Source organism: Equus asinus, chromosome 3 (assembly GCF_041296235.1).
Source record: "Equus asinus isolate D_3611 breed Donkey chromosome 3, EquAss-T2T_v2, whole genome shotgun sequence".
Classification (NCBI taxonomy): Eukaryota; Metazoa; Chordata; class Mammalia; order Perissodactyla; family Equidae; genus Equus; species Equus asinus.
Genome location: NC_091792.1, coordinates 103,894,063 through 103,966,151, shown reverse-complemented (window position 1 = coordinate 103,966,151; position 72,089 = coordinate 103,894,063). Strand labels below are relative to the sequence as shown.

Sequence of the window (72,089 nt, the reverse complement as noted above, 5' to 3'; positions counted from 1 at the left end):
GTAAATGAAAACGTCATTTCATGTAACCTGGCACACTTGCATTTATGCATTCATGCATTTAATAATTCAACAGAAATATGTTGAGTGCCTCCATTTGCCTGGCCTACTTCTAGAAACTGAGGATAAAGCAAAACTCTGTCCTTGTGGAGCTTACGTCATAGTGGGAGAGACAAGACAATAACGAAGAGACAAACATATCACATAATATCAGATTATATTATGATAAATTCTGATATGTATATGAGAAAAATGAGATAGGGCAAGGAAGAAATTTTTCCCTTGGACAAAGAAATTGCTAAGATGTTCCAAAAAACTTTTCTGAGGATGGGACATTTGAACAGAAAACCAAATAAACTGAGAGAGCAAGTCACGTGAATATCTGGTGGAATAACCTTCCTGGCAGATGGAAGAGCAAGAGCAAACTTCCTGAAATGAGACTGTGAGTGGCAAGTTCTAGGAAGAACAAGGAAAAAAAAGGTTGAAATAGTGAAATAAATGAGAGGAAGGGTCTCAGAAATGAAGCTGAAGAAGTAGCCAGGGACTATTACAAAGGACTTTGCAGCCATGGAAAAGATTTTAGATTTTATTCTTAGTGTAGTGAGAAGCCAATGACGGGCTGAGAGCAAGAGAATGAAATGTTTTGTCTCATTTTAAAATATCACCCTGGCTAGAGTGTAGAGAATAGAGAGTAAGGGTGGGGAGCAAGCAAGGAGGCAAAGAGACAAGCTTGGTTGCTTTTACAGTAGTTCATATGAGACAGTGATGGAGTCTTGGACTAAGGAGGGAACAGTAGGGAGAGTGAGAAATACTAAATGAGTGATATATCCTGAATATACAGTCAACAGAATTTGCCAATGGATTTGATGCAGATTGTGGAAAAAAGTGAAGAATCAAGGTAGGCAACACAATTTTTGTCTTAGCAACTGAGTGAATGGTGGTGCCTTTTACGAAATAAAGACTACGGATAAGTAAGTTTGTGTGGGAGGGTAACTAGAGTTCTTTTTTTAGACATGCAAGATTTGAGATGCCTGTTAGACATTCTACATGGAGATGTTGGACAGTTGCAACATCTGTTCTGATGCTCAGAGAAAAGGTGAGAGGTATCTGAGTCTGGTGCTCAGAGGAAATGTGACAGGTGGAAGTATCAATGGAAGCATCATCAACAAATGAGTAGTAATTAAAGCCAAGGAACTAGATAAGGCAACCTAGGTCTTCATTGTAGATAAAATTGAGAAGAGGCCATGGGATGGACTTGGGCACACGCCAGCATTTTGGAGTCAGAAAGTTGAAGATGATCCAGCAATGGAGACTGAAAAAGAAAAAAACCAAACTTTGTATTTTATACTTGTATTTCAAATGACTAATTACCTTGCCTACAGTATAAATGCACCAGACATATGACATCTTACAAAAGTCCAAATAATGGAGGAAAAATATGTGTTATACTCTCTGAGAAAAGTTGCTTTTTTTATTACAAGTTTTATTTTTTATCTATTATTATTATTTGTTATTTGTTTATTAAAAGTTTTCTTACAAGTTTTTTAATTACAAGGACCATCTTAAAATTTGAGGTTTAATATCACCTGGACTTAACCATCCAGTGTGAATTAGGTTGACAGCTGCTTTACACCCGGTTCTTCTTTTTCCTTTCTGTGCAATCTCCTGGGTTATGAACTTACTAAAGGGAGTCTCTTACTAGACTGACCATTAAATGTAGGTGATCAAAATTAAAGTTCAGCTTGGGGGAAATTAGCAAATCTCCTTAGGAATAAGGAGTTCTTTCATGCTACACTTATTTATCTGAGTTCTTGATTTTCTCCAGATCTTAATCTAATAAATCTTTATTTTGTTGCCTCTTGAACTCTTAAAAGATTTTTTAAAAATATTTTATCTCCCATTTTTATTTGTTTTCTGTAGGAGTATGACTCCAAATAACCTAGCCTTCCATTATTGGAAACCAGAAGTCCCAATCCCATCTCTATCTGAGAAGATTTTACCCATGTTTTCAAAACTCTGCCACTGCTTCCATGATATTCTTCTTGACTGCCTCATATGTGTGTGATTTCTTTCTTCTTCAAAACCCATATCATCTCTCTGACTCTCCTCCCTATTAGTCACGAGTGCCCTTGGTGGTTCTCTTTTTATCTCATGTTAAATTCTTAATGGCAGGTGGCATGTCTTATGTCCTGAAGCAACTAGTTCATGCTTTGCACAAAGCAGACACTTAAGGTTTATTTAATTAAAAAAGATTTCAAAGTATTGCTTGAGAAATCAGTGATTAAACAATCACTTCAGTTATTTCCCACATTTCTCAATTGCAACAACGAATAGACTTGAGCAATAAAAAAAGTTCCCAAGTCTTTTCCCTCAAATTCCACTTAAGTTGAGTTTACATAAAGTAATGTGACAGCCCAGTTCATTCTTCTTCTAGCAACCGCCAGCTGCTGGAACATTCAATCACTATTAGTTCAACTTGTGATAATAAACATGCTTCATCAGTCCACTTCACAGAACTTATTGAGTAGCCGCAGTTCACAAAGAAAGAAGGAATTTGGCTCCCAAGGAGCATAATTCTATACAGATGTGATCCAGCAAGACCAAATGCTGGCCTGCATGACAATACGTGAAATGATGTGGGGAAGCAAGGAAATCATTTACATAAAACGTGAAACATGTGTTGCCTTGATTGCCTGTATATTCCAGGGGAAAATTGTTATTGGCCTGAAAATAATCTAAAGTTAGAAATCCCACAACCCAGCTGACAAATTCTAGGCTTGTTAATTACTAGCTCCTTAGTGAATCTAAGACACTATGGATTGTAAGACATCATTATTTTACACACCATTTAGAAAGGGAAAAATCAGTCAAACAATCTATATTCCCTGTTAGTATTAGGCATATCATGATTTCAGAGACTTTAAAATGTGATAAAATATGCTTCTTAGAATTATTGAAATATAGTATGTATCTTAACATCTTTGAAGCTCTATTTCTCCACGGAGTAAACAAATGAGTATAAAAATACTTTCTCCATAAATGTAAGTTTCCTCGTCATCCTTTCTTTATCAGTCTCAATACTGACCCAAGGGAGTCCAAATCTACAGCAGCAGAATGAATAGTTGTATGAAGCTGAAGGTCTGTCACCAAACCCGCCCACAAATAACGGACCGCAGGTTGTGCAGGTTGAGCCACAGGCTATACAGCTCAGGAAAAGCAGTTCTTTCCCCCGTAAACTTGCTTCTACCCACTTATGATGTATCTACCTATGGAGAAGAAGGTGTATTGAAAAGTTAACTGATCCGGTCTTTCTACTTCCGAGAGGAAGATCGAATTATTTGGAGGGGTGAATGTGTAATAAACTAACTGGATTTGCATAACTTAACATCTCCATCTTACCTTTCTCAGAGGAGCCACCTGCCCACCTATAGCATGTGATCTGCTCTGCTTTCTGCCATGTTTGAAAGTAGCTTACTCAGCAGGACATGACTGAGACTTTCCAACCCAGCTAGTGACTGGGTAGGTGCATCTGCTTAATTCTGGGGTTCAGTATTAGGAAGTTCACCTACCCACAGGTACAAACCACAATCTCTAATATCTGCTTTATTAGTAGTAAGGGTGATATTTTGGTCTCTTATCTACAATAATTTTTCTTATCTTAATTAGATCAAGACTCATAATTCAGGAAGTTGTAAGGGGTGTTATTTGTAGGTTCCCTAAAAGAACAACTGGCATACCCATCCTTGGCTCTGATGAGCAGGCAGGCCTCTGTACTAAAACCCAAAAACTATAATAAAGGTTACCTATTCAAGATAGCATTGGGAGGTTCAATTCGTCATGTCACCATCCCTTCCTCACCCTGTTTGACACAGTCATGATTACAACCCCAGCCTACATCTGAGTATACTATTTCTTATCTGCAGAGGAAGGAGGCCACTCCTTTATTCTCCCTTTTCTCTGGCCTCTCTTAGCTTCCTCCCATCAGCAGAGCTGTCCAAAGCTTTATCTCTAACCCATGATGGACTTGGCTGTCCTCCCTTTGCTATTAGCCAGCAAAGAAGCAACCAGGCACTGATCCAAACCAACCAAAGGGCAGGCAGCTGCAGGCTATTAGAATGACACTGGCATTACCTAAAGGTTCAGCAAGGACCACATATTGACTCATTGTGAGCCATCAAATTGGGTGAATAAGGAAGTTTATCGGTAAAACCACAACCAACTTTGTTTGGCCACATTCTCAGAGACCAACAAACTGGGAGCAAAGGCAGCTGTGCAAGGATATCAAGAAGTGGGATATGAGGACAGCCAGAACATTGGACTGCAGGAATGTTGCCCAGCTCCATGCCCTCTTACTTCCTTGTATACATTCTGTATCAAAACAAATAAATTACATCTTTACCAGAAAAATTTAGCCAGAATGCTTGCTTTTGTTTTTTGTACCAGGGGAAAACATCCTCATACAGTCCACAGACTTTCACATTACTTATTATAATTTGTAAATATTTTATTTAGTTGTGCCCTGCCTCACGTCCCCTGGGCCCAACCTCTACCCAGCCATTCATGCAGGAAACCACTCTATGTAAGCACAACCTGATGGCACTTGGCCTTAGCCTTACACCACGTCTCTTGCTTTGTGCCCTGGAACTTCTCTGACATGGGGGCACCAAGGAATGAGAAGCAGTTGACCTCCTTTGTGCCATGAGTGGGTACTGGAGGATATTGGTGGGCAAATTCTCCCTCCTTCTATCCCTAGGGCAGATAATTTGGAGGCACATCTACACTGAGTACTATCACTGTCTCTGCACCTGGAACAGGCTGTAGAGGTCCCATCCCTGAAGATTAGAAGAAGCATGGACTGCTTCAAAAGGATAGAATAGCATTTGGCACTAGTGAATTTGGAACAATGCAGAGAGAGATGGTCAAACAAGTTTGTACTACAACTTGATCTGATATCTTTGCAGGAGAAAGGCACTAGCCCTAAAAGAAGTATATCTATATAACTCTCTAACATAAAGAGATATTACTATCACCAATTAGAAAGAGAGAATGAGGTGCAGAAACAAAATTGAGACTCAGTGCTCACCGAATACAAGTTTTAGCCTAAGGCTGACTCTGCTTGCAATGATTTTTAAAATATTATTTTAGAGTTTTTGGAAGACTTACAGTACTTCTGGATTTAATCCATTACAACACACTAGATAGATGGAACAATTTTCAGTCATACAATTGTTCAATATAGGTAACTTATTTTACAAAGTTTCTCCTCTTTCTTTTCAAATCAAGATGGTCGAACTACCATATGATGCCAAGCACAGTGTGTTCCCAGCACAATGACAGATTATACATTTGTGAGGTTTTTATAAGTGAGACATTTCCAAAGCAAATCTGGGTAAGTAACGAGATGAAGTCCAGATCAATAATAGAATAATCGTGTCCATTCCTGGTTCTTTCTGAGCCTGAGCTTCCCCTGAAGAAGGAGTCAAGCTGTTATGAATCTACAGAGATGACTTCTTTCTCTCAAGGTTAGACATGAAGAAGGTCCTCCCCGTACCACTGCCTTCAGTCACAGCCCGGGAGACAGTGCTGAAAAGAGTTGGAAATGATTACAGATCAATCCAGCAGCCCAGCCAAATAGCATCACTCTGGAAAGTTGCTTTGGTGGCCTCAAAGGTCACACTTGTTCAGGATACACACTCGACTCACCTAGAAAAAACATTTTGAAGGGTTTGAAGGGTGAACTGGTATCATCTAGAAAGAAGAGGAGGAAACAGGACTTGGTCACTCAGAGAATGAAAAGCTTATTTGTGAGTACCTTCTCTTGCCAGTGACCAGCAGCCAATCTTCAGAAGAGAAGAGCAACAACTTCCCTTGGTGGAGTGTTTTCCCAAGCTGGGTCTGCCTTTTACCACTGCAGCGAGAATTCTTTCTTTCCTACCTCATTTTCTTATGTATTGCAAACACCATGCACCTACGTAAAGTCATTCTAGCAAGAGGTAACTTGGATTACAGATAGTAATAAAATCTGTGGAATCTTTCTTGGTTTTTATCATTAAAATCATCCAAATTCAGATCCTTACCAGAATAGACATTTACAAATTCTCAGAAAAGAATCAGTTTTTACCAAACGTATCTTTGCAAAATCTATTATGGTTAACCTATTGCAATGTGCTTTATCAGTAAATCAATGTTACTTTTAGGAATAGTACATTGACAGATAAAGCATCTACTCTGAAAGTTCAAGATGCAGCATAGCATTATGAAATGTTTTCACACTTTCAGGACCAAAAAGGAAGAACCTGTGACTGCTTAGTCTAAAACCAAACATTGTGAAATAATTTTAATGGTGCTTAGGTCAGATTCAGAACTTTGATATTTTGGAATTTAACATTCGTGCTGCACAATGATCTTTTAAGAGGTCCTTTCTAACATGGTGACACGATGGTGAACACAAATTACATTGGGAGAATTCAAAGTATTAATATCAATTTGCTGTCTGAGGCTGTTCAACCTGAGCCGGCATGGTTTTCATATACGTTTAGGAAAATCTACTGAGCCTAAAGCAGAGAAATCACTAAGCCCCACTTAATTCCAACCTGACTAATATATTCATCAGAGTAGGCTGTTAAGCCTCAATCAGTCAGAAATACTGTCTAGGTGAAAGAGTCTTCATTTCCTTCCCCCCAGTGAAGCCTGGCTTTGATCAAGAACTCAGAGTATTTTATTTTACTTTGCCAAACTCTTAAAATTGGCAGGAAACTGATTTTTAATTGGGTAAAATAAGCACCATAACATTTAGAAGAAAAGAGCCAGGTAGTGACAGAGTAGGGTCTAGACCAGTTGTTTTCAACTTGTGGTCTAGGGACCGTTGGGAGACTCTGAGACCCTTTCAGTGTGTCTGTCAGGTCAAAACATTTTCACAACGCTGAGATGTTACTTTCCTTTTTCCCCCTGACTCTCTCATGAGTATATGTACAGTGGAGATTTCCAGAGGCTATATGATATGTGATGATGTCATTGCCCTGATGGCTAATGGAACATGAGCTCGTATTTTAAATTTTCTCATTTTTAATTTCTAATACAGTAAATATCAATGGTTTTAATTTTAAAGAAAGCTCTTTGGGGTCTTCAATAATCTTTAAGCATTTAAAAGTGTCTTGAGACATTTAAAAAAGAATGAAATCTTGCCATTTGCAACAACATGGATGGGTCTCAAGGAGATCAGCCTAAGTGAAATAAATCAGATAGAGAAAGACAAATCAGGTAGAGAAAGACATATTATCTCACTTATATGTGGAACCTAAAACCAAAACACACAAACAAAACCAAAAAAACCAAGCTCTTAGATACAGAGAACAGATTGGTGGTTGCCAGAGGCGAGGAGTGAGTGCTGGGGTGGGAGAAATGGGTGAAGGGGGTCAAAAGGTACAAATTTCCAGTTATAAAATAAATAAATCATGAGGATGTAAATGCACAGCCTGGTGACTATAGTTAATAATACTGTATTACATATTTGAAAGCTGCTAAGAGAGTAAATCTTAAAAGTTCTCATCAAAGAAAAAACTTTGTGATAGATATCAAATAGACTCACTGTGGTGATCATTTTGCAATGTATACAAATATCAAGTCATTATGCTGTACACCTGAAACTAATATAATATTATGTGCCAATTATATCTCAATTAGAAAAATTGAAAAATTAAGAAAGTGAAACACTAAAAAAAAAAGTTTTCTTAAGAGCGTTTAAAAGTGTCTTGAGACCAAAAAATTACTGGTCTAGAACAATGCCGTCCAAAGACATTTATTGCAATGGTGGAAATGTTCTATAAATCCGCACTGTCTTATACAGTAGCCCCTATACACATGTGACTTTTGAGCATCTAAAGTATGGCTAGTGCAATTCAGGAACTGAGTTTCTATTTTAATTTAATTTAAATTCAAATGTAAATAGCCACTGTGGGTAGAGACTACCATATTGGGTGGTGCAGATCTCGGCTCAGTGCCCTGACTCTTGACTTCATATGTTTCCCAATCTCTTACACGAGCTTCCTTACAGTTAGAAAGATTTTTTTTTTTCTACTAACTGTTAAACTCTTGGCTTGGCTTGTGTGGTGGTTGTGAGGGGGTTGTTTAACAACAAATATGCAATAAGAATGTATCATGCATAGCTCTGGAATATGGAGAAATAGCAGATGAAATCTTTGACTCAAAGAAAGAAAGAAAAATCTTTTAGTGGCCTTTTTGGAAGTTATATAGGGTTTGAAAGATTGTTTCTTCATATCTCATCTTGAATCAACTACAGGCTTTAGGTAATAGTTTTTAAATTATAAATAGTATTTTGGGCTTTGCTTCTGTTGCAGTTACATAGAGACAAGAATGTAAGTGTTTCAAGTCACATAGGAAGGTCAGTTGGACTTTCAGACATGTTATTATTAAACTGGCCTGCTTTGATGTGTTGATAATTCACTAGGATCTGAATCCCAATTGGTAGAAAGCCTGGATTTCTCAGCTAGTAGAACTGTCTGGATATTGTGCACCTGACTCTTGCTAACCATACTCCCAAGACATATATGACTAGAGGAGAGTCCAACCTGAAAGTATAAGCTTTGGATTGTGTGACCCTGTATGAGTTATTGAACCTCTATAAACCTGGTTTTTCCTAGTCAAATTGGATAACGATATTATTAGTGGCTTCTCTAAATATTGAGAGGAATAAATGAGATAATGCATGTAAAACACTTAGTACAACTCCTAAAAATTGTAAATATTCAATAATTGGCAGTTATTGCCCAAATTATTACTATTAGCTTCACAAATTTTACTTAACAAATCTTTATCAGGAGCCAACTATGTGCCAGAGAGCACGTTAGTGCTGGGAAATAAGCAGATGTGGTCCCTGCACTCACGGAGTTTACAATCTAGTCAGGGAGAGACAAACAATCACATGAATAAAATGAGTTCCAGATGGTGTTCAGCTTTCTAAGAGAAAAGAGCTGGATGAGAGATAGGACGTATAAGGTAAAGCTGTTTAGATTGAAAGGCTCAGAAAGACCTCTCCAAGGAAGCAATGCTTACGCCAAGACCTAAAATACCAGTAGGATTTGCTACCAATAGAAAAGTGTTCTAGGGCGTATTACTTGGGAGTAATGGTTAATAAATAGACTCTAAAATTCAATGAATAGTCAAGACGAAGGTTTATTTCTCTTTCACTTAACAACCCAGAGTCAGTAGTGAGGCTCTGCTCAGTAAAGTCATTTAGGGATCCAGGATAGAAAGGCCGTTCTGTCATCCTCCACAGTGACTTCCAGCGTTGCTCCACCACCGCTATTTCCAGCCAGCAGGGAGGAAAAGAAGATGGACGTTTAAGAAGAACTTCTTTAAACTTCTGCTTAAAGAAGTTTAAAGTGCAGCTTTAAGCTGAAAGTTACACTTATGCAGGAAGGTCAACTGGATGTTGAGACAGGCTACTATCGAACTGACCAGCCTTGGAGTGGTCATCATTCACTAGGACCTGGATCTCATTTATAGAAATCCTGGAAGTGTCTGGACTTTATGCACCTGATTCTTGCAAACCAACTCAGAAGAGATACATGAATGTAGAAGAGTTTCAACTTGAAAGTATAAACTTCTAATTGACTGAGTTACTGAACATTTCAAAGCCTATGTTTTCCTCGTGAGGTGGGATAATGATAATATCAGTGCCTTCTCTATATGCTGTTGAGAGAGTTAAATGCGATAATCACTTACGCTCATATCCTGTTGGTGTCATATGGCTTTGTAATACTGCTACACCTAGATGAAAGGGCAACTAGGAAACATAGTCTCTCATGAGACAGTCATATTCTGAGTAAAAGGGAAAACAAACTGTGGTTTCCCCTAGCTGGCTAACACACAGGCAGGGGAAACCGAAAACATGAAACCCTAACACTGGAAAGAGCTTGACATACTTAGGAACTGAATGGAGATTAGGATGGCTTGGGAAAAGTGGTATGATGTGAGTTTAAATGACGGGATGCCCTCCTGCAATCAGTTTGCAACCCTCTAGGAGAAACAGAGAAGCAAGCAAACATGATTAGAGTTATTATAATTGCAAACAAACACCGTGTCTTGGTAGCAGAGAATAGGAATAGGTTAATTTTTTTCTGGGGAGTTTTTGGAGAATGGGACATTTTAGATGCACCACTGTGACCGAGAATTTGGGTGTGAGGTGATGGGTGGGGGCATGGGGAGGAAGATGAAGAGCATTTGGACAGAGTAAAGAGCAAAAACAGAGGGAAGGAGCCAGGAATATATAAAAGTGGAGGAACCATGGATTAAAACACTATCCCAAAGAGAGTTTGCCTCTGCTACTCTTAAATATCCCCAAAAGAGAAATTCTAGCGTGTTAACCATACAGCTAGAAAGGTATTATAAGAAAAAGATCATAGGGTCAAGATGTAATATCAAGTTCTTGAGTTCTGTTCACAGAAAGTTTGAAAAACTGCTATCTTCATCTAACATGAAAGGGCCAACTTTATACATATTTCGAATGAAGGAACAACTCCTTTGCATGAAAATCTTGTTGAACAACCTAATAGTCCTGATGTGGTAGTTTTATCAAAAACAGAAAATATTGCTGCCATCTTATCTGAAACAGGCACTCAATACAGAAATGATTATTATATACACTGAAAGTAATTAAGTTCAATAACACTTAGACCTTCTACTGTCTTCCCCTCAAAGCTAAAAAACATGTTCAATATTTTTATTCACTAACTCAGACACTCATTCATTCAGCAGTATTCATGAATGTCAACAGTCTGCATCAAATGCTAGGCTCTGGGGACGTTATAAGACACAGTCCCTGACCTCAAGAGATCCAGGGTCTCATCTGAACAGGAGAGGAACAAATATCTCAGTATAACTCTAGGCAGAGGGAAAGCCGTGATATTATCTGGGTATAAATAAGGGCAGAAGAAGGCGAGGCTTGCTCCACGCAGAGAAAAACAAGGAAAGCTTTGTGGGAAGACAACCACTTGAGATAACTTGAACATTGATTTGGATTTTGAAAGGCAAAGAAGAGTCTTCCAGCCTGCAGAAAAGAAAGTCATGAGTAGCTGAGTATGAGTATAGTTTATGGGTGGCAATTAGTCTAGAGTAGATGGAACAGGTAATAGAAAGAAGGAGAAATTAAGGTAGAATTTTCAAAGACAGTCAAATTGTGAAGAGTCTTGAATGCTGAGCAAAATATCTTTGAATTTGTTTTATAAATAATGGGAAATTTTTGCAGATCTTTAAGAGGGGGATGGACGTGGGGGCATCCAAGTTTTAGGAAGAGAGCTCTGGCAACAGCATGAATGGTGGAAAGGCAGCTGAGCTCAGTGAGCACAGAAGCACTGTCTCTGCAGAGAATCCTCCCCTAGATAGCTGTGTGACATTGAACAAATGATTTACCCACGCTGTGTGCCTTATTTTCCTCATCTGTAAAACAGGGATGATAATGACGGCTGCTTCATAGGGTTGTTGTGCGGATTAACTGAAGTAAGCCATGTCAAGGGTTTAGATCAGTGCCTGACATCTAATAAGCCCTACATAAATGTTTATGCACATATAGCAATGTGTCCCTTGGAGAGAGTTAGAAACAAGGTAGGTGAACCAAAAACACCCAGTTTGTGCAAGTCCTAAAAGGACACTTGAGGGATAGCAGCAAGGGATCTGGAAACAGATTACCTGTTGTTCAGTCCTGGGTGAAGGGCTTCTTAATCTTTCTAAGACAATTCTTTTTATCAAAATGTATTCTGCAAGGAGCTTATAGCCATAACTCTTTACCCTTGGCTAACGTGCAGCCTTTGGGATGCAACTGACGTAGGGCAAAAAGAACAGACTTTGGAATCAGGTAAACCTGAAATGGTTTCTTGTTCCGTCATTTAAAGCAATGTGAATGTGGGCATTTTTCTAAAACTAGGACCCAGTTTCCTCCTGAGATGATTAGAACACTTCCCACCTCAAAAAGTTGTTGTGAAGATCATATGGAATAATTTACATCAAGTAGCTAAACTGGTGCACAGTGAGCATGCAATAGAAATCAACCCACCATCTTTTTCAAGCTCCCTCTCACATCTGCTCTGAAAGATGCAGTCACATACCCTGACTTCAGCCTGGGTCTGTCTAGCCTCAAAGACAATCTTGGTGAGAAGCCAGGCAAGAAGATTAGGCACTGGTTTGGATCATAAGTTATGGGTTTTAGAGAAGGACCTAACCCCTTCACTTGCCAGACCTCTTACTGTCTCACTCCCACTAATGCCTAACCAAAATTAACCACAGACCGCCAATGGGCAGGGGAGCCATTGTGCAACACATTCAACTGGATAAAGCATGGAAAATAAGGAAAGAAGGAGGGGCCAACAGACAGGGCTGTTACAGGTTAAAAGGACAAAGGACAATTAACAATGGATCTGGGGCAGGAAACAGTATATACATTAATTTAGATGGTGGTGATTTTTGTTTTCACATCAAAATGCACAGAACTAGACCATCTAAGTGATAAGCTTTCTTCATATTTGGGAGGTGCTGCGGTATAGTGGTTAAGAAAGCTGATTTAGGAATAATGGTTGTTGAGTTCAAACCCTGGCTCCACCACTTGTGAGCAGTGTGGCCTTGGGCCAGTTATTTAAAATTCTGAGCTATATTTCCTCAATAGTTTCTAAGTCATTACATTAATGCAACGATCAAATATTATAACCCATACAAAGCATGTGAAATAGCCCTGGCACACAGTTCAAAATGTTAACTATTGTAATTGTGATTTAAGTTTTTAGCTGAGTCAACACAGCTCAAATAAGGAAAGCAGAGGTATTCTCTCTCTATTGCGAGTGGTACAGATGCCAAGTAAGATGAGTTAGACATCTACTTACAGCCTGAACAATCTAATTCCTTAGATTTATTCAGTCCAGAATATTACTAAATTACTCTTCTGAAAATGACTTTCCTACTAGATTTCATCTTCTTTTCCCATTTAAAATAATTTTATTGTCCTAAACTTATGATATATGGTACTTGTTTCTTGAGAAACTACTCATTAAAAATTTTTATCTAGTGACTTGCTTCTCAAGTAACTTCAGGCTTGGCTATTGCTCGTAGATCTGTTATCTAGTTACCACCACTCCTCCTTGCGGTTTGGATCTTACAGCCTTTTCCTTCTTACTCAATGTGGTCATTATAATCTAGATAATACCCCTTAGAGACAGCAAGGCCATTTTCACCTTTTAGCTCTTTGATAGAATCCTCTTTACCTGGAAAGTGCTCTCTTATCCTCTACTTAGCATTCATTAAGGACCAATTTTGTGCCTAGACTTGTGCTGGGCTCTGAGTCTACAGATGCAAACTATGGGTTTTGCCTCCTAACAGTTTAGAATCTAACAGAAGAAACAAATCTCATATGCATGAAACAACCAGAGAATAGAGTCAAGGAAGTTATGAAAATAAGGAGGATAACATGGTAACACAGGCTGTGGGCCCACCAGACGAGTGAGAATAGACATGTATTGCTTTCTGAGAAACTGCAACCACTACGGCAAGGCAATGGAGAGATTTTTGTTGGCTAGATGGATGCTGGAAGCACCATAGCTGGGAGCATTATACTTCTTGGTCTACTGCAGCCCCGTCTTGCCACACAATGCACTTTCCTCTATACAGACATTATAAATAGCGCTTTATTTCCCTTTAATCCAAAGAGTAGCTGAACCACAAAGTACTTAAGTACATTGATAACTAACACGTTATAAGATATTGCAATGTAAAAAGAACTTTTGCTAATCTTGCCTTACTTAACGCTTGCAATCAACCACCCTATGAGAAAGTTACTATTATTTCCATTTTCAAACGAGTAAAATGAAGTTAATAGAAATTGAGCAAATTTGCTAAGGCCACTAATTTAGCTCATAACAGTTGCTTGTGGGTTATTACCATGTTCTATCACCAAAACTTGTGCTACAACATGTTGCCTCACATTTGGGATTAGAAAGAATATGGATTTGTGTATGTGTGTTTGTGTGTGTGTATGTGTCTGTGCGCTGGAAGTGTGTCAGGACAACTGTTATTCTGTGAAGTAATCCACCATTCAGAACATTATTTCTAGAGGAAAAACATTTCAAGTGCTAACAAACCAATTTGGGTTAAAAATTTTAGAATACTATCCACTTATGAATTGGAAACTGATGACACAAAATGCAAAACTGGAGCTGTAGCCAAATAGTTTATGACCTCATTTTTCTGTCGAGCAAAAAGATGTCATCTTCCTTTTCAGCATATTTTTCCTTGTGCTGATTTATTAGATCCTTGAAGATCTGTTAGTATAGGTCTATTTTTCTCTTTCATGTTAAAATAACAATCAATTATCCTGCTGGAAAGACAGGATTCCTTCTATCCATAATAACAGGCTACTTTGGTTGTCCGTATAATACATCAGTTTCCAAGGAACTTGTCTACAATTTCTCATTACAAAATGGTGTTTATAATATATTTTACTTCATCTGTTTGGCTTTAAATTAAAATATATTTCAAAATTTATTCTGTTTTATATTCTAGTTTTTCTTACCTAAGTTCAAATTTTTGGTTATAGACCATCAAGCCATATTTGTTTCAGTGAATTCTCAAGTCTTCCAACCTCTTGGCTGTCTGTCCTTGGAATACCCCATCACCTCTCTACTGTGTTCCCTGACACTTGTGCCCCATCAGGATATTTTGTTTGCTAAGAAGTTTCACTAACGATTAGAGATAAATGTTAAAAAGCTTTTTGAAAAAGACTATTCCTTTTCCATGGTTCCAAAGATCTGTCAACATGTGGTTGACAGATTGAGACAGAACGAGTCGGCATCTTTTTCTTTTGGGAAATGAATGATCTAAGAGATGCAATGTCACAAAGTAATATTTTTATAAGGCCTTGATTTCCGTTAATGCCTCCACCAGTTGGCCAAGATTTTAGAATGATTTCAACTGTTTATATGCTAGAATATAGCAAATATTTTTCCATTATTTCAAAAAATGTTGTGAATATTACTATTAAAGCACACACACACTTAAAAGTTGACATGGGCTGCAAGCAGAATAGTGACTTACTTCTATCCCCACCTCTTCTGGAGAAGAACTTGACCTTCATTGACTGTTTTGTAATTCTCTTCATTGTTAGCACTTGCTATTGTAATGGAACTTCCCCCATAGTTAGCACTTGCTATTGAAAAGCAAAAGTTAAAGTAACTTGTCCAAATATGTAAAGTCATTGTCAAGGCTGTGGTTAGATCCCAGGTTTTCTGATTCCCATCTCCTAGTCCTGAGCTTGATACACAGCATTTTACTCCCTCTGATCCCTATTTCTATTTCTATCGGTACCAATATCTCATCTAAATAGGATGTTGTCATGGACAATACAGATGGTCTTTAACAGTCTTCTGTAGGCTCCCATAGTCATCATCTTGCAACCCACTGATCTCTTCCTGGCCCTTTCATTAAAAAGTGGAAACCATCAACAAAACAAAGAAACAACCCACCAACTGGGAGAAAATATTTGCAAATCATATATCTAACAAAGGGTTAATTTCCAAAATGTATAAAGAACTCATATAATCAACAACAACAAAAATGGACAACCCAATCAAAAAAAGGGCAGAGGACAGAAACTGATGATTGGATAAAGAAGATGTGGTATATATACACAATGGAATACTACTCAGCCATAAAAAAAAAAAAAGACGAAATTGGCCCATTCACAACAATGTGGATGGACCTCGAGGGCATTATGTTAAGCGAAATAAGTCAGTCAGAGAAAGACGAACTCTATATGACTCCACTCATAGGTGGAAATTAGTATATTGAGAAGGAGATCTGATCGGTGGTTACCAGGGAAAAGGGGGGGTGGGGGGAGGGTACGGAGGGGGAAGTGGTGTACCCACAACATGACTAACAAAAATGTACAACTGAAATTTCACAAGCTTGTAATCCATCATAACATTAAAAAAATAAAAAAATAAAAAAATAAAAAAATAAAAAAAAAAAAGGGCAGAGGATATGAACAGACATTTTTCCAAAAAATATATATACAGATGACCAACAGACACATGAAAAGATGTTCAACATCACTAATTATTAGGGAAATGCAAATCAAAACTACAATGAGAAATCACCTCACACCTGTCAGAATGGCTGTAATTAAGACAAGAAACAACAAATGTTGGAAAGGATGTGGAGAAAAGGGAACCCTCATACACTGCTGATGGGAATGCAAATTGGTGCAGTCACTATAGAAAACAGTATGGAGATTTCTCAAAAAATTAAAAATAGAAATACCATATGATCCAACTATTCCACTACTGGGTATTTATCCAAAGAACATGAAATCAATAATTCAAAAAGATTTATGCACCCCTATGTTCATTGCAGCATTATTCACAATAGCCAAGACATGGAAGCAACCCAAGTGCCCATCAACAGATGAATGGATAAAGAGTACACAGTATATCTATGCAATGGAATACTACTTAGTCATAAAAAAACACAAAATTGTGCCATTTGCAACAACATAGATGGACCTTAAGGATGTCATGCTAAGTGAAATAAGTCAGACAGAGAAAGATAAATATGGTATGATTTCACTCATATGTGAAAGATAAACGAACAAACACATAGTTAAAGAGAAGAGATTAGTGGTTACCAGAGGAGAAGAGGATGAGGGAAGAGCAAAAGGGGTAAAGGGGCATGTACGTATGGTGATGGATGAAAACCGGAATATTGGTGATGAACACGATGCAGTCTATAGGGAAACTGAAATATAATAATGTACAACTGAAATTTACACAATGTTTAAGCCAATACGACCTCAATAAAATAATTTTTTTAAAAAAGTCAAAAAAATAGTTGAGATTTGTTTGCCAGCTAACCAGCTAGTTTTAACCTGTCTTTTTGGTTTGCAATGTGGATTTAGCACTGTGTGTGCAACTGAGAAGTGGAGCTTATCTTTTCACAATGAATTTGTTAAGTTGCGGTGTTGAGTTAGGGTTTTGAGAACAATCACAGTCTTACTTATCTCCAGGTCATGCTTGTGAGAGATTTTTGTGGGGTGGAAGATTTTCCCTTTCCCTCCTGCCTAGACACGATATGTTACAAACAATTCCAAGTCAAAGCCTGACCGCAGAGCCCAGCACCTGGGGAAAACCAGCGGAATTGGGAGAACAAGCAGCTGTCCTCCAATTCAAGCTCTGTTTGCCAAGACCAGTAAGATAAAATAAAAGCCTTTAGACACCAGAGAAGCTAGGAAAGCAATAGTTATAGCTTGAACCAGAAGATAGAAACTATATTTGAATAATATTGTGAGGCAGAGAGAATGTGAAAGCCTAGAGGAGAGAGACTAGAAAGTATCTAAGAAGAGCCAGACTTTCTGGGGTAAGTGGCAGCACAGACAGAACTCTGCATCCAGAAAGCACTAAAGAATCCAAAGCCTGCATTTGAGGAGTGAAACGGTTGACTTGGGAGAAAACACTGCAAGAATTGCAAATACTACTTTAACTTGTTAAACTAATACCAGCCGAAATAAACAGCTGGCCTCCATTTGGAAATTAACTTGTTCTCTAAGCAATTGGAAATTCAGAATTCTTCAGGGGTAGAAACCACTACAGAGGAGTAACTGAGGGTTTGACAGGCAGAGAGAATAGACAGAGAGTATCATGGAATGTTCTAAATGAATTTTCATTCAAAAAAACCTGGGGCTTTAAAACAAAATCATATCTTTTACACTTCTAAATATATATCCCCAAAGATAACTTAATAATTGCATAATAAACTTTAAACACAAAGATATCAATGTAATAATTTTATGGTAAAAGATGAGAGCAATGTAAACTCTTAAAAACAGGGAAATAGTTAATTAATGATGACACACCATAGAAAATGAAGTGCTAATATTCAAGCAATTTAAAATACCTAATATTGTGCATTGCAATATATCAAATGAAAAATATGAAAACTTTGCACTGGCATTATATTCTATATGTGCACAAAACTTTAAAAATACAGACAATGGTCATTTCTTAGCAATGCAATTATGGGTAACATTTATTTCTCAATTATTTTCGAAATTTTCTAAAGAACATGGGAAACAATCTAACATAAATAAAAACTCAAGATCTGCATTTGGCTCTCTGGCTTCTCATTTTTCCTAGTTTTACCATCTTCATATTTTACTATCCTTGTGATCTTAGGCATTTTGCTTGAAGTTCTTGGGGCCTCAATTTCCTCATCTGGGAAAATAGGATAGTAATAACACCTATCTCATAGAGCTGCTTTAAAGATTAAATGAAATAATATAAAGTGTGTAGAACAGTTCTGGCACATAGTCAACCATTTGACAAATTTTGCCTACTAATTACCCTAAAAAAAGAGAATGTGTGTGTGTGCACACCCATATACATAATACATATTTAAGTTTTAAAACAATGAAAATAAATAAACGAAGCTCTCTATTCAATAAGGCAAATGAGTATTTTTCTTTTTTTAAAGATTTTATTTTTTTCCTTTTTCTCCCCAAAGCCCCCCGGTACATAGTTGTATATTCTTCATTGTGGGTCCTTCTAGTTGTGGCATGTGGGACGCTGCCTCAGCATGGTTTGATGAGCGGTGCCATGTCCGCGCCCAGGATTCGAACCGCCGAAACACTGGGCCGCCTGCAGCATAGCGCACGAACTTGACCACTCGGCCACGGGGCCAGCCCCGGCAAATGAGTATTTTTAAAAATCCAATTTAATTACACTTAGTGTCCTTAAGGTAAAGAGAAAGATCTAGGGAGGCAACTGACGAAGAGTAGGCCAGTCAGAGTCCCGCGCAAGCAAAGCTTCATTCATCCCTGTTCCTCACGGATCACATTTGTCCAATTTTCTCCTGACTACTCAACGCTTTGGAATGAATTGAGATTATTAATAATGTTTTATAAATGTGATATGATACACCTAGAAATATAGATTTTTCTAGACACCATTGAATGTGGGAAGTATAATGCTCAAATACATTTTTTTCATTCACTGAGGGCCACAAACTCCATCTTCTCTACAGGCCAGCTGTAGAAAGGGAGGAAATGTCAGAAAAATGCCTTGAATTGATTCTGTTTGTTTTTCTAGTGCCCTACAAGTTATAGTAGGTCTTTGTCTCAGTGTCTGTCTTTGATCCAAAAGGAACCAATGGGTGGATTGAAGGAACTAATCCCTCAGAGAATAGAACTGCTGGAGAGCTCAGCAGTTCAATCCCAGTTCTCCACAATGATCTCTCTCCACGAGGCTGTGCGGTTGAGTAGACAAGCAGAGACTGAGTATTAGCTCTGGATTTACTAGAGCTGACGTTGAGCAAATTACTGAATTTCTGAATGTTAAATTTCTCATTTATAAATCAGAATCAATGGTAGTTAGTTCAGGAAGTTACTGAAAAGATTAACAAAATATTGCTTAGAGTAAAATAAGTTGTATGTAGTAGGCATCCATTAAGGGGTGGCTGCTACTGTACAGGACCTAGAGGACAAAGGGAACTGTAGAGTTTCCATAATGATAACAAGTGCTAATAATTGCCAACATTTAATATGTCAAGCAATATTTGGAGCACTTCACCTGTAACAATGCAGTTAATCCTCATGACAGCCTTAAGAGTTTGATAAGATCATTAATTTACCCTATATTAATTTGTACAATATTAATTTTCTCTGATAGATAGCAATGCTACTAAGTATGAAATATGGTTTGGAGTAACTTTGGAACTCCTTGTAACTCTATTAACACGTGTACTATAAAATTCTCTCTCTCTCTCGACTGTGAACTCGTCAATGAGAAAAACCAGATCTTTGTATTCCCTGGTTTGTCTGCCTTATAGAAAATATACAATAAATATATTCTAAAGAGAATCTATCTGCTTCGGCAGATAGAAATGAGTACTGCACTCAATGCAGAAATTCATTTCATTTAAGATTTCAGTGGCTACAAAAGAAGGGGCCAATTGTATCTTCTTCATTCACAATACATATTTTCACACTTGGAGATGAGAGTTTTATAGTAATTATTAAGATCCATTCATCAGTTTGTATTGAGTAACAACAGAGATTTTTTTCTTGAGTGTTATGGATGATATTGCTACTTTTGAATTGCTGCTGTCAATTCAGCATTTTCATCAATTTCTGTTGTTTTCATGAGCCCACAGAATCAACCACAACATAATCCATTCCTTTCATCTGGTTTTGCTCAAGGCCTAGTCCCTATAATTAATTGAATCAAACGTGTAGAAATTTGAACCAGCTATTAGACAATAGAAGTAACCAGAGACCAGGCCACAGTATGAAGAGTCTGGTAAAGTGGCCACAAACATGGCTGAAGTCAAACACACTGGAATTTGCATATCAGTGAACCGCAAGCAATGTAATAGACTGCATTATTGCAAAAAGTCCTTATGTAAAATTCTTTTCTGCAGTAGAACATCAAAGAAAACAAATGCCAAAAATCTTTAAAGTCATTATAATAAGTCTGTTTGAACCCTCAAAATTTCCTTCGGAACATTTCTTGAAATCGGTGAATTGCCTTGAGACATTTCAGGTAAGAGTCAGGGATTAAATGACTTATGTACAATATATTTATTTTCTGATTACATAAGTATTTAAAAAATAGGACTTTGACATAAACTTAAAACATTCATATATTAAATGGTTTGTGGCCTGGGGTATCTAACCTTCTGAGTCATCATTTTATCGGCTTATGGAAATGCTATGATTGTTTAGGAGTGTGTTTTTATATTCCAACAGGGATATGGGGTAGTTAGAAAAGCTCTAACTTCCTTTAGACTTTTACTCTTCAGTAATACAAATTGACCCTCATTTAAAAATGCAACTACCTATGCTAATGGTTGCCAATAAACATCTCTTTTTTATTTATTTATTTATTTATTTATTTATTTTTAAAGATTTTATTTTTCCTCTTTCTCCCCAAAGCCCCCCGGTAAATAGTTGCGTATTTTTAGTTGTGGGTACTTCTAGTTGTGGCATATGGGACGCCAACCCATCATGGCTTGGTGAGCAGTGCCATGTCCATGCCCAGGAGTCGAACCAGCGAAACCCTGAGCAGCCGAAGCGGAGCGCGCGAACTTAACCACTCGGCCACGGGGCCGGCCCCCAATAAACATCTCTTTTGAAATAAGCATACAACCTTTTGTAGAGAACAATTTTGATTGCTATTTGCAAGAATTGTTAATGTTTCTCTCTCATTCTTTTTGCAGAACTGGAATGGAATTTAGATAGTCCCACACATTTCAGCAAAGGATTATGATTTTTAGGAGATGGCTGGAGACAAGTCAAGTTGGTTGGTAAGGATCTAAGTATATAAAGACAGTATCATCTTAAATATAAACACCAGTTTCTTGGCAGTCTAAAGATCAATGTCCAAATACTACTAAATAAAAAGAAGGAAAAAATAAAATACTGAGAGGTAAGACAGAGGTAGGTTATTGACTACTGTAAAAGGGGAGATGCCTACATCTACTCTGCGAAGAAAAAGATGGTATAGAGTCTTAGCCAGACAGAAGCTTAAAGAGAAGTCATATATTCTGCAAAGACTTCTTTTGGAACAATATTCATCAAGAACTTGAAGGGTAAACTTGGGCTTCCTGAAGTCAAGGATGACCTATGGCTTCCTGGGATTTTAAAAACATGGTCTTAACCTTAGCTTGGAGATAATCAGATCTCCTGTCTAGACTTGTGTGAGTTCAGTGTGGATTTTGTAAACACAGAACCCTCTTGCACTATGGTTAGATGCAATCAGGCAATATAAGACTCAAGGAAAATAGAATTTTCCAAAGAAGTACTCCACATGAAAACAGAACTGCTAGTAGCTGCAGAACCTCACTCCCACTCCTTATGAGCTGAGAGGTGCATACCTCTACACATAGGCAGAGAATGGTAAGATCTGGGGTCTGTGGAGCAGCTGAAGGAGTGCGGGCAATGTTTGAAGGAATGCACATCCTTTATTAGTATTGGTTTAATTTTCAATTAAAATATCAATTCAGTAATACAATTTATGGTGAAATGGATAAAAATTTCTTTCCATAATAACAGGTATGCAAGACATCTCTCTCTCTTTTATTTTTCTGTAGTTCAGCTCAATTCTTCTTCCTAATCCTATTCTACCTGGGTGGCGGACACACAATCTCATTTGATAGTTGGTTGTTTCCTTTTCTAAGGATTATTTCTGAGTTAGGAGGTAGATTCAGAACTGAGATTGTAGGGGTACCCCTCCGGACATCACTGTCATTTGTCTACCTGGCAATCACAGTTAAGGTACACATTTCTAATCTGCTTGAATTCTCTAGGTACATGGCTTTCTCCACAACTTCTGGGGCAGGATCAAGAGGAGCTGAATCATTACATTTCTTCTATGCCATTGTCAGGGCATATTTCCACACTCTGTGAGGCCATGTGAGGCCTCCGCTGTCCAGACTCCTCTAGTAAACTGCTTTTTATCAGATCCCGTAAATCCATTTTGGATTTTACCTCTTCTCTAACACCCTTCTAGGAGAGAGAAAGCACAGAGTCCCTTTCTCTGGAACCCACCAGTATCTACACTGCCATGATGCCCGTGCCCCCTTCAATCCACATCACCTTCATACCAGGGAAAACTTTTCTTGTCTCTAGAAAAGAGATAGATTTTCTCAACCTCAGCACCATTCACGTTTTGGACCAGATAATTCGTTATCATGAGAAACTGTCTTACGCATTGTAGGATATTTAACAGCATCCTTGGCCTCTGCCCAACAGATGCCATCAACCCTCTCTTTCCCAAATCATGACAACCAAAAAGGTCTCTAGAATTTGCCAAGTGTCCCCTGGGAGGGAAAAATCACCCCAGTTGGGAACCACGACTCGAGAAGAAGCCCCCTATTGAAATCTCACTTCTTTCAAATCTTTTGTATAAGCTCTAAATTCTCAAAATGCCATATGGGCTTATCATACCACATCCAGACTAAGAGCAGGGGAACAATATTTGAAAGGAGAAAAAAGTAGTATATTAAAAATAAAATCCTTCCATAATAACGCGTCTTCTTGATCATATAATATCTTTTTCCTATTAAGTAAATGAATACTAGAGCTTGCATCAAGTCTTTGCAAGAACTATCATAGTGTTGTGCTAATTATCATCTACAAGTGGGTGTAGAGCTAATAAGACATCCTCTGTATTGACAGGTAAATAATTATGAAGAAGTATATAAGCTTTTCTTCTTCTTTAATTGAGTAGTTTAAAAATTGTTATTGTAAAATATTTTAGAAATTCAAAGCTGTGTAAAAATAATCTAATAAATACCTATATGTCCACCATTCCTTTTAGGAACTAAAATATTACTAGTACAGTTGAAGTTCCCGTGGATTGTCCCTGATTGCATTTTCAGGGAATCCCCTATGTTGAATTTGATGATGAGATGTACATAATCATATGGAAGTTCTCCCTCCTGGGCAACAATGGTGACCCATATCGCTGCTCCAATATTCAACACTTTGGATCTGGCTATTGGCAGTAGAAATTTTCAAAATCAAAAATGTTCAGAGAGAATTAGGACGATAAGCTTTGGCTTATTCAAAGTGAGAAATCTTCTAATGTTCTGATAAAACAAAGGATAATAACTAAAATATCCACTCAAATAGCTCGATGTGTCTTTGAGATACAAGTCAGTTTCAGTCCCATTCTCCCGACCTTGTTTACAACCTCTTTCCCTCATTATACCAGCTGCCTGAAAGAGGAATAAAACATCTTAAGTTGAGAGCTGAGGGTCACATACCCTTCAGTTCTCTCTATAATTCTCTCCCTTCCCATTACTTTCCCTCAATCTCAGTCACTTTGTTCTTTGTAATAAAATACAAGAACTTCTTCACATTGTAGCTTTAATCCAAGCTCTTGCTAATGAGGAGAAATGTGATATTGAAGGAATAGTCACTCTTTCTCAATAGTCAGCCTCAAATATATTTTTATAAGATAAGAAATACTGTCAAAGGATAATCGTAACCAAGGGCTCTCTAGGACCAGTTCAAACTGACCTCATCTTATCAACAGAAGGTTTCAGGGTTGGGGGATGGGGGGAAGGCAAGCCCAAAATTTGCAAGTAGCCAGAGCATGCAGAAGAGAAAATCTTGACCTGGAATGACCTCAGATCCGAAGACTCCTCTCACAACAGAACCAAAGGACTGGAAGGTGACCTGAACTTGAAAATCAGCCTCTCATCAGAGGGGAGGGGTCTGTTGTCTAGGAATATCTGGTATTAAAGCCCCTTCCACAACTTACCATAAATGCTTAAAACCTTACCATAAATGTTTAAAGCTCTCTCACCAGCGTTTTCGTGTACCAGCCTGTTCTCCCTAACCTCTTAAATTTTGCCCCAAATCCTGAATTGGGGACACAGATCTGAAAGCATGTGCCTCCTGGCTCCTTGCAGTTGGATCTCCTAATAAAGCCTTTTCTCAAAATCTGATGCTGTAATAATTGACTTCTTATGCACATTGGGTAGGAGAACCCACTTTTGTGAGTTAACATAATAATGCTTTTATCTGCTGTCAGTAAAGTGATACAATTTCTGGGGAATAAACATACATGGAATTTGCAGTAGTACAGCCCATGTAGTGTTGGGCATGAACAGATTGGAAGGGAGCAAAATCTCTCTCTCCCAAACGTGCTTCTTTGGCATAAGGATTAATTTATGCTGATTATTTTTAAGAAACAGCAGATATAGGAGAAGCTCTGAAAACCAAATAGAAGTTACTCTTTTGTAAGATAAATTTACATTTCTAAGGGAAATCTCCATTTGTAAGGATGTCTCCCTTGCCATACTAGGAAGAGGGGGATGACTAAATCTCCACAAAGTCTTATCAACAGAGAAGGCAGAGACTTAAATCTGCACTGCAACCATACCCTCAATTACTGTGCTCTGCTTGGTAAACCCCATAACTGGCTTCTCTCCCCACAACATCTCCTTTTGCCTTTAGTGGGAGATAGTATTTAAAGCGGTGACTTGGGCCATTTTTTTGGAGTTACTCAGTGTTTCTGGGTACTCCCATGTATACAGAAAGTATACATGCTATTAAACTTCTGTTTGTTTTTCTCCTGTTAATCTGGCTTTTATTACAGGGGGATCTCAATCAAGAAGCTAGAAAGGTAAAGGAAAAATTATTTTTCCTCCCCTACAAGATCAAATAGTAATAACCCTAACTAACACTTAATGGTGACCCATGGAAAGGATGTGACACTGTGAAGTGAGGATCGGTTTCCAGCTTGTACTCACAGTAGGAATTGTCACTTCCTGCTAACATTCTTTATGTCACTCAATGTTGAGGATTCTCACCACAGCAGGGCCCTCCTCCTCCTAAAAAACATAGAGAGTTTGGGTTAGAAAAATGGAGTTACAAAATCACACAACTATTTTCCAAGATAATAAATATTATGTAATATTTTGCAGATCATATTGAAGGGAAGCAAAATTTTCTAAGAGTATGGAATAATAAAGACAACTCAATAACTGAAGTTTGATTTCTTAAATAAATGTATAACTATAGAATAAGAATTATTAAGGTTTAATAATATGGGCCCTGAAGCAGGAAATAGACATTCTTGCAAAGACAGAGGGGGACAGAAGACACATGGAACATTCAGAAAAGGATCAGAACCAGAATAGATGCTGCCTTCCTTAGATACTTTGATGAATGGTTAGCACCATTTCCTTAGACAAGAGGAGGGACTAAATAAAAATTTGTTGTATACTTGAGAGTTTGCTCAATGTAAATAGGTATGACAAGAACAAGCATATTTGTAAGTATTCTTTGTGTTTAAGCTTACCTTTATTTATTTATTTATTTTTAAAGATTGGCACCTGAGCTAACAACTGTTGCCAATCTTCTTTTTTTCCCATGGTTTTTCTCCCCAAATTCCCCCAGTGCATAGTTGTATATTCTAGTTGTGTGTCACTCTAGTTGTGGCATGTGGGATGCCAACTCACCATGGCCTAATGAGCAGTGCCATGTCCACACCCAGGATCCAAACCAGCAAAACCCTGGGCCGCTGAAACAGAGCATGCAAACTTAACCACTTAGCCACAGGGCCAGGCCCCATGAGTAAGAATTCTCCATGTTTCTTTTTTCCTTTTTCATCTAAGGATGGAGGTACATGTTCCAGGGTCTTTGTTGCATTGATTGGAGGAGGGAGTACCAGGAGGTTTAGAAGAGCAAAAACCTAGATTCTCTCTCTCTCTTTTTTTTTTTTTTACTGAGGAAGATTGGCCCTGAGCTCACATCTGTTGCCAATCTTCCTCTTTTTGCTTGAGGAAGGTTGTTGCTGAGCTAAAATCTGTGCCGATCTTCCTCTATTTTGAATGTGGGTTGCTGCCACAGCATGGCTTGATGAGCAGTGTAGGTCCACGCCCAGGATCCGAACCCACTAACCCAGCCACAGAATCAGAGCACACTGAACTTAACCACTACGACACAGGGCTGGCCCCCTAGATTCATTTTTTTTAGAAAGAAAGAACAGTTAACTCATCCAAGAAAAGCCAATTGAAATTCAAAGATTGAAGAGGATGAATAAAATTATTAAGAAGAGGTGGCCGGCTCCATGGCCCGGTGGTTAAGTTCGCGCGCTCCACTGCAGTGGCCCAGGGTTCGGATCCTGGGCGCGGACACTGCACCGCTCGTCAGGCCATGTTGAGGCGGCGTCCTGTATCCCACAACTAGAAGGACCTGCAACTAAGATATACACTTGTGTACAGGGGGGGTTTGGGGAAATAAAGCAAAAAAAAAAAAAAATGGAAGATTGGCAACAGTTGTTAGCCCAGGTGCCAATCTTAAGAAGAAAAAAAAAAACAGAATAAAAAAAAAAATAAATTAGGGGCTGGCCCCCGTGGCCGAGTGGTTAAGTTCGCGCGCTCCGCTGCAGGAGGCCCAGTGTTTCGGCAGTTCGAATCCTGGGCGTGGACATGGCACTGCTCCTCAAACCATGCTGAGGCAGCATCCCACATGCCACAACTAGAAGGACCCACAACTAAGAATATACAACTATGTACCAGGGGGCTTTGGGGAGAAAACGGAAAAAAATAAAATCTTTTAAAAAAAAAAAATTATTAAGAAGAAAGTGTGGGGGAGTAAAATTTGCCACTCCAAAAATGTCTCTTTGGCATGAAAAGCTTTTCTTTTACCTCCCCCTTAACCGGTTAAAAGAAGTTAGGTAGAGGGCATGTTTTGGGAAGAGAACTATCACCAGAGATAAATACAAAGAATACGGGCAAGGTGTGGTGGGGGCAGCTCAACAGTGACTGGAGACCAAAGTTCTCTCTGTACCCCATTGTCTCTGCGTGGCATGGCAAACATTTGTTTACCACATATCTGCTTTTCCCATCTTCTTGTAAACTGTCTGCCTCTCTTTTGAAGTCCCAGACCCATAACCCCTTCTCTTTCACTCAGAATAGCATATAAACCTCAATTTTCACCTCATTGTCTTGCGGAGCCCCTGTACACACACAATTAAATTTTATTTTCTCCTGTTAATCGGTCTCATGTCAACTTAATTCTTAGACCAGCCAAAAGAATTTACAAGAGTAGTGGAGAAATTTTTCTTCCCCAACAGCTGACAAACTCAACCGGATAATCACTGGCTGGAAAAACAGCTTTCTCCTGAGACTGCCACAGATGAAGAGATTCTGGGACGTGGGACAAAAGCCAGCAGAAGCTAAGATCTTTTACAGCATCAGCCTCCTAAAATCTCTGTCTGTGGGGTCCAGTGGAAGGGAAAAGTGGTTAGCGTCTTTTTCTTTTCCTTTCTAAATTTAGATTAGCAGGAGAACGTATTTGGGAAAGTAGTTTCTCGGGCTTGGCAACTGTGGTAAATTTGGTACAGTATTCTTTTCTTTATTGATCCATTTTCTCCTAGAGATGGTCTCTGCTTTTCCTTTTCTTTGTCTTTCGTGCCACTTGTCACAAGGAGGGAAAACCATAGGGTAGGAATGCAGGTCTAGGCCTTAATAAACCTGTTGTTTGAGCTGGCCACACAGCCTGGTGAGTTCATGGTTCTCACCAGACTGGCATCTGTTTAGACAAACTGCCATGGGTTAAGATGCACATGAGGTGGAAGCTGTTGCTAAGGGACATCTTGAAAGCCAAAACTGATGGGCATGGGGCAAACATTTAAGAGCCATTAGGGCACTTGCCACCTCAAGAAGCCCCCATGATAGGATAAGTTGGTCACAGAGCAATGCGTTTGTTGACACTAGGTTAGTCACCAACCTCAAGAAAATTTATTTGCAATGAGGTACTCTATAAAACAACACACAATCCCCAACCCCATAGCACAGCTCTCCTAAGTATTTGTTTGACAACAAGAGATCCAGGGCTTAGCTGTAGCTGTTAATGTGAATATAAGAAAAACCAGATGAGACTTTTCCTTGTCTCTTGTTCTGTGACCTGAGAGCTTGGCTTTATGACCTGTGAGAATATTCTCTCTGGCCTCTGCCATCTGGAAGGTGCACTTACTGAGGTGCCTCTGGCAGCCAGTAGAAAAAACTAGAGTTCCAAGACACAAAGTCACAAGCCGCGCTCTCTTTGTCTGGCCGTGCCAGCTCTCAAGGGAGTTTGTCATACGACATCCCAGTCCATCAGAGGCCTTTGTCATATCAACCTTCATTATTTGTTACTGCTAGAAAAGTCTCATTCCAGTAGTGCCTGCCTGGTGCCACAAATTAGTGGATTTGTGACTGGAGGCATCCCACATTCCCAAGGGAGACCAAAGACGTTGTTTTCACTACACCATCCTTACCACCTGTGCAACAAAGGCCTTTGCTTTCTTAGAGTATCCTTTGAGAATGAACTTTCTGGATCTTGTGAGGACTGCATTCTTTGCACTCTCTCTTGGGACACCTCTCACATCTTTTGTTAAGCCATAAAGGCTTATTGGTTTGAGTCACTATTGAGATTAATGTAAGATCCTACTTGTCAATAGTCAAGTGATGGATTCTTTAAATTGGCTATATTTGAAAAGAAAATTTATAGAGAGTTCTCATTCTTGACAATTGTTGGTAACTATGGAAAGACCAAATTAAAAAGTAGATACAAAGAAATATAACAACTAACAGAGATTAGACTTAAAAATTGAAGTCCACATCTAATGTAAATTCCCCTTCTTAAAAACCACCAAGGTAACAGGCAATCCTCCTCAGATATCTTTCATTCCTTGGTCAAAGGCCAAACTAAGGGCCATAGGTAAGGAATTTCTCAAACCCAGGGAAGATCCTCAAAAGATTTTATAAATAGGTTACCTCCTGAGATTAGTGGATAAATAAAAAAGGTGGAAAATAAGATGAAAGGCCACAGTCAGACTGAACTCATAACCAGAGTTGATATTCAGAGCCTGATAGAAAACTTTTCATCCTCTTCTCCTAAGCTAAAATAAAATTGTGTACCCAGAGGGGAAGAAAAACCTTCTTAAAGCACTTTCTAAAACGATTTATGGATGGATCAACCTATGATTTAATTTAGAGTGCAACCCTATTCTTTGAGGAATTAAAAAAAAAAAAAAGGCTGTCCTTGTTTTACTAATCTAGTCTTTACGGGATCAGAGGTGTGGTTCCAGAAACAATTCAAAGTTCACCTTCCCTTTTCACCAATCCCAAAACGTCCCTTTTTATCTCAAAAGGCTTGTAAATTACTGGCCTTAGGAAACCGAAGTGCTTCTGGGAGGAACTTGGATACTTCCTCTGTGCCTTTGTAATAGATTTTCTACCCCAATCTTCTCTGGGACCTAAGAATCATTCTTTGAAATGCAAAAATTCAGAGAGGATCTTTCATCAGAATAAAAGAAGAAGGAGAAGAAACTATTTGAAATTGGGCTAATTAAAATCTTAAATATACTCTCCACAGATATTAGTAGAAGGCTTTGGGCATCTGAGCAGATGAACTTAACTTATTCCAACTGCGAAAACAAAATTTGGATCCAACTGTTCTTTTATAAAGTAGTGAGTTTTGTACTATTACACTCATCTCATAACTTCAATTTTTTCTAAAAAGTGAAAGCTATAACATTCCTTTTTTCACATCTCTCTGTATGTTTGTGCATGTGTCTATAAGTGTATATTATAGGTGTGTGATATTTTTCTACCTCCAGATGGTATTACTAAAGTTAATTTGTAAAAGAGCTCTATTTAATTGGGTTAAACATCAAGTACTTGTAAGAATTGGCTATTCTAAAGCTCTCAGAAATATAGAAACTAACCCAAATGCATTTCAGGTTCATGTGATCTGGGAAAATATTCAGTATTGAAATTAATTTAACTTCATTGGTTTAATTAAAATAGATATGTCTTTAGAATTTTCAACACTGAATATAAAGCAGACATATGATTCTTATTCTATCTGGGTTTACCAGTCAAATAAGTTTATGTTACATTTCTTAAAAAAATACATCAGCAAAAAAAAAAAAATTGCATAGGATGATGGCTGACTTTGTATAATTTCTCAAGAAGTTTATGTGAGTAATTTAAACAAAATTGTTGGGAGCAAATAATTTAGGTAGATGTTGGTGGGATAAGAGTTTTCAGGTGCAATAATTATGTTTTATGATATGTGTACTTTAAAATTTCTTCAAAAACCTTTCTGCTAACTTGAAACCTTAGAATTTTGCTAAATTAAATTAAATTATGAGAATTTATTGAAGATCTAGATCATTTCCAAATAAGATAAAGTAATGGGACATAAATTACTGAACATAGGGCTACCTACATTTGGCTTCTTATTACCAAGAAACTAAACATGTTTGGATCAATTTGTAAACATGTCTTATGCCATGCCCAAAATTTTTCCATGTGAAAGCACATGTTTTTAAAATTATAAATAGTATCTAATAAGTCTGTCAATTCACAGAATGCTAATTAAAAGATAGTTCATAATTGCCTACTTGTTACTTTTCATTAGAAATTAAGATTTCTAAGGGTTAAGAATTTTAATATATGTAACTAAAACTACTAGAAATAATAAGGGAAACAACTCTTTTTGCAAGGAAAGTAGTATATATTTTAGCTAAGAAAGATATGGGGTGTGGAGATGCACTTTTGTTAAAAAAAAAATTAAAGTAAATTTGTCCTACAATAAAGGTGATTATCTGAAAATGGGAAGGAAGAAAGTAAAGGACAAATATGGACATAGAAAATTGAACAGAGAAAGAGGGAATTTTGTGCAGTCAAATTGGCTAAAAGTTAAATTATTATTATAAGGATTTAAAAGTAAGCTTTAATACCAATAGTGTACTTACATAGAACTAAAATTTAAATGCATTTCATCTGCTAAAAGGATGTAGCTTTCTTGGGCTATTGGTCTGCTCTTGATAAGATATTGTAAAAGGTTTTTCTCTGTCTTTTAAAATAATCTGCCTAGAAAACTAGGATTCTGTGTTTTATCAAAATAATTTCCTGTGTTTATTGTCTTTATCATCAGGTCTTTAATTACTTAAGAGAACTGAGGTATTTTCAATATAAAGAGCTAAGTTTTGCTCAGAACTATGTAACCTTCCATATTTGCCTTTGAAATCTTTTATTATCACTTTGATTAAATAGATAAGTATTATTTCATAATGATCTGTGACCCTATTTCATCAAAGATTAAAATTTTTTGATGCTTTTGACAAACTTCCCCAAATCAAATTCTAAATGAAGTCTTTTTTTTTTTTTTAAAGATTTTATTTTTTCCTTTTTCTCCCCAAAGTCCCCCAGTACATAGTTGTGTATTCTTCGTTGTGGGTTCCTCTAGTTGTGCATGTGGGACGCTGCCTCAGCGTGGTCTGACGAGCAGTGCCATGTCCGCGCCCAGGATTCGAACCGACGAAACACTGGGCCGCCTGCAGCGGAGCGCGCGAACTTAACCACTCGGCCACGGGGCCAGCCCCCTAAATGAAGTCTTTTTGACCTCAATTAACTTTGAAATTTTCCAGAGGGTCCCTGGAACATTTTAAAGTATTTGTTCCCTCTTCTTCTAAAAAGGAAAATGTTAAACTAATTAGGCTTATTTGATATGTTAAGATTTCATGGGAAGCATTATCAAATAAGTGATGATAAACTTCTTAGGCTATTTTGCATGGGTGAATGTTATTAACTTAAGTATTCTGGAAATTATATAAAATTCCTAAAATACTAATATGTCCTAGTACGATGTTATCAGTCATAACTATCTTAAATGTTGTGTGTCACAAAAATAACCAAATTTTCCCATCAACCACATTATAATGTACACTCATCTGACCTTTAACTATGGGCATTTTTAAGCCTTTGTCATTTATAGACAGTTGGTTTACTCTGATGCTTTTGCAAAAGTGCTTCATCTTCAAGAAGGTTCATAGAAAGGGCTTTTTGACAAGTATATATTTCTGATAACTTTCAGATCATACCACTGAACTGGGTAAGAATTTACTGAAATCTAATGATAAACTGATGTCTTCATAAAACTGCTAAAGATCAAAAATCAAGAATTTATTACATGGGACTGAACGAACTCATGAGGATGATTACAATTTTTAAGATTTTTTGTTTAAAACATTGCTGATATTTTCAATGTCTTGTTTTTCCAGATTTAAGACAACTTTTTCTCTTTTATCTTTAAGCTACCTTAGAACTTAGAACAAAAATGAAACATTTATCTTTTTCTCCCTACCTGATCTCTCCAGAATTTGAAAACTCTCAGTGAGCATTCTTGTACTTTGATGGCAATATAGTTACTTGCATATGTTCAATAAGAATCTGTTCTCCTTATAACAGGACACAATTGGTAACATTGGTGGTATTATCAAAGCTTTGACTGAAATGTCATGCTTGAGAGAGAAATGCATAAACTCAGATATGATGATACAGCCTTGAGGAACTAAGATTGACTTTATGGAGCCAATAAAAGCCCCTTAGAAAAACATCCTGGTATATTGCTTACTGGGTTCCTGACAGTCTAACCAGGTGGGTAAAGAAGGTCACTTCCTGGCAGGTGCAGGAACTTTAGGATAATTGGGGGACTTTGAGAATAAGGAATTTCACCCAAACCTGTAGGTATTGCAGGCAAAATCTGATGCCAAGTCCTTGGCTTGGCTTTCCTGGCCTCAAGAGGCCTTTAAAAGTCCAATCTGAGATTCCTTATGAAAAAATTTCAGCAAAGCAGATTTAAAAGATTCTACATGGTCAATCACTATTCTTACTACACTTATGTAAATAAATTGGACAAGTTTATTGAAACTACACAATTTGAAAGCAAATTAGTTTTACTGTAATTATTTTTGGTAAAAATGAGGGTGATTGTAGAGAGAAAAATTATGTTTCAAAAGAAACCATAACTCACTCTTATGCATATTAGATTATGGTGCCTTTCATTGTATTTTAAGGTTTTATTTTCTACCTGTAAAGTAGACTGGATCCCGAATTTTTCTAGTTTCTTCAAATATCTGGCTACAAATTCCCAAACTAATGTTTCCAATTTTCCTTCATCTTTTGACTTGGAACACTGAGAACTGAAACTGTCCTTTTCCTGAAGCCCTACAATCCGAAGCTAGAGGACTTGATATAAACTTCAGAGAGATCACCACAACAGCTCATGTTTAGACAATATTCTTCATGCCTGTTGCTATGCAGGCCACTCTGAAAGCTTACCGGAACACCTGATGGCATCATCAGAGACATTTCAAACTGCTAAAGATGCTTCAATTCTGACATCTAGGAATCTTTATGGGCTGCTCCCTGAACTCAGAAACTGGTTTATAATCTTCTCTAATCATTAATCTTTGTGTTTCTTTTGTTTCTTTAGAAATGACTCTGATTGCTTGCATAATACAGGCCTAACTTTGAGAGACCCTCTGCATCACTGCCTCCTGAAATGAGTTTTTTTGAACTGACCTAATGTCAGGATTAAGAGACTGGTTCAATGAGAGGGAACAATCTATCAACTCAACTTCTGGACTGTGAAACTTCTTGGGAGAAGTTTCAAAGGTGCAGAAGAGCAAAATTTGCCACCCCAAAAAGTGTCTCTTTGGCATAAAGAAGTTTTTCTTTTACCTCTCCCTTGACTGCCTGAAAGAATTGAGGTAGAGAGTATGTTTCAGGAAGAGAACTATCACCAGAGATAAACACAAAGAATATGAGCAAGGTGTGGTGGGGGAACTCAGCAGGACCTGGAAACCAAAGTTCTCTCTCTGTATGGCATGGCAAACATTTGTTTACCAAATATTTGCTTTTCCAATTTTCCTGTAAATAGTCTACCTCCCCTTTGCAGTCCCAGACTTCTAAACCCTTCTCTTTAGCTCAGAATAGCATCTAAACCTCAACTGCCTGAATGTCTTTGGGCCTCATATTCTTATGGAGCCCCCATACGTATGTAACTAAATTTTATTTTCTCCTGTTAATCTATCTCATGTCAATTTAAGTTTTAGACCAGCCAGAAGAACTTATAAGAGTAGAGGAGAAATTTTTCCTCCCTGACCAAAGCTAAATGAGCTAGGGCTAAAGGTTTTGAATATAGTTTTTGCTATTGATGGAGTAGAAAGATTTGGGGGAATGAAGTAGTAGGAGAGTTTTAGGGAGATAGCTGAATGGAGTAAATTTCTAGAAATTTTGCTCTGACTCAAACCATGTGATTCTCCATGACCTTGTAGACAGATTCTGGTAAGCTCTAACATTACTTTCTAACTGAAATGAACCAGCTCAGGGATGACACCCAAAGGTTGAGGCACTGTCCTCCAAGATGTGGTATATGTATTCAAACCATGGCCATTATATGGTGCTAGAATATATACGTGGATCTGGGAAATAAGAGGTAGAGGTAACACTGACCTCTCCAACCACCATGCCCTGCTACCCGCTTGCAGATTTTGTGCTTACAGAACTCATGATGCTAAGCTCTGACATCTCAAAGATTCTGGTTTGAAGGAGAAGAACATTGGTACCAGGGCACACAGAAAGTGTTCCACTGAACCTAAAACTACAATTGCCCCCTGGTCACTTTATATGACTCATGCTCACGGATCAGTAGAGAAATAAAAGAGTTGCTATACTGGTTGATATAATCAACCCTGATTATGATGAGGCATTAAGATTGCTGATACTTATGGGGACTTGTGATGTTTCTATGCCAGGGGAAATGGTCAATTTCAAAAACTGTGGCTGGATAAGGGCAAGACAACCAAAAGCTCAAACCCTTCAGGGATGAAGGTCTAGGTTACCCTACCAGGCAAGCAAGTGAAAGAAGTTCAATTTCTAACCAAGCATAATGAAAATCTAGCATGGATGTGGAGGAGAGAGATGATGAATGTCAATGATGGCCGAGAACCAGTTGCTGTAGTGGGGAGTATAGTTTGTTCCTCTAAGACTCAGTGACTGACTGAACTCATGTGGAGTTCCAGTGAATCTAAGTAGTGCAAGAAGCAGCCTCTGACTTTAATTTATTGTTCTCCATATCATATATCCCATCAAATACCTCTGATCTCAGTCACAACTATGGGAAAGTGTTCCATATAATTTCAGATTCACTTTGCACTGGTAGCTGCCCACCTCAAGGGCAGGCATATTTCTGCATCTGCTTTCTAAGCTTTCCCTGAGGTAGTGGGAGACTGCTTGACTAATGTGCAAGAAGAGCTACGAGGAGGGGGTGAGAGTTAATGCCCCTGCAGGTAGTCCTCAACCACTGGGTGAGGAGAAGTGATGGTTATATACTTCAGACTCTAGGTCTTTAAGGGAGACAATTATAGAAGGCATTCGTGTGCTTCCTAGAAGCTCCAGGGGAATAGAGACTCTGTTACCCATAGCAGAAATGCAATGAAGCATGCTTACTTATATTGGCTTTCCACCCTTCCCTATTTCATTTCTCTACTCCCTCACTCTCGTGTCCTGGATCCTTCCACATACAAACTACCAGCACCCAAGGCCTTGTCTCAAGTTCTGATTTTAGGAAATTGAAAATTATGGCAATTCTTTAAAAAAAAAAAAAAGATAAAAGAGCAAAAACATTATTTTGTCCACAGAAGTGCAATTCTTTCTGGGTGTTCTGTAGATTGCAACAGCATTTATCTTTCTATTATTCAGTTGCCCACTTTAAAGTTCTTTGGTTTGCTCCTATGTTCTCTTCTCTCTTTGTAAATAGCAAATTACCCCAAAATACTCAACTTAGTGAAGTCTAAGGGTGCTGATAGCACAGTCCCCGATGCTCTGCCCCTCACTATCCTTAGTTTTATGTTACGGTAAACAAAGTTAAGACACCACCATAATTCTGGGATATGTTTAACACTTGCTCAAGAGGTTCTCGTTCTTATATTTTTCTCCCAAGTGGTCTGATTACCTCACAGTCCCTGTGGTTAGTTGTGTATGGAGATTATTTGGCTATGAATTTAAACATCTGAGTGTGGTCTGCTTTAGAAAACACTGGACTGTGAGTCAGAGGCCCTCAATTCCTTTTTATGATTCTACCCATCTTAAAGTTGGGAAACCTCGTACCCTCTCTAGCCAGTTTCTCCATCTGTAATGGAGCCACCCAGCACTTATCTGTGCCCTAGACTAAGAGAAACAGTTAATAGTACTAAAAGCCTCTTGGATACTTAAATCAGGAACAGACCTAATTCTACTGCACTTTCTTGTGCTTATAACCAAAAATATTTCTAATAGTTGTTTTATTTTGATGTGGTTGGAAATATGCTTTGACAAAAGAAGAAAGAATGATCTTTCGTACTTTTATTTAATAATTGAACTCTGATACAGGGAGATTAAATTATTTATAAGTGAGAGAAGCAAAATTATTAAAAATACTGAATGGCATGTTAGTTCTTTACATCTCTTTCTGAAGCTCATCCTGACCAAGTCAATACTATATTGCCTCCTAATAGCAAGGATGCATTCCTTTGGATAAAACAATGCATGAAACTGTAGGACTCTCCCAGAAAGCAAAGACTAGCATTTAGGAGTACACTGTTAAAACATACACATAAACCTCTCCTGTACTAAAGCTCTGTGTATGAAAATATAGGTTGGGAGAGAGGAGGAGTATGGGAACAAAGGATTGCATGTGGCTGCAAAGCTCATTGCTTGCCATTTTAATTTTGCTGTAGGATAAGGGGGAGGGTTATGTTTATGCATTGTTAAGGTGTTGTTAAGAGGTAGTCTGTAATGATATATAACCCTCATATATTTTCCTATTAGAGATGGCTTTTAGTTCTGCAAATTCTCTTTAGAGTTTGTCGATAAAAGTTTTGGCTCATTCATTTATCTTAGAATTAAGCACTATAACCAGATCGGTGACTTATTTTATCTGTAGCTCTGAAGTGGGGATGGAGATGGGGCAAGGGGGTGCTGCTAACTTCTATTTGGAAGGAGAGGTGGAGGCTCTGGAGGGAAGGCTCTGATCTGCCAGAAAATGGTGACAAAGCTCTAGGTGCCAGAGACACAAGGACAAAGGGCAGGCAAAAAGGCTTGGTAATGAGGGTGGGAAAGTGACAAAAAAAACACTGTTTAACAATTGTGACTTTGCAGTTTTGCATAGTGAACTCGCAATAATATGTCCAGGTTAGTATGAAGATGAAAAATCTCCTCCTTATCAATTCATCCCAGTTTTCCCAGTCAATTCTGGTCCCCAACTAGAAAAGAGAGAAAGGGGTTAATTTAAAAGAGCTGTAAAAGAATGAGTAAACTCTGTATTTTACTGCATACACACACACACACACACACACATGAGTGTTTGAGCTCGTTCCCCCCGTCTTAATTACTAGTATACTAAGAAACATTAGGATTTATATACAGAAATATTTATCTTTTATAATTATCATGCAACACATCAAGAAATGCACAGAAGAAATTGATGGTTCAAAACAAGAGAAATGAGACAGCTACTACAGAATTATCTGCAGGACAGGATTAATTATGAGGCGCCTTTTGAAATAAAGTTAGAAGCCTGTATAAAATATGCCCTAGGGCCAGCCTCAGTGGTCTAGTGGTTAAGCTCAGCATGCTCTGCTTCAGTGACCCCGGGTTCGGTTCCTGGACGCACACCCAGTTGTCTGTCAGTGACCATGCAGTGGTGGCTTTCTCATATACACAAAGAAGAAGATTAGCAACAGATGTTAGCTCAGGGCAAATCTTCCTTAGCAAAAAAGAGCCCCAAACTGATAAGTACCTGCATTTAAAGTTAAAATGATGATTTAATCACCAATTCTTATAACTTTTACCTGTCAATATCTTTTGAAGCAAAGCCAACCACTCCAACCCTGTTGTCTGTATCCATATTTCTGTCACCTGGAATACTATTACAAGCCAACTTAAGTCATCTTCAGGCTGGCCTGGTGGTGCAGTGGTTAAGTTCACATGCTCTGCTTCAGTGGCCCAGGGTTCACAGCTTTAGATCCCGGGTGCGGACCTACACACTGCTCATCATGCCATGCTGTGGTGTCATCCCACATACAAAACAGAGGAAGATTGCCAAAGATGTTAGCTCAGGGATAATCTTCCTCACCAAAAAAAAAAGTCATCTTCAGCTCTTCTGTCTACATCCAATACAGCAGGAAACCTTGTTGGCTCTACTTTCAAAGTTTAAGCTCTTGCACTGCCACCCTCCTGGTCTGGGCACCATCTTCAGCCGCCCAAATGACTACAATAGCCTCTTAACTGGTATTCTTAAGCTCACATGTCTACTCTTGACACATTTTCCAATGAGATCCTTTCAAAATATGTCAGACCAGGACTCTCCTCTGTTTACATCCACCATTGGCTCCCCTCTCACTCAGAGTTAGTGTCTAAGTCCTTAGAAATGAGTCACAAGGTTTCACATGCTGTGGCTCCCTATTCCTTCTCTGACAGCATTTTTGACAGTGTTTTTGCCCTTGCTCACTCACTCCAGCCACACTGGGCTCCTTACTCTTCCTTAAACATACAGCAGCCAGGCTTCCACTTTAGGACTGTTTATTCTGCCTGGAATTCTCTTCCACCAGCTATCTTTTAAACTAAACCCCTCACTTCCTTGAGATCTTTGCTCACATCTCCCTTCTCCGTGAGGATTACTCCTTCAAGCTGACTCCTTTGTCCTCTGGACATATCCCTCTCAGTTTCTGAGCACATCCTTACTTTCTGGCATAAGAAGCCATTCAAGGCTCACCTCATACGTTCCCTTCAGTTGCTCCCAAGACTTCATTAAAATCTTGTGCTCCTGTATAATTCAGTTTGTGGATATTGCTGGCAAAAAGAGATGACATGGGAGAGAAGAAGTGTCCAGCATCATCCCTTCCATTGACATCTGCTCAAGGCAGTAGCTGCCTGTCACAAAGGGCCATAATTCAGATTTCTAGACACCCACAGCACCTACATAAACTCCTTTAGGACTCCCTTATATCCTGGATTCCATTTTTTTGGTAAATGTTTTATTAAATGAATTAAAAAATAAATACATTCATTTGTGTCCTTTTAATATGATGTGGTCTCCTAATATCTTGGATTATATCCTTTCATATTTGAAGCCCTAGATTTAACTATAGTTTCCAGAATTTAGTAAGTGCTTAGTAAATATCTGATCAGGGAAAGGAAGGGGAAGGACCATCTTATCACTTCTATCAACAGTTCATATAGAAAATATTGAATGATATAATATGCGTAAAGGCTGTAGCCAGTGCCTGGCAAATAGCTGGTATATTACAGGACTAACCAGAGTAAAAGCTGAAGAGATTTCTGAAATCTGCTGGTTCTGAGATACAAACAGCAGAAAAATATTTTTCGTTTTACTACCTTTTCAACATTCCCATTGACAACATAGTAAACTGGTAAAAAATTATGAGAAAGTGTATTTGATGTTATTCCTATTCAATCTCAAATTTTGAACAGTTTTAAGAAAACTATTCGGAAGTAGAATGTTATATTGAGCTTTCTTGATTCAGTCAGCACAAAATAAGTGATTACCAAGAAATCACGTGTAAGTACTGAATTAAAACCACAAAACTGATGAATTCTGAGCAAAGACTATAAAATCTGAGAATTAGGCTTAACAGTGTTTACCTTAAATCTATGATTGTCAAAACATTGATGTAGTTTCACACAGACTAAAGGAATGTTATAAATAAATTACTATCTAGGCTAGTTTTGGAAAATAATTCCACTTAAAACTGTAAGAATGAATCAAAGTCTAGGACTGTAATTAACTCTGCCTGGACGCAGAAGGACAGGCTAGTGGAAGAGCACATAGATGGAGTTGGTAATAATGATAAAGTTCTAGTTCTGATGCTCATGATGCTCACTCATGACTGTTCATTTTTACCATGCTTTTCATTATGCTTTATACTTTATATCTTTGGTAAATGTTTCTTTTGCATGAATCAATCACTGCACAATAAACTAGTACATAGTCAATATTTTGGAAACTACTGACCTAGTGTATCTAATTCCTGGTTGCAACATATGTTACTGTTAATTGGGGATAATAATACTTATAAAATTGTGGTTAAAATTAGATAAAATAATATATAAAAATATGCAACAGAGTGCCTGGTGTATATATATTTTAGTCTTCAAAAGTGCGATTTAGTTTTTGGTAAGTTTCAAAAGATCATGCATGAATATTGCATTTGATTGCATCTTGAAATGTTTTAGGCATACAACTGCATTCTTGATGAAAGTGGCTGTGTCTTAATAACACATCTACCTTGGAAGAGAAACACTGAACAACTTTCTCCAAAATGCAGGGAGAATATTAAACATGTGCCCGCCATCTAGCATTGCAATGTTATCTAAGGTCTTAATCTTGATGGCCTGCTGCAAAAGCCCTCACCATAAATCAACAGAATTTTAACAATTCATGTAATACATAAAGCTGGAAATTCTAGGCATAAGGTGAGTCACATTTAATTAGGAATTGTGATATATCTACACTACAATTAGACTACCTAATTTTACTTTACTACTTATAAGACATGCAGGGAAAACTTCTGTAGATGACTAAGTTCCACAGTTTTGTCTTATTTCTGCCTCTTTTCTTGAGATAAAAAATCAAAGATGTAGCAGAGTGCACACAATCAAATCAAGTCTCTCTCATTTACTTTGAAAAATCTATGAACTCACTCAAAAAATACAATTTTCTATTTTTCTGGTTAAAATATATACTCAGACCATCTTACTAAACTCCAGGTGGCCTCTTCCAAGCAATCTTGGGCTGTCCACACTTCTGACCACCTCTCCCTCTGCAAAAAGAAATGTGGAAGACATTGTGCCAATTAGAGCAGGGTTTTGAGGTTCAATTCAGAATCAGTTGAGAAATATCAGCAGTGATGTTTGGATCTTTCCACTGAAGATTAAATTAATTCTTTCCATTATCCCATGGTATTATGAGCGAAAGCAATGATTGTAATAAGAGGTACTGTTATGTCCTTACCACGTTCCAGGCAAAATGTTCATGCTTTACATGCATTCTCATTTAATTCTCACAAAAACCTACACAAAGTAAGTATAATTACCTTGAAGTGACTTATCTAAGCTACCCCACTATTAAATTAAACTGGAATACCAAATTCTGACCCTAGAGCCTAAGACTTGTAACCACTTGGTAGTACTTACATGGTCAGTTCCACTGAATTAATTCTTTTACCATCTATTCAAATATTATCTATCAGTTGTCGTCAACTGCCAAGCATTTTCTCTAACACCACATTACTTACCCTGGAAAGAATTTTTCACTGACTGGAAGGAAATTTCTGAGGCTCCATCTTAAGACTTTCAAGGATACTGAAGTAAGAAGAAGAAGTAATGAATTAGTCATGATCTTATAAAACTTTCGATCTGAGGCTTACTTGACAGAACCTTACAGGCTACATAGTCTGTAATTTTTCCCTGTGTTTCAAGTAGAAGACGATAAAGAGGAAAGGGTTCTGAAACTCTTTTACAAGTACTCAGGAAAAGCAAAAAAACAAATAATTGTTAACTAACCAATTTACAGAGGAGGGAAAAGGTAAAGATTAGAGATTTTTCTCAGCCAAGCATGCTAGGCCATGTACTACTTGAAGTGTTAACGTGAATAGGATGATTTATTTACTACTTTTATAGAGACTAGCCTTGAAGAAAAATGTCTAAACACATTTAACAGCCTTCTTGCCCATTTTAAACATACGAAGCTTGCTTTTCTCTCTTCTTCTAGCCAAATAGACAATGGATTGTTAAGTGAACCACCTACACTTTGGATTGTTATTACCATGGATTTTTCTGCAATATCTTCTTGCTCTTTGATTCATTTTCCGTGAACACAGAGCCAAGAAGCATATGGATTTGGGGCCACCTTGTGACGGCTTTGGAAAAGTCCTGGAGCCTGAATCCTGAGCTTAGAATTTAGGTTTCCTTTCCTTAATTGTTACTGTTCAACAAATACCTTTTGCAAAAGGGTATCATATAGCAATGATTGAGTTTTACCGATGAAAAGATGGTTACCAGTATCTCAGTAGAGTCAGTTACACATATTGACTGCCACCTCCATAAACCATCTAGACACATTATATCATTTAACACTCACAATGATCCTATGAAGTAAGTGCCATCATATCTCTATTTTATAGATGAAGCCACTGAGATTTAGAGAGAATAAATAATTCATGCAGAGAGCAAGTGAGGTGTTAGGAAGCCTCAAAATATTCTGGTTGAAAATGTGAAAAAAAAGTTGTTCTACACGAAAGTACAAAATTACATGAAAATATTGAGACGTAAATCAACATACCATTTGTAACATTTTAAAGCTTCAAATTTCATCTTAATAGCATATTTTGTTTTAGAGACTCTGTTTTCATAAAAGCACAAAATAACAGAAAAGTACAAAAAACCTGGAAGAAAACCATAAGAACTGATAATATTATGAATAAACTCAAAAGTGTAGAAATTAAGAGGCATAAATATATTCCATTTCCCATACTTGTACCCTATGATCTTATTCTTGACCTTTCACTGATGTCATGTTAAAAGAGGATTTGTGTTTGCATGTGTGAAAACAAAGAAAATATTCTCTAGCTAAAATTAATACTAAATATCGTTGTATTCCATTTTCAGTGTACCGGAATTATCACTGAATCAGAAGTCCTATATTATTCCTTCAGGGATCTCAGACAACATCTTCAAAAGCAGAGTTGTTACTTTTCCCCTATTTTGTCATCTATATTTCGTATCTCTAATGATGGCTGTAGGCATGGAGTTCTGCTTGCCAGGTCCTCCTTCAAGGAGGAACTTGCTCTCCCAGCTGCAGAGAGCTGCCTCCACCAACATCACGCACTTCCTGGTGCAGCCTGCATCCAGTGACTCAGTGAGAGTATAAAGGGGGGTCATTTCAGCTCCAGGTGGGACAACAATTTTTGCTTTGGGACTTGCCATGCTGGGTTGTCTATGTAGGGCTTGAGTAGCAGTTTGACTGTTCTCTGCCCAATCCTGCTTCTTCCTCCTTTTTTCATAGGTTTTGATCCTTAATAAACATCTTGAACTCTAAAATCATCTCAGAGTCTGCTTTCTATTATTTTATTGTGATAAAAAACACAAGACAAAAAACTGACCACCTTAACTTTGTTTAAGTGTACAGTACAGTAGTGTTAACTATATGCACATTGTGGTACAACAGATCTCGAGAACTTTTTCATCAGAATCTGCTTCTTGAGAAGCCAACCCGTGACAACAATTTCTTTAGGGATCTAAACTCTTTTCAGATGTTTTGAAGTGCTGCTCCCCTTTCTCGGTAATACCTTAACCAGGCTTGCAATATAAAATTGTGATGAGAAAAGATGACAGACAAGACATAAGGTAGAGTATTTGCAATGATCACACCCCTTTTTCATGGGATCTGTGAATATTTTCCATGCAACTTAAAGATTTAGGTTTTTCTTTTTTCTAGCCCTCATGAGAAGCAGCTAGGAATAAGAAGTCTCTCTCTTGAGAAATTTTAAGCAAACAGCTAGAGGTATTTTTTATTAGAGAGATGCCAAAAGCAATGTGGCAGGTATCAAATAAAGTTGTTGACTTAAAGCTTTCCTGAAGTCCTGGACACTGTATTTGGAGTTTTAGAGTTAATTGCATTTACTCAAAATTGGCGTCACATCGAAACTCCAAGCTTTGGTATGTCTATCTATAAAATAGGGAGGTTAAGCTATGACAGTGGCTTTCAATCCAATTGTAATAATTTAAAGATGGCTGAGAATTTTTTGCTATTTCTTCCATTGAGAGGTGGAATCTAATTCCCCTCCTCTTGAATCTGAGTTGCTATTTGTGACTTGGTTAACAAATGGGACATGACATGAGTGATGTGACGTGACTTTCCAGCTAGAACAGATGAAGTCTTGCAGCTTCACCTTGGTCTCTAGGACCATTGTCCCTGAGAGCCTCTGAACAGACAAGTGTTTTCCTGGGAACCTGAGGGGTGAGGTTGGAGGGAGGGATTACAAGGGGCAGGAGGAAAATTTTGAGGTTGAAAGATATATTCATTTTCTTGACTCTGGTGATGGTTTCATAGACATATATGTATATCAAAGCTCATAAAACTGTACATTTTAAATATGTGCAGTTGTTGTAGGAAAATGACACCTCAATAAAGCTACAAAAAAGAGAGGGAGAGAGAGAGACATTGGTTAGCTCAGAGAACTTCCCCAAGGGCCAGAAAGCCAGACCCAGAGGATCCATAGCTGAAAAAATAGTCACCTGAATTTCATAGTAGCATGAGGCTGACAAAGACAACACATCTATCCTTCACTGGACAGGGACACCACACACTGCATCATGGATCCTTGGACTCCGGGCAAGTGATTGCTCTCAGGAGAGTGATTGCTTCTGGAGCTGCCTCTGAAAAGGGAAGCCTCTTCTGTCTCTGCCTCCACCCATTGCCAGAGTTAATCTAGCTCTTCCAGGTGACTTTTACCTTAGACCATCTTCTTTTTAGGTGCTGAATCGTATTGGGACTTCTCAGGTAAGTCCAGAAGCATCTATTTAAATTCATGGAAATTTCATTGAGCAAGCAAAACTGGTTTTCTCCTTGTCTTCAATAGCTTTTGGTATCTGGTATTATCCTCTCAGAATCTCACTATGAAACCCTGGCTTCATAGCAAGCTGAACGGTTCATGACAGAGCATGGCAATTAAACATTTGTCAGCCTCAGTTGACCAATAGAAGTATGGAAACCTACAGTCAGCCACATTTTTCCCAGGATTCTTTTGCCCTATGACAATTTGAAATGCATTATGATAATAAGATTCCATAATAATTGTATTTTCCAACCGTTTTTTAATAGATATTCTTAGACCACTGGTCTCTAACAAAACAATTCTCCAAGGTTAATAGCCTTGAATTACTCGATGTTATGGTTTCTTGCTTCCCTTTTACATATCAAGTATCCTTTCCATCTAGAGACTATGCTTTAGCCCTAACAGAAAGCATCCCCTCCAATTTGTCCTTCTATTTAACTATTTATTTGTTCATTCATTTGATAAATAATTATGGAGCATTGACTATATTATGTACTGGGCACTAGGTGGTTCTCTCAGGACTTGAGGTGATAGAAAAGTCAGATATTTGATGTAAAATGACTTTACAACTATATTTATCTTTAATCCATGATCTAATATGGTAGAACATGACCTTCTTCCTAACCTGTCTTCTACATGTCAAAGAGTAAATTCAAGTAGACTTTTTTAAATTTAGTGAGCCTTGAAGGGCTTGCTAAAATACGGGTTGTTTGATCCTAGCCTCAGAGATTATGATTCAGTAGGTCTGGGTAGGGCCTTAAATTTGCATTTCTAACAAGCTCCCAGGTGATGCTGATATTGCTGATGCACTGACCACACTGAGTAGCATTGAACTAGAGTAACTCTCTGAGTCTAGTGTGTCATTGTGAAGTGCTTAGGTTCTTCACCATTTAGAACTCTATGGCCTTGTCTTGACTGGCACTGATTAATAGTTTTCTTTGTATCATAAGTGGTTTCTATGGTAACCATGTAACTTGGCTTGTGGTGATAGCAATTGATATATTTATCATTGGGCTATTGGTCTTTGCATTAGTTGGGAGTAAGGATGGCTCAACTCATAGGAAGGAACCTGGCTATCCACAGTCCCCAGAGGCTTTAACTAGGTAGATATGACCTCAACCTGCTCTCCACGGCCATTTCAGTGCTTCCCGCCAAAGCCTGAGCCAGGACTTCAGTAATAACTTCCTAGTCTTGTTTCATTGGTTTGTTTAATATGCCTCTACTACTGCACCTTTCTCTTTCTTCTCCCAAATTTATACTGTTAATACAAACACTGGGTGTGAGGTGGTCACTCACTGTTCTCAGTCCAATTAAGTTTCTACAAAACATTTAACTGGAGCTTGAATCTTTTCCCACTTACTTTGACCAAATTTTCCTTTTTTTCTCTCTTTACTGCCTGCAACAAAACTTTTTCATCATCAACAAATAGAGTTATGTCTTTTGTTATTTGACAGACTTCACCATTAACATAAATATGTCTTTGATCTTCTCCATATTTCCAAAGATCTTTCAATTGGCCTTTAAAGCAAAACACCTAGTCATAGAGGCATTGAGAACTTCCAGCACTGGACTCTGCTTAAAGATTTTTCATAAACAATCTTCTCCTTTCAGCTTAGTAACTGTCAAATACTATTACATTTATGTGGGATGATTTAGTTACATTTCAAAATTCTCTTTCCTGGTTTTTGGAAAAACATCATAGTTTTGGGGACCTCAAAACTTCCATCATAGACATTATCAAACTCTTAATTGCAAGTTCTAGCTTCTAGTTTCAGAATAATACAACCTTTTAAAAAGTATTTTGAAAGTAGGCATTCACAGGTGCTGATTTATAGATTAGTTCCCAATGATCCTCCTTCTTACTACTTTGGACAGTTCCCATAAAACCCAGGAGACCTCACTCTCTATCAAATATATCCTGTGCGTATACCCAGACGCTCTGTTCCAAGTAGAAAGTAATTTAGAAAGCTGCTTCATCATGTCCAAAGCGGTTATACAAATTTACATTCCCCTTTGGGCAATGTATGAGTTCCCATTACCCTTAGACTAATGCTCAGTGTTATCTGATGTATTAATTCTTAGTACTTCATCATAGTTTACCATGCATTCCTCTGATGGTCAATGAGCATTAGCATCTCCTTATACGTAGATTGGCTTACATTAAGTTTCCCTTCCCTGTGAATTGCCTATATTTGTTCTCCCACGTTTTGTAATAAATTGTTTGTCTTTTTCTTATTGCTTTGTTATAAGTGATTAATGGAGTATGCTGAAAACTGTGGAAAAGTGAAATTTTCATCATGTTTAAAATTAATCTGTTGGAGACACATTTTAGATATATCCAAATTATCCTTGACTTTACTAAGTCTTAATAGGAATACTTCTCAATTTGCTTTACCTTTATTCAGAGCATCCAGTCTTTATTCTATTATACCAAAGTACTTTTATCAACTCTAATACATCTTGATCTATGTATATGTAGTTCTATGTATCTGTGTATCTATAGATATATAAGATTAGCCAAGTAATCACAAGCATATCACTTAACTTCTCTGTGCCTCAGTTTCATTATATGTTAAATTTAGAAATGATACTATCAACTTGGAGTTGTTGTGAGGATTACACGTATGCAGACAAGAAACAGAACACTGACAATTAGACAAAGGTATATAACACATGAGAATTCCAACTCTACTCATTCCTTGGCTTAAATTTTCTTCATGTTTTTAACAGTTTATTGATGGATTTAAAAATATTTAAAAATATTTAATATATTTTTAAAAGTTATTTTCAGAAGTCAATCTAGCCATCTGTTTCATTTGATGGAAACATAAGTTTGAAGATTTATGTTTCAAACCCATAATTGTGTGCCACATTTCCTTATAGTATGACTATATCCCTTCTTACAGTCCTTGAAAAAATTCATTTATTTTTAGAACATGAAAACATTTATGAAGGAAACTATTATTTTAGTTATTGAAAATCGTTACTAATATAGATATTCCTCCTATTCTCTACCACTCAACTCACTTCTTAGGCCAGTATCTTATCTGGGAGAAAGTGGATGATAATCAGACCCTCTCCTGAAGCTAATAATCTGCTCCAAATAGACAGCATGGTTGGCTTTTGATAAAGTGAGAATCAAAATGAAGAGGAATCGGATCTAAGGAAGAAGTTAATTGTTTGAAGCCCAATTGTCAGTAGAAGTAACCATATGGTAATATTTTTAAATCTCAGTTAACTGCAGATGTAATCTCATGAAGCTGTCTTGAAATAAACAGCAGCAGGAAGCAACAAAGGGAAAAACAAATTCTTCAAGTTCTACGGAATCAAGATTATCAGAACTTCTAATGCAATCAACATCCTGGCTAGTCCAAACCCAATAATGTCTACATTATATCTTATAATCTGTACAGCATAATTTGGTCCAGGTATCCTAAAAGAAGGGTGAAAACAGTATGGTAGCTGGAACTAAACATCTTGACTGGGTTCAATCAGATTATCTTTTATTTGAGCACTTGCATGGTTTTACTACCCTGTTACTATTCAGATAAACTTTAGCAAGTTATTAAACTTCTTTTATCCTCAATTTCCTCATTGATGAAATGGGAATGCCATCTACTTCATATGATATAATTAGATACATAAGAAAAGCTGGTAATTTCATGCTAAGGATCATATAGTCAGAAGATTTTCTTTGTTTCATATATGTAAATTTCATTTCCTTATCTGGCTGATAAGCTCATCATCAATTATATTTCCTCCTCCCTTTCGCTGAGGGCCGCGGAAGGCTAGCTGGCCTTGCTGAGCACAGCTATTGATTGATGGATAGTCTGAAGTCAGCCTTGGGGACAAATACCTAAACTATGAAGTACTTTTCCTAATGCCTCATGATGGGGACTTGAGAAAAATTCCCAAACTAAGAGACTCAAATATATAAATCCTCTCTGGAATTAGTTCTGTATTTTGAAAATAAAAGTATAACAGTTTCCATAGAAGATTTTAAATTTTCTAAGTCGAAATATGATTGATTTTTTTAAAAAAAGCTTCCCAGAAAAGTTTACATTTGTAAGGAAAGAAGATAGGAAAGAAGAAAAGAAAGAAGAAAGGAGAGAGGAAGAAAGGGAAAAAGGGAGAAAAAGAAGGAAAGAGGGAAAGAGGAAGAAAGGAGGGCAGTAAGAAAGGAGAGATAATGGAACAAACATGTATGTTTCTGAACTATCAAAATGGTAGAAGAAAAAAAATTTGGTTTTGGGAGCTATGAATAAGTCTTTTTTAAAAATTTGAATAAATAAAACGATGCGGACAAAATACTTATTTAAATAAAATAATGACAACTTATGGTACATAATAAATAATTTTGACCAACAAACAATGACACCAAACACATTGTCAAGTGAATCCTTGCTATTTTGTTTTTCAAATATATTGAAACTATTACAGGGGTGCTGCTCTTGCCCAAGAGTCTCACTGTTCAAGGTATAACCGAGTAAAAATGAAGGCAGGATAAGAGAGTACCAGCTGAGAAGAGATGAAAACAGTAGCATCAAAAGTTCTCTGATATAACATCATTAAGAGTCTAAAATAAACATAAATGTTCTACCAGGCCATTATATTATCCTCTTAATATTTTTTCTCTATAATTTACTTATATTAACATTTGGTCAATCTATCTATATATGCTTGTATATACACACATATGTATTACATAATATTTGAACTAAATTATATGTGAAAATACTATTTAATGTGACTATTTAAAAACTTAAAGCATTTTACATGTCTTCACAATTTTCCTAGGTAATATGAAGTGGTATATTTTTACCCCACTTTAGAAATTCGGGAGAAACTAAACATAATGTTGGTTTCTAGACCCACAGAGGACCCCAAGCTATTGTCTCAGTTCATTTCTCCCTAAAAGTGGTCACTCAGCTAGGGATTCAAGTGTAAGTAGTTTACTTACACTTACGCTGGAAGTGATCGCAGCAAACATGAGGTGGAGAGGGGGATGTTGGTGAAAGAAAGAGAAGGCAATCAATAAAGTGTTGGTTCTCAAGCAAGTTATTGGTATGGGTTAAACGGAACTTCACTGGAAACGACGGAAATAAAACATGTGCTTCAGCGCGATCTCACCTGAGGGCCAGGGAGCTGGGATGTTTATACACTGCCCCAGTGAATCGTTAGTTAAAACATGCTTCCAAGGGGGTTAATTTCCCAGTATTTCCAGCCAGTGGCTCTGCTGGTGTCGTGGACTCCGGTGGCCTGGAAGACTAAATACAGTGAGCGCGGAAGAAGTGAAGATAGAGCGATACGTGTGGGGATCCAACAGCATTGCCTAGAGTTCCCATTTTATTTCCTTAAAGTATCGTTAGCACATTCACTGAGAAATTTTTGGAAATTATGAAAGAATTATCCTTTAATTTTTTTACCATTTATTTTCCTCCTCCCTAAAAGCAATTAAAAACAATGAATTAAGAAAGAGTAAAGGAACTTTTATTGCTGTGCTTTTTTTTTTTTGAGAAATTAATACTCTTTTAGGTTTATTGTTTTGCTCTACATTTTGAGCTGTTAAAAAAGCAAAATTGCTATTGCTGCTATTTTTTCCTATCATTGAAGAAGAAATGCATGAAAGAAACCTTTTAAGTAGCAGCAAAAAAAAAAAAAAAAAAGAGTGCGATTCCATCATGTAACTGAGCTGACTTTTCTGAACCTTCCTTATTAGTTCCACGAAAAATAAGAATTTTAATTGAGAACAATAAACTTACCTCCTCAAAACTATCTGTACAAGCTTCTGCACCCACTTTTGCTGCAGGTCCAAGCAAAGAGAGGTCTCTTCATGAATGAGCTTCACACTAAAAAAACAGAGATTTTTGAGATGAATTATTTATCTGGTTTGAGATATTCCTTGCCATTAAAATCATGGTCCTTTGGGTTCGGTGGTGAACTGATATGATCCCAACAGGATTTCTCCACAATTTTCTGGAACCCACGGGTACTTCGTGTATGCTGCCAAAGGCCTTTGGACCCAGTCGTGGCAGTAAAAGGAACTCCCTGGTTACCTGGTGTCAGATTGCTAGGGTTAGTCAACAGGCACCTGGAGTTCTCCAATTGCCCTAATTCCCAATCCAAACTTAATTGTTACTTCAGAAATTTTCTCCTGCTTCTCTAATTACTTTAGCTCTGCAGAATGGAGGTTAGCCACCTCCCCAGACTGTGTTTTAGAATTTGCTTATATCAAATAAATAAAACCATTGCTCTGGAAAGATTTAACTTCAGAAGTAAGGGGACATGGTAGCTAAAACTAAACAGACATCTGTACCATGTTAAGTTTCATAAAGACAGAGATTTTTCTTGCTGCTTTTTCACCACTGAAGACCCAGCACCTAGACATTCTATATTTGCAGAAGCAAAGTAACTAGGCACTTTTGACAGCATTTACATGATTTCTCAGTTTTTACAGTGTGATCTATTCTGAATCATTCTTAACTCTTTGATAAATTTGGGATGGAAAGGAATGGAATGCGTCCTCATGCCCCGGCATTGAAGGGCTGCACTAATGCTTGGCACAATGGGAGCTATGAAAACGCTAGGGGACTAGGGACTGATTTCATGCAAGGGCACCGCTCTGCTAGGTACTCTTGAAACTCTGATGTGGTGATTTTGAAGACCATGGAAAATGTCTTAATTTTAAGAAACAAGTTGCTGCAAATAAAAGATCTAATTTTTTGGCTAGCCCTTGACATTAATTTCCTTTCTTTTAAAATGATTCACACTACTATTTTGAATAGCTTTCTATATAAAGACTAATATTTGGAGTTTTTAAAATTAATATTGAACCTCCATATGGCACTTTTTCTTCTATTTGATTTTGCAGAATCTTCTGTGACACCATAATGCTATTTATAGGAGGTAAGCTATGATCTTATCAACAAAGAACTCACCTTCAGAAAGAATTAATAGCAACATATGACTATTTCACAGAGATGTCTTATATTTAAAAAAATTTTAATACTAAGAAAAGAAAAGAGCAAGTATGGAAACCACATGATAAAAACACAATATTATTTGTTATAGAACAAGATCTTAGGAGGGTCTAGGATCCACCATGGGGTCTTCAAAACAGACAGGTAATGATAGCTGTCTAAGCCTTCGTCAACAGAATGCTGAGTAAAAATACATGGATTACCTGGTTCAATGTTAATAGACGATATTTAAAATCAACTGTGACTCCCAATGGAATATAATATAAATTATAAATGGATATAGGTATATATTGTGATCCATAGGTCTATAAAATTCAATTAATATTCAGATATATAAATCTATGTGTTATAGAACAAGATCTGATTTTTAGCAATGCAATGCCTACATCAATTCAAATATTACACTTATCTTAGAGGTATGAAGATGGCCCCTAAGTAATTCAAAATCTAATTCAAATCTTATGAATTAGGCATAGTAGACACAATGCCTAGGGCCCATGATAACTTTAAGGGGCCGCGAAAATGTTTCAATTTCTTTTAAAATTAAAATATAAAAATGAAGCTTTAGAGTCAAAGAGAGTATTATTTTTTCTCACAACAGAAAAAGATAAAATTTGGGGGGCCCACAAAAATCTGATAAATGTTGCCTAAAACAGAAAGAAAAGTTTGAAGTATTTAAAGTTACATCAACAATAATTTTTAGTATTGATGGGAGAGCCCCCAGAAGGTAGACGTGTCTAGGGTCTATGAAAGTCATTTGCAGCCCTGTCATATTAAATGAATGCAAACAGAGTTTTTGCTTGAATAAAAATAATGTTCTCAAAGCATTTTGGAGAGCCTTGATTTCTGAGGATCACAATTAGAAGAAAGAAAACTCTACTGATCAGAAAGATGTGCCTACCTTTACACGGTGTTACAGAAAGCATGAAACTGCCAAGAGAGCAATAGAGAAATGATCAGCTTGGAAGATATGTTTACACTGGATCCTTGCTTTCCAGGCTCCTACAGCCCCTAGACACTGGTGTGCTTAGCTGTCTCTGAGGACTTGTGTTCACTGGAGTGCTCCTGGGGCCTTTTATATTATTTGCAACACTAAATGTGTGGGCCTTCATCCTTGCACTTAACGTTACTGGAAATTACACAAAGTCTGATATGTCCCCCTGTACTTTGAAACTAACTCTGAGAGAAACAAACACTCCTAGGTCTTCTAACACATTTTCAGCATGCTTAGCTTTTAACCTGACTTAGTTTAATAACTACTTTGTTTAAGGTACATGTCTTATTCTGTTTGGGCTACTATAACAAAAACACCATTGACTGGGGGGCTTAAACAACAAACATTTATTTCTCAGAGTTCTGGAGGCTGGGAAATCCAAGACCAAGGCACCAGCAGACTTGTTGTCTGATCAGGACCCACTTCCTGGTTATAGATGGCCTTCTTGTTGTGTCTTCACATGGCAGAGGAAATTAGAGACCTCTCTGGGGTCTCTTTTATAAGGGCACTAATCTCATTCATGAGAGCTCCACCATCATGACCTTCAGATGGATAGTTGGATAGATAGATGGATAGATGGATGGATGGATGGATGGATGCATGGATGCATGGATGCATGGAGAAAAAGAGAGAAAAGTATTTCAGGATCCAAATCTAGGATCATGTGTTGTATTTAGTTGTCATATATTTTTAGTTTCCTTTATTCTGGGACAGAATTTCCTCAGTTTGGATTTGTCTGATGTTTCTTCGTGATTACATTCGTTTTGGGCAGCAATATCTGAGGGTGCTTCATATAAGGATATATTCCTATTTCCATATGCACAAATAATAGTTAAAAGGATTTTGCACCCCAGAAGATAGGACATTAAAGTATCAATTTATGTCCTAGAAAAAATGACTTGCTAAATGAAACTCTCTTGCTCTGTTCCCTCTGCTCTTCATCTTATTTTGAAGAATAGTTTCAGTTTCTGGTATAATGAACACCGCCCAAGAGGCTTTATAGTAGTCACAATTGTAAAGACTTTATTCCCATCTAGCACATTTCCTCTTTTCTGGAGCTCAATGCCACAGTGAGCAGCTGCTCACAGAAGGCAGGGTGTGGAGGAGGGAGGGGTGAAATCTGTAATAAAGGGCTCACTAGCAAAGCAAGGCAAATGTTCTAAGTATTTGCTTCTTCACGTTTTTAACTTCTATGTTTTTTCTGAACTTGATCATTTGTTCAATAATTTAATAATGTCATTTAATAAAATCAGTTATTAACTATTTAGTAAATATTTTTTCAGCATGTTATATGCCAGACATTTTGATAGGTGCTGTGAATACAACAGTGAATAAGAGACCATTTCTTCTTTTATAGACCTTGAAATCTAGTGAGAGTATGGACAGGCAAGTAAAATGCAATGGGTGAAGTGTTACAATACAAATAGGTGCAGAGGCCACGGGAGCACATGAACAGGACCTTTCCACCATCTGGGGGAGTTGATTTATGAACTGAGCTCTAGGTCTGAGCTTGAAGTTCTTAAGGCAAGGGTGGCATGGAGAGGAGAAAAGATGTTGCTCAAGAGGAAAGCGCACTCACACCCCCAAGCACTCTCCTCCAGAAACGCTGGGCCTGCTCATAGAGCTAGCTCTGATAGGAGAAGGTACTGAGTGGAATTTCAGGCCACTTACTGACTCTTCTTGGCAAAAAATGACCCTCAAATTTGAACCTTTGAACACTCAGTGAAGCTGTTGATATTACTCCTAGGTCCTTTGGCAAATATATGGTATTGCCTATTTTTTAACATCAGTGTAACTATTATTATTAATATAATTTTGAGTATTATGGTTCATTTTCCAAGGGTTCAGAAAAGAATAAGCAGCTGTGAAGGCCGTTAATGACTGGGTATTTTACTACAATTTCCTGTTCCAGCACATTCGAATTCTCAACACATACAAGCAACCAGGGCATCGAATGCTATGAGTCAGGGGAGCAGAGCCTAGGGCTGGACGGGAACTGGGCAGACCTGGGGTAGCCATTCATGGGTCTGACTTCAGTAGGGCAACGTCTATCCAAGAAATCAGACTCAGAGACTTCTGCTTTCCTGTGTACACGTTCCCCTAGTAGTCAGCTCAGCAGTCAGAGCTAAACCAACGGACAGGAAGGAGAACGCAACTTAATTTCTCTCCTACCTCGGTTCCTATCTCGTGTTTACTCCCCTCACTTACTATATATCCAACCTGGGTGCCATAGCCTATAATGCTTGCTTTGTAGAAACTTCTAGAACAGGTTAAGTTAGAGAGGCTTCTGTAGGAATCATAACTCTGTTTCTTTTTATGGAATCATTCTTAGTTCTCATACACCAGAGTATATCTCCTTAACAGCTTTGAAATCTGTCTCCACTCTTCCTTCCATCATTGTTTTCTGAACATTTGTCATAGTTCTGCATTACTAATATGATTCATTTTGAGTATAGAAAAATATAAAAAAGAAAATAAAAACTATCTGTCATCTCACTATCCAGGGATTATGGCTGTTAATGTTTTGATATATTCCATTTCAATCTTGTGTGTTATGTGTGTACTATAATTTTATCTCCTGGTTGTTTCACCTCCTATTGTGTTGTCAGCATTTCTTAACATCAGTCAGCACTTGTGTGTCATGATTGCCCTGTCAGCATTTCTACTTCTACTTCCACTTGTATCTATGAAGTATTCCAACATGTAACTTTATCTAGTCTTTTTTAAAAAAAATTCTTAGTGAATTTCTTCTCCTTTTCTAGCCCCACTGCATTGGACTAAGTCCTCCTTTCTCTGACCCAGATTACCACAGAAACCTCTAAGTGGTCGAACCTGAAGCTTTCCCCCTCCATGATTCACTCACTTCTCCCAAGTGAACTTTTTAAAACATGAATCTGATCATGTCTTTTCCCAGCTTTAATATTCAATGTCTACCCCCTTGCCGTGGTCTTCAGGATACATTTTACATTCTCTCCCTGATAAAAGTTTTTCTCTGCTTGGCCGCTTCTGGCTTCTCCAGATCTGTCTCTGCTCCTGCCCTCAGCTTTCATCTTTCAAATTCTAGTGCCTCTGAGTCCTTGCTCATACTATTCCCTCTGTCTGGAATACCCTTGCTCTTTCTTTGCATGGCAAAACCTATTCATCCTTTAAAATTCACCCCAAGTAGCAGCACTGCTTGGACACTTCCTGGAAGTTTGTTCCTTCAACCTCCACCTCACTATATGAGCTAAGTTCTCAAGGTCTGTCTTCCCTGGCTGTGAACCTTTCTATTGCCCACTACACACTTTTCTAAGTGACTTCTTGGTTTTTTCCCCTTAACAACAGGAGCTGAATTTGAGCTCCAATCACATCATACAGCATGAACACTCCAGAAAAATCTACTGAAAAGAGGAAATCTTTTGTAGTAATTCTGGCCCAGCAGCCAAGAGTTGCTGGGTCTGTGGCCAGCTTCCTTCTGTTGATTCCATTCGAATGTCGGCATGCCTCACTCATGACTCACGACTCGCTGATTTCTGGACAATGTCCTTTGTCGACATGGCTATGAAACCTTGTCTACTTGTGGAATTTCCCAAAGATTTTAGAATCTCCCTTCAAAATCCCTTTCCCTAAACATTTCTATCACTGATGCCTCCAGAGGAAAAGAGTAATAGGGTGTCGTTACCCTGAGGATAAGTCAGCTATTGAAAAAAATCTCCAACATTAACTTTGCTTTTAGGAGCTACAAAAGAGGAAGCCAAATGAGAGTTAGTTTACAAATTTGATAAATTAAAATTTAGCCTGCAAATTTTAGTATAGCTGATGAGAGTGTAGTTTGGGTGGAGATCGAGAAAAACAGAAAAAAATCTATATGACTAATTCAAAATACCACTTCAGTGCCAAAGAAAGAAAAATCTCTTTGAGCCTAACCTAATGGAAGCTTTACATAAGATCACTCCAGTGATCTAGGTAGGATTTACCATTTTGACCATACAACAGAATCTTCTTATATTTGTCACTGTTACCAGTTACTAGGGTCACAGGTACTAACCTGAACATAAGGATGAATATATTTACATGCTTTAAACAATGATGCCACTCAGGTAGATAAGAACTTCACCTTAGCCACAGGTGGATCTATTGTGAAGCTAATTAACTTAAGCTCCAGGACCCCTCACTAATTCAGCCTTTTCTCAAGGATTGGGAGGGGCCCTAGCAAGGGTCATATATTTTTATAAAATTTGCTGAAGTCATATATTTTAACCAAATTGATTAGGACTGCTTGTTTTTCTCACTCCCACTTCCCTTCTTTACAACTGTCCTTGTAGTGGGTGACGTTGATATAGCTGTGTTTTTGAGATCTGGCTAAGGGGAAGTTGAGTTGAGGATATCTAAATTCAATTTATATTTAGTGACATATGTTTTACTGGTTCACAGTCATGTTATGACTGTTTTTACTAGCCATCCCCGTACGAGAATAGCCTCTAGGAATATTCCTCTGCTTACCATGCCTGATCACCCCGCCTCCTGATGCGGAGATCAGAATGGGGCTTCAAGTACACAACGCCACAATGAGGCAGATGTGGGAGAAGAGAGGTTGAAATACACAGAGCCAGAAGCTAGTCCGGGGAAAATTCTCTCAATCATCAAAATGAAAATTTGCAAGCTGAGGATTCAGTTTACATCAACCCTAGACAAAACAAACCCTCTCATTCCGGGAATATACTCAATAATGCAGGCTGTACAATTATAAATGTTTCCTACAGTTTTTTTCCTATTTGACTCGAATCATGTTACATGAAATCTCTCCGAATTCCTGTGTTTGTAAAAGATGCAATTGTAGTAACATGACATATACTAAGTACTTCTGAGTATGAAATCACATGATTTACTCACCCAGGTATCTATATGAAAAACAAATTTTGATCAACCATACTAACAGAAAGAATAAACTACCGCTCTGTTCTTTGAATAGAAGATTATCTTAAAAATCATTGTTATACAGGGGCTGGCCGGGTGGTGCAGCGGTTAAGTGCACACATTCTGCTTCTCAGGGGCCTGGGGTTTGCCGGTTCGGATCCTGGGTGCAGACATGGCACCGCTTGGAAAAGCCATGCTGTAGTAGGTGTCCCACATATAAAGTAGAGGAAGATGGGCATGGATGTTAGCTCAGGGCCAGTCTTCCTCAGCAAAAAGAGGAGGATTGGCAGTAGGTAGCTCAGGGCTAATCTTCCTCAAAAAAAAAAAAAATGAAAAAGAAAAAAGATCTTAAAATAAAAAAATAAAAAATAAATCATTGTTATATGAAGAGGAGATCAAGAGTATGTAACCAAAACTGTAAAGTATCTTAGAGGTGTTTCAGGCAATTTTTTAATAAACACGTACTATTTTTCTGGATTCTCTGCAGTATTTTTCAGCTTTATAAATTTGTAATTTGTTAAGATTTCTTTTCTTATCTAAAATAAATATTCATTTTTATACTGTAATTTGTATTCTTTCTTTTAGAGTGTCTCCATAATTGTATGAGCTTCAGGCCCTGCAAAGCCTGGATCTGCCTAATTTATGACTTTTTTAAAGTTTCATGTGCACATTGTTCTGTTGCTATCTTCAACAGAGTGGCCCTTGTCCCCTCACGTGGAGTCACATGGCATTCAAGAGCAGCGCCTACAAAAGGTGGTCCTCCCTGGGTTGGAATCCACTGCTAGCTATGACTTACCCACTGCGTGACCTTGCTGCTCTTTCTCCATCTCTATTTCCTTACCTCTAAAACAAGGGTGAAGAAGGAACTCAGAAGAGAGGGGTGAGGGATAATTAAGGTACATTTTTGTAAACCATTTAGCCCGGTGTCTAACACAGAATATAGACTCAGTAAATCATAAGTATCATTATTAAGGCATCACAGAAATTCAATTACACTTTTCACGTGAATTATTCATCATTTTGGCAAGACTTAGATCTGCTTAAAGTAATATTCTAAATTCAATCTCAGATCCACTAACGGAATTGCTATTGTAGTCTCTTTTATATTAAAAAATAATCAGAATAACTAAATAGTAGTTTTATACTAGTTACATATTTGAAGAAGAAATTGTCCAGAGAATCTAATGTATAACATGGTGACTACGGTTGATGACACCGGGTGGTATAACTGAAATTAGCTAAGAGAGTAGAATTTAAATGTTCGTACACACACGTGAACACAAAAGGATAAATTCGTATGTGAGGTGATGTGTGTGTTAATTAACTAAATAGAAGGAATCTTTCACAATGTATAAATTTATCAAATCATCATGACACACTTTAAATATCTTACCATTTTATTTGCTAATTATACCTCAATAAAGCAGGGGGAAAAAGTCTTTATATTCATAATCCAATAAATTGCTTTAAAATGTTTTAAAAGAAAATATACAGTCCTCATATATATTTAAATACACTCAAATGTCTCCCCTGACTTTTTTTTTAAAAATTGCCATCATTTCCTTGTTTCAGGGAAATGGTATTTTCATCAAACACCGTGATAGTACCATTTACTGGGCAAGGGCATCTGCCCGGCCAGGCTGGAAGAGCACAGAAACAAAAAGTCTTGTTGCTCTAACTTAGAATGCCAGATCCCCCCACTTGCTGACTGCGTGACTGAGGACAACCTCTCTGAGTCTCAGTTAACTCACGCAAAAAGGGCTAATAATCCTTCCCATGAGGTTAGTGTAAGAATCAAAGAAATCAATCCGCAGAAAAAGCCAGCATAGTGCAGCACACTGCACTGAGCAGATACTCAATGTATATTTTAATTCCCACTCTCTTTGCAGCTTTGCTCAGCTATCATTCTTTATTGTGACCTCTGCTATTGTGACCCGTAAACATAGACATTAATATGTATATTAATAATCTCCTACATTTGTGAAACATTTTGGAGCTTTCATAATCATCTGTCATTGGTAACAGCGATGCTGACTGGCTTACCTGTGGTCACACAGCTAGTTAATTACAGAGCGGACACGGTGGGCCCCATTCGTCAGACTCTAGGTCCAGCAGACTACCCATTCTCCTCTCTCTCCCACAGAGCCTCTCCCGAAGCTTTCAGGATGGTACATCCAACAAGCAGCCCTTTTTAGAAAGCAAAAGTGTGCTGGGTCCACGAATTATTACTTTGGACTGGAAAATTTCAGACATACTTAAGACAGGATTCAAAATTTCAAGAGGAAATCATCTGTTTCCCTGCCCTGTTCCTTACTTTCTCAGAATGGCTCTTCATCCCAGTCCTGATGACTCATCTTCTTTCCTTCAGTTATCCTGCTTATCTTGAGGGCTGTGAAGCCACATGGGATATGGCCATGCATGAGAAAACGAACCCTGTCTGTTTTGTTCTCTCATTGTCCCAAGTTCCTATAATATTGCCTGGAATACAGTAGGTGCTTAACATATAATTGTTGAATGAGTGAATTCTACTTAACAAGAATGAGATTCTGACTTCTGACCTCACAGAGGAATCTCAGGCAGCTGTGAGTTGGCCCTTAGTCTGAATTCTTACAGCACTTAGGACAGTTTACCTGGACTTGCTGTCAGGTGTCAGGTAAGGTGTCAGGTGGCCTCCCACCTACACTGTAAACTATTCTGGGCCAAGGGCTGGACCTTGTCTCTTAGGGCAAGAGTACGTAGCTCAATGCTCAACCCCAGCAGGTGCATAATAAGTATATGTATAATTCCTCTTTGAGAAACTGATATTTTAACAAATTATAAAGACAGTTTCACAGGTATATTTCCACCTAATGAAGTCAATTTGGCTTAAACCACAGTGATACGGGTAATGTTTCTTTTTAAAAATCCAGAATGTCAATGTCTTAATCTAACCTGTATGTTGGCATCCTCTAACCAGAAGGCTCTTTCTGCTAACACCTGAATGATTAGAAGATTGGATGAAATTAAAGGCAAAGGAGGTAGAGAGTTTTGAGGGTTATGTCATCCAAGCCATGATGAGGCCTTTCAGAGACCAACTCCTTATGACCCATTCAGGGTCCCCCCTCCCACCATACCACCTTTGCTATTTTGATGCTTCTGGTAACTATATTTCAATCTGTAGATAGTATTTTGTTTTTAAAGATTTGCACCTGAGCTAACATCTGGTTGCCAATCTTCCTTTTTTTCCTTTTCCTTCTTATTCTCCCCAAAGCCCCCAAGTACGTAGTTGTATATTCTAGCTGTGGGTCCTGCTGGTTGTGCTATGTGGGGTGCCGCCTCAGCATGGCTTGATGAGTGGTGCCGTGTCTGCACCTAGGATCCGAACCAGGGAAACCCCAGGCTGCCAAAGCGGAGCGTGCAAACCCATATAGATAGTATTTTTAACAGAGGGGAATTTTACACAAAAAATATTTAGAGAAAACAGTGATCCAAACCCTAATCAAAAGAAATGCGACAATAATTTTAAAAATCACATAAAATCAAAAGCTTTCCAATCTAGTTTGGGATAATGTTCTTCTGTGGCTTCCCAGAGTTGCTCCTCCAATGACTTTCTTTTGCATGACTTCTGAGTCACCCACCCCTCCCTTCTTCTATGAATTTTGACACCACACTTTCAGAATCAGACAGCAGGATGTCCAATCCCAAATATGCTTTGGAAATTAGAAATTTTTTAAGTCAGAATGTCACACAAAACAGAGAATGTGTATAACCAAGGTTGTAAAACAACATGCAGCCAGACATTTTCCAGGGCAAGTTACCTGACGATGGAGTGTGGCAAGTGGAGGTCTTAACTACATCCAAATCGCTCATGGTAAACATAGTCCTCCTCATTTTCACACTCTGTTCTCCAGGTGAATGAGTCAACTTCCAACTCTTGAGAAATACCAACGAAAAAAATCTTTTGATCAGGGAAAGGTAAAGCTATCAGATGTATTCAACATGGCGAAGGGTAGTTTGACAGAGCTATAGTGTCTCAGAAAGAGGATGTTAGGGAGAGGGGGCTCAAAAAGTTTAAAACAGGTCATTCAAGGAAGAGTACTGACTGGAATTGGGCAAAGTTGCTGACTGATAGTTCAGATTGGTGGACAAATGAGGTGAGGGTCTTGACATGAATTTTTATAAGCAACCTATTGTCTGATGCATGAGCTGTTAGCCCACTTAAGCAGATTGTTGGCCCAGATAAACTAACTTACAAGAATTTCCTGATGCAAATAAGTTCTCTGTTGAATTATAGTTTCATTTTTCTAGGTAAGAATTTCCTGGAACATGGAGTTAAGTCATGCTAACACAAATAGTCTTGGTTCTTAAAAGAAAGCTCTAGAAAAATAAGGAACTCGTCTGAAGCTCCAACATCTAGTACAGTTCTGAGCGTAAGTAAGTAAACACAGAAATGTACCTGGTAGTCAAAAAATATTTGTTGAGTTAGATGAACATTATCTTGGCCCTAGTTATAATATTAAAAAAAAAAGGCATTGTTGCAGATTTGAAAATTCTTAGAAGTTAGAGTCAGGGATTTGAATTCTGGTCCTGCTTCTACCACTATTTCTCTGAACCTGTTTATTTACCAGATTAATGAGTAAATTAGACAAGATTATTTCTAAGGTCCCTCCAGGTCTAAAACAATTATCTCTTTCCACATTCACTTGGGAATATTTAAGCCACCCACAAATATGCACTCTAGGGCATACAGACTTCGGCTGTTGCTTAGAAAAAGCAGTATGTTCTAGGATTGGAGCTGATTGGGAGAGCTAGTCATTGAGAATTCTCACTTGTCTTTTAAGCGTAATTGGGACAACAGAATGCCTCACCAGCTCCAGAATATATAGGCAGTGGTGCCCGTATTTATGATTCCCAGAGGAAGAAATCTTACATCTTCTAGCATTCCATTCCCAGAGCTTTGCTTGTGCAAAAAAAAACAAAAAACAAAACTGGTTTCCTCTGATCATTCCAGTGAGAACAAACTCCTAAGAATCTTCTATGCATGAAAGTTGTCTGTGCATGAATAGTGAAGCACAAGAAAAATCAAGAATAAAAGAGGAAAACAGCTAAGGGAGGAAAAATGTCCAAGGGATCCAAGCAGAGGACAGAGGAGCAGAGGACAGAGACTAAAGGAAAGGGGAGGAAATAAGGGAGCAAGTTTGTGCAGAACTGAGTGAGATTGTACATAGTAGTGTGTTGGTAAAGCAACTCTCAAAAAAACCCCCAGATTTGTAGTATTTGCTGATTTCCATGGTGTAAACATGCTCAAATTTATGTTACCAAGAATTAATAACTGGCTAACAGAATTCCTGACAATTTTAATACTCAGCTCTTGCAATGGTGTGAGCTGGCTTAAGCACAGTGATGACCATAAGCAACACTGGGAAATACTCACTGACCAAGAATGAGTTCCTACAGGACCCTTGGGAGGATAACTCTCCAGTTACAGCCTCACATCTGCGTTTTTCTTTTAATGAAGCTATGACTATGTTTTACTCTAGGGCATTGATGTGCATATCCTGTTCGTCAAGAGGAGATTTTGAACTGGGGCTCAAAAAAGTGAAGTGGTTTGACCCCTCAAATGCCAGGCACCTCCATTCCCTGGTTTAGATGACAATTACTACTCCTTCAGTGAATTCTGGCCACTCTGGGACGGAGGAAGAGTGCGAAAAAGGAATAGAACATCAGGTTAGACCACCCTGTGTTCTCACCCTGCCCCTGGGCCTCTCTCATCCCAGCCCTGCATGTAAGGCCTTGGCCTTTTTGTGAAAGAAACACTCCTTGGCCCTAGCTTAGAGGAAATTTGAAAGAGCTAGGCTCTAAAGTAACCTAATATCATCCCTAGTCTAGGCCAAAGAAAATCAGAAAACACTTGGCACAAAGAAGTTGTCTTCAAGAAATTATTTTCCATGTTATATTTGCACAAATTTGTCATAGGCCTGCCATTTCAATAGAAAGGGAAAACAACATGACCTTGAGTCTGCTAGTATGTTGTTGCCTTTTGTGGCCAAAGTCAGACTGCTTCTCGTCTTGCTTCATTTCTGCTCCTCTTAGTGCACTCAAGGCTGGCAGATCTGAGGCTTGTTGTGTGCTCTAAGTAATGCATGTTATGTAACAAAACTTCATTTTGCTGATATTTTGGTTTGTTGAGCTGTGAGCCTGACAAGTTGTTCGAACCACAAAGCAGCATTTCCTGTGGCAATTTCAGGCAGAGAAAAGCTTTAGCAAATGTTAAGTACCAAAGGTTCACTTGGCAAGACTGTCTGACTTCACGTTCTTGCTCTAAGATCTGAATTCCTCTCTACTTAATACAGTGACATTGTTCCTATGAATTTAACATGAGGCGCAGCTGTCTGCGAACATATCCCAAGACACAGGATGACCAGTGCAGACTTTTGCCCTAACTGTGGAAGTCTCCCACCAGGAAATGACAATTGCTGTCCTGATGTTAATTCATGAGCAACTTGACGTCTCTTGAGTAATAAGGGCAAGTTGAGAAATAAATTTCCTGCTGTTGAAATTCTTATACCTTGGAGTACTTCAATAAACAGAAGCAACTAACTGGCATTTTTTACTTAATAATGAAAGAGATTTGCTTAAAACTAGACCAAATGAATTAACTTAGAACAAGTGAGTTGAATCAGGTAGATTCTTAAACCACTACAAAATAGACCTGTCTCCCATTGCACAAGTTTTCAAGGATACTTTGAGGAACCACTGAAGGCAAGATGATAATTCTTTGTTTTTCCCAATAATGGCATATTGTGTTATGTTATTAAGAATTGGTTATCGTTAAAATAATATTTTATTAATTGGCCAAAAAGTTATACTTGAAAGAAAAACATGCATTTTATCCCTTAATGTGGCTTTCCAATCTGAGGTCTTAACTATTAAAACTTACTACCTGCACTCCATTTTTCTTCCCTCCCAAGGACATTCTATTTCAAGTCACTAAGCACTGTTGCATTCCAAGCACTATAAAATGAACCCTTTGTATAGATAAAAACATAAATAGAAAATAAATAATTCTTGCTTACAAAAAGCAATAAGTCCTCTGAGAGGGTATCAAAATGAGCACAAATTTAAATGCATTATTGTAAAACTCAACTTTTTTCCAAAATTCATGTCCTCAGCCTTTAGGATGCCTTTCCAGAAATCCTTCCCCAAATGCATTCCCCAATATCTATGCACTCAGGCCCATCTCTAACAATTGTGAGTTCTTGAGGGAGAGTTCAAAGAGAGGCCCACATTCCTCTGCCTAAATATTTGAAACTTTCAAAACAAGCTAAAATGTTAGATAAAATTGTTACCACACAGAATCGGGGTTCTCTTGCCCAATGTGCAGAAAGAGCCAGTCATCACAGCATCAGCTTTTGAGAAAAACAAAAGCTTTATTGCAGGATCCACCTGCAAGGAGACAGGAGGCAATGCTTTCAAATCTGTCTCCTCAATCCAGAGCTTGGGGAAAAATTGGGGGATGAAGGGCAGGGTGGTCTGAAGTATGGAGATAGATGATTGGAGGCAAGAAGAAATGAGAACTGATTATCTGTGCAAGAGCAAGTCAAGCTTCGTGACTCTTCATAGGATGTATGTTCACAAAACGGTGGTGTTATCAGGGTCTGAGGGAGTTTCCAGCCCCTTGACTTCAAAAGGGTCGCTTGTTGGGCATTTGTGCAGGCCCAGTTGGTGGGTTGGTGGTCTCAGCTGGCCTGAACTGGACAAGAGGTCACTTCTCAGTTCCTGAAAAACCACTCTCAATTACTCTGTTGATAAGATGGGGTCAGTTGAACTGGTCCTAGAGGGCCCATGTGGCAGAATAGTTCTATCCTTCTACCTTGGCCAATATATATCTACAACATTTTAGAAATATGTAAAGCTATGGATTTTATTTGGTAATAGTCAGCAAAATATCAACAGCAACTAAATTTAATTATTCCACATATCTGGTGTTCTGTTATCATGTGGGCCATATTTGAATAAAGACAACATAATTTATGATTTATGCTATACTTATGATACAGAATTTATTTTTCTTGGCTACATTTCAGCAAAATTAATTCTTAAGATTTTATAATTGAAATTTTTACACAATTTGTTATCTATAGACAATCATGCCAAATGAGGTGTTACTTGAATCATTAATCCTTACATAGCTTTGTTATTAACTTAAATTTGGTGGTTTCACTCTGCTAATGTAGTGACTTGAATTGTCAATAAGGTTTCTAAAGTATTACTTAGATTCAAAAATGAACTATGACTTTTATATCATGTTCCCACATGGTAATGAGTTGCCTAGGATAAATTATCTAGATTTTGACCTTCCAGAATAAATGAGAAGACATGCAGTAGACAGATTCCTTCAAGTTGTGTTTGCTGAGAGTTTGGGGAAATTGTTGGTCATAAGGGTATGTGGCCCTCTTCCCCCAAGCTTCTTAGGTCAAGTCCCCTGTGAAAATTACATTTTTTAAAAAATAAACTTCCAGCTCCTCATAGGCATCCCAGGGCAGAAAAGAATGGAAGGGAGACCAACCACCATCTTTATTATTCATTAGCCTCCCCAGTATGTTACCCTGGGAAAACTCAGCCTTAGGACTGAATTTTGTTAGTCAAGAGAGTGGAGATTTAGTGGTAAGGATTTTTAGGATGTTAAAGGTCATTTGAAGCCCACACTGGGCTTTGGTTCCTCATGTGGCAGAACTGCCCATGTGTTCTCTGGGACATTTATTTTTTTGTATGTTTGTGATAGGGAAGACTTATGAGGCTTTGGCTAAGGACAGCAGGCCCTTCTTTCCTCAGTCTAACGGCAGTACTGGACCTTATGCAGAATCAACCAAAAAATGATACACTTTTTTTTATTTATTTGTCTATTCTATCTTCTAGAATTTAAGATCTGTGAGAATAGGGACAGTATTTGACTCCTATTTTTATCCCCAGTTCCTTACATACATAATGTCTGGCAAAATACTACATTATTATTGCCTGTTGGCATGCCTGTCTGCTCAATCAGACTGTCTCTTATGAAGGAAGGCATAGATATTTTGATTTCTTGATCTCACTGCCTTATCCAATCTTGGAAACATGGTCACAGCTTAACAAATTAGTGCCTTGGTTAAGGTATGTGTAACCTTAGAATTGTACCCCTACTTTGCAAGAGAGAGGACAAGATAGTCCATGTCCCACATGGTGTTAATATTAGTTTGGCAAACATCCAAAAGAGGTAAGAAGAAAATATAGAACAAGAAAGGCATTAGAACACAGAAGTGGCTCCTAGTCTCCAATCCACCATTTGGCTACCCTAATTTCACTTTCTGTTTCAAAGTCTCCATTTGTGAATCTTGGACTGCCAGTTGGCCAAATCCTCAAAATTGGCTAAAGAACTGCCTATCCCTTGGGCATCCTTCTCTTTTCCCTCTCTCAAGGACTTTTCCTTCTTTTATTCTCTTTTTCTCACCACTTTCTAGGTTTCCCCTTCTTTGAACTCATGATCAACCCTTCATCTTCACCAGGTTCCCTGCTGGACGTCACAGAGATAGAAGATTAGGAAGGGAAAAGGGGCTGTCACAGTGTTTCACACACTGCCAAGATTAATTATTTTGTTCCTTTTCTCAGCTCTCTCTTTCCAAGAAGGTAACAGGACTATGGAAGAACAGTTATAGTCTATAGTTAGGAAACTAGTAAGCACTAGTATTATGATATTGCAACCATAGCAACGATTTCTGTACTCCAGAATGGAAAAAAGCTGCACAGTGCTGCACTTGAAATGTCCCTGCCAATATTTGTCCTTTTAGGGAAAACAAATTTAAGCCAAAGTCCAGTGGGATATTCCTGGATGTTTTGTTCTGCATAAATCTCCTGGGACCTTTGCACTACCAAGGGGTGTGATCAGAGAGCCACAGTGATGACTGATATTAAATAATTTTCTTTTTGGTGGGATAGGGTCAAATTTAATCTGTTTTTAAAAAAATAAAGAAATTTAAATTTTCCCACACACTCAAGTTTATGGAGCAAAATTGCAAACTCACTACCCAATGTTTGAAAACTCAAGAAAAATATTTGGAGGACAGCAGAGATTAAATTTCAATAAGGGTAGATTGATAGTTTAGAATTTAAAACAAAGCCACTGACTTTGCTTTTTTTTTATTGTAATTATCATACAACAGAGATAACAGAGATAACTACCTCTTCTCTCATAAAGATTTGCCTATTTTCCATCTATTTTTACTTAAGCTAAAGGAAAAAAACCTATAAAGATGTGACAGAAAAAGATTATACCCTAGATAAACATATTGTTACAGAAATTCCTCTGTAATCCAAAGATTTTCTATTTGTGTCCAATGACTAACTTATGTATGATTACATTTAATTTAACAAAATCCTATAACAGAAACAAAGAATATCATCATATTTTTTATCTTATGGAATTAAAATTTGTCCTGAAAGATTCAAAGCATACTTCAGGCTCAAAGGTAGAGTTTTCAGAAGAGTATTGCCTCAGTGGTGGGGTCAAATTAATCCTCACCTAAAGGGTATTTTGAACCCACACTAACAAAGTTTAAAATCAAGCCTTGAAAGTATCAAACTTATCCCAAGTAACCTAACTACATCCCAGAACAAAGTGAAAAAATATTTAAAGTAATATAAAAGATATAATTTAAAAAATCATATCCAACATAAAATTCACAATATTTGACATCCAATCAAAACTTACAAAATATGCAAAGAAGCAGGAAAATATCACTATAATCAGGAGAGGAGAAACCGTTACAGGAATGGCACAGATGATAGATTAGTAGACGAGAATGTTAAAACAGTTATAATTCATATAAGCCATATGTTCAAGAAAATAGAGGAAAGGAAGAGCATAATGAAGAGAGAAATGGAAGAAATAAAAACACCCAAGTCAAACATTTAGAGATTAAAAATACTATAGCTGAAATGAAAAGTACACTGGATTACTTATCATCAGATTAAACATTGCAGAAGAAAAAATTACTGAACTTGAAGACTAGCATTAGAAACTATCCAAAATGGATCGCTGAAAGGAAAGACTTTAAAAAATGAAGATACCATCAGCGAACTGTGGGACAATATCATGCAGCCTAACATACATAGATCTGGAGTCTCAGAAAATGGTGGAGGTGATGAGAAGCCAGAAAAAATACTTGAAAAAATGAGAACCAAAAATCTTCCACATATGTAGAAAATTATATCCAAGAAGCTCAGTAATCCTCAAGCAGAAAAAACATGGAGAAAATAAAACCAAGACACATTATAATCAAATTGACCACACACACACACCCACACACACCCCCAATAAAACAGTGACAAAGAGTACATTTTAAAGAAGCTAGAGGATAAAAACCACACTACAAACAGAAGAACAAAGGTAAGAATGAAAGCAGCCTTCTCATCAGAAAACATGCAGCCCAGGAGACAATGAAATACCATCTTTCAAACTCTGAAAGGTACTTAATAACCTAAAATTCTAAACTAAAAAAAAAAATTTTTTAATGGCAGAATGAAAATTTTTTCAGACATATAAAAGATGAAGAAGGTTCATCACCAGCAGACAAGCAATGTTACAAGAAGTGCTGCAGGCAGAAGTAAAATACTAGATAGAAACTTGGATCTTTACAAAAAGTAAAGAACATCTGGAATAGGAAAAGATATTTTTGTTATTTGTCTGTCTAAAAAAATTGACTATTTAAGACAAAAATAGCAACAATATATTGCAGAGTTTATAACATATGAAGAAGTAAAATGTATGACAACAATAGCACAAAGGCAGGGAGAGGGAAATGGAAGTATGCTGTTGTAAGATTATTACATTATATGTAAAGTCATCTTATATTAAGATAGACACTGATAAATCCTAGAGCAATTAAAAAAAGATAGCTAATAGGCAATGATAGGAAGTGAAACAATAAAATAATACTAATTAATTCAAAAGGTGGCAAGCAGGAAAAGAATTAAAAAGAAAAGAAAATAGATGAGACAAATAGGAAAAAATAGCATGATGGCAAATAGAAACCCAATCATATTGAGAATCATATTAAACGTAAATGGAATAAATACTGAAATTAAAGGCTGAGCTTATCAGACTGTATAAAAAAGCAAAATCCAAACATATGCTATCTACAAAAACTCACTTTAAATATGAAGACCCCAAACAGTTTAAAAATAAAAGGATTGAAGAAAATTTACCATATTAGCAGTAATCAAAGTAAAACTAAATGCCTATATATGTAGGTTTTAGAGGAAGAAATGTTGCTAGGAAAAGAGAGAGTTGTTTAATAATGGTGAATTATCAATTATTCAAAAGGACATGACTATCTTAAATGGGTATTATGGTTGTAAAAACCATATTTTTGTCAAAAGTCATCAAATTTTACACTTAAAATTTGCCAATTTCATAATACATAAACAAAATTTCAGTAAAGCTGACCAAAAAATCCACAATCCATTGATCATAGTGCCTTTCACATTCAGTGTTGTATTTGTCCTCTGTCTTTTTGAACAGCTAAATGAACTTAATGCTAGATGGGGCCTATAGTATCTCATCAGTTTGATTTCCATTCTGAGCATCAGAACACTACTGCTGGTTAAGCAATGAGTGTTGCAGTCATCAACTCCTACAGTTCTCCCCATAGAACTTTCAGATATTTATCCAGTGTCTCTATCATTTTCCCCAGGATAGGCCCACACCATTCATTTCAAAAAATATTCTATAGAGGGCATCTTGCTTTGTGTCAGAAATGGTGCTATATACTAGGATTCAAAAATGAGTCTCTGCCTGTGCTCGTAGGCTAATAAACTTCCAACCTAATGCTGCAAATGTCTGCATGAATTAGGAACAAAGCACAATGAGAAGAGGGAGAAGAGAATGATTTACTCTGTCTGAGTGACTTTGCAAAAGCATAATCATAAACGGTACCATCTTTTAAGTACTTATTAGATGCCAAGAATCATCTCTAATCTTCCCAGTAACTCTCCAAGGTCGGAATTGTAAAATATTCCCACTTTACAATTGAGGAAGCAAACTCAAAAATCTTAAGGGACTTGCTCAAGGTTACACATGTAAGAGGCAGAGAAAGTCTGGCTGATTCCGGACCCCTTGATCTTTCTACCATATCGTGCTCCTCGTACAGGCAAATGATCTGTAAGTAGTTTCTTCATAGAGGTACCAACATATGAGCTTGCCCTTGAAAAAGAGAGTTGGAATTGACTAGTAGTCAAGGGAAGAACAGAACTGCAGACAGAGGGAGAAATGAGTGGAAACACACTAAACACACTCTAATGTGTTTGGAGAAGAGTTTATCATTCTGTATAGATGGAATATATGCAGAGAGGCAGGAGAGTAAGTTGGAAAGAGAGTAGACAATAATTTTATAATTATAAAACTAATTTTATAATTAAAAAAATTATAATAAGACAATAAAGAGTTTTGCCCTCTTTTTGAATTTCCACCTTATATTTCACCTTCAACAGCACAAGAATTATCTTGCTAAAATACAAATACAACAATGTCACTCATATGTACAAACACTCAAGGTTTCATTTTTGCCCCCATGTAAGGTCCAAATTTCTTGGCATGCATGGCGCACATGCCTTGTTTTCCTAATCTTTGAAATGGATATATTTTGAATATCTATTTCTTGGGCTACTGAAGGAGATTTTATACACACACACACACACACACACAATCTCAGCCCTATTCTATATATAAAAACATAAATGGTATGTTTTTACTAAATGTTAGTGGTTATTAATAATTATAATTATGTCATTATTATTATTGCTATTCTTTGTGCTATCATACAGAGTCTGGTGGGTTGAGTCAGACATTTAACAAAGATATTTTAGTGAAAATAAGCAAGGAGTGTTGAAATTGAAATACAAGTACCTCAATTGACATTTTAAAAAATTAACACATTAGGAAGTGGGGTGTCAGTAACAAAATATTATGGTTTTACTTTTTTCTTTATTTCCCTTTTGATGCCTGCCACAGCTAACATACTTAGTTGGATACAATAGTCAGCAAATATGTGCCAACTGGTCAAAGAACCAAAACAAACTTTTCTCCATGTTTATCTTTCTTTCAGTTGAACTCTGCTGAGAACATTGTGAAGCTGTCACCCTTATCAACAAGAGCATCAGAAGCAGGCAGTCCTGTCGGGAAAAGCACAG

At 37.6% G+C, this 72,089-nt stretch overlaps 1 long non-coding RNA gene across 10 annotated transcripts; it reads right to left on the bottom strand.

The window, feature by feature from the left end:
* Nucleotides 1-27,080: 27,080 nt before the first annotated feature.
* Nucleotides 27,081-53,032, bottom strand: LOC106829726 (uncharacterized). Of its 10 annotated transcripts, XR_011502203.1 has the most exons (8): nucleotides 52,896-53,032; nucleotides 50,777-50,863; nucleotides 50,145-50,281; nucleotides 41,694-41,760; nucleotides 41,101-41,219; nucleotides 39,152-39,309; nucleotides 38,229-38,440; nucleotides 27,081-37,640 (listed from the first exon to the last, which is right to left on the bottom strand). It is a non-coding gene; the product is annotated as an uncharacterized lncRNA (long non-coding RNA). The 10 variants fall into 10 exon arrangements; XR_011502195.1 differs by lacking the exon at nucleotides 52,896-53,032 and having other exon boundaries at nucleotides 50,777-51,009; XR_011502198.1 differs by lacking the exon at nucleotides 52,896-53,032 and having other exon boundaries at nucleotides 39,152-39,228; nucleotides 50,777-51,008.
* Nucleotides 53,033-72,089: the final 19,057 nt, after the last annotated feature.